The 67,874-nt window shown below is 45.0% G+C and overlaps 3 protein-coding genes across 5 annotated transcripts; 1 reads left to right on the top strand and 2 right to left on the bottom strand.

Annotated features, from left to right (window-relative positions):
- Positions 1-10,773: 10,773 nt before the first annotated feature.
- On the bottom strand, positions 10,774-24,280 carry mpzl3 (myelin protein zero like 3). The gene is made up of 6 exons (XM_033049500.1): positions 24,061-24,280; positions 23,353-23,510; positions 15,234-15,444; positions 14,119-14,272; positions 11,861-11,927; positions 10,774-11,010 (listed from the first exon to the last, which is right to left on the bottom strand). The coding sequence occupies exons 1-6, from the start codon at positions 24,146-24,148 to the stop codon at positions 10,948-10,950; spliced, it is 741 nt and encodes a 246-aa protein (XP_032905391.1). The 5' UTR covers positions 24,149-24,280; the 3' UTR covers positions 10,774-10,947.
- A 9,398-nt stretch (positions 24,281-33,678) lies between these two features.
- On the bottom strand, positions 33,679-52,270 carry LOC116991376 (myelin protein zero-like protein 2). 2 transcript variants are annotated; one of them, XM_033049984.1, is made up of 6 exons: positions 52,064-52,270; positions 41,062-41,228; positions 38,909-39,119; positions 37,539-37,719; positions 36,369-36,450; positions 33,679-34,892 (listed from the first exon to the last, which is right to left on the bottom strand). In XM_033049984.1, the coding sequence occupies exons 1-5, from the start codon at positions 52,113-52,115 to the stop codon at positions 36,378-36,380; spliced, it is 684 nt and encodes a 227-aa protein (XP_032905875.1). In that variant the 5' UTR covers positions 52,116-52,270; the 3' UTR covers positions 33,679-34,892; positions 36,369-36,377. The 2 variants fall into 2 exon arrangements, with proteins under 2 accessions (XP_032905875.1, XP_032905874.1); XM_033049983.1 differs by lacking the exon at positions 36,369-36,450 and having other exon boundaries at positions 52,064-52,267.
- Positions 52,271-58,737: 6,467 nt separating this feature from the next.
- cd3e (CD3e molecule) lies at positions 58,738-67,206 on the top strand. 2 transcript variants are annotated; one of them, XM_033049727.1, is made up of 6 exons: positions 58,738-59,356; positions 61,621-61,640; positions 61,779-61,995; positions 63,569-63,697; positions 64,710-64,786; positions 66,115-67,206. In XM_033049727.1, exons 1-6 carry the CDS (start codon positions 59,293-59,295, stop codon positions 66,163-66,165), a joined length of 558 nt encoding a protein of 185 aa, XP_032905618.1. In that variant the 5' UTR covers positions 58,738-59,292; the 3' UTR covers positions 66,166-67,206. The 2 variants fall into 2 exon arrangements, with proteins under 2 accessions (XP_032905618.1, XP_032905617.1); XM_033049726.1 differs by having other exon boundaries at positions 61,776-61,995.
- The last annotated feature ends 668 nt before the right edge of the window (positions 67,207-67,874 follow it).

The following is a 67,874-nucleotide window of genomic DNA, read 5'->3' as shown; positions in this document are numbered from 1 at the left end:
CTGATCTCTCTTTCCCTCTCAACCCCATTATCCTGCCGTATCCCCTGACACCCTCTTGACAGAAAGGTGGGGAAAAAAAGGGAATGGAGCAAAGGTGCACACCAGCATGAAGGCTGAGAATAAAGTGCAACGTGTGGAACAGGTAAGTAGATGCACTTCAATAAAATCAGTCGCATCCTGAGCTTGGCCCTCGGGTGTTGTCAGTCAGTAACCAGGAACATGCAGTGATTGGGGACTGGGAGGGGAAGGGATGGGGAACAGAAGAGGGAGAACCAGGATGGAATAAGGAGGTGAAGGATGAGGAGAGAACGGATGGAGAGGAGAGGAGAGAAGGCAGAGAGGTGGGATGGGAATGAAGAGAAAAGAATGGAAGAAACTATAGGGAAGGAGAGGTGAGGTATGATGGGGTCAAAGGCAAGTTTAGGAACTGGAGCCGGAGCAGTTAAGTATTTGGAAAAATAATAAAAACTGTGTGAAAGAAATTGCCATGGCCGTTTTTCTTCTAGAGTTTCGCAAAATCTAATTTGCTGCGAACTTCAATGCTGCAAAATTTTAATCCAATTTTAATTTGACTGCGGGTACACAAAATTGCTGGGGAAACTCAGCGGGTGCAGCAGCATCTATGGAGCGAAGGAAATAGGCGACGTTTCGGGCCGAAACCCTTCTTCAATTTGACTGCCACGTGTATAATTAACACGACCGGCCTGCAGTTTGGGATCACAGCTGCCCTCAGGTGGCCAACAGGCGGAACAGCAACATTCTGCCGCAGCGAGAAATCCCTAGTGTAACAAAATAAAATTTCCATGGTTTGGCTTAGCGACAAAACAACCTAGAAATCAGATATGTTGCATGGAAGTTAGATTTAACATAAGGACATACACTGCACTTAGTTTCTTCCGCCATATCAAGTCTTCCCTCGTTCAAACAAGGGCTTAATTTCCCCTGTTGAAAATTGATAACATGTTTTTCATTTCTATTTTCGGAGTAGTGAATATTTGGGTGGGCCTGATCGAAGTATGTTTCTGTAACTGAACCACAAAAGAAAAGAAAAGTGTGTGCACTGGGTCTCCTCGGGAGAGCAGCTAATACTTCATTTAAAACAGTTAGATAAATATATCCGAGAGGAGGAACAACTTTAAGTGAGATATCAAAGAAATGCCACGATCACAGAGGCAGTTTTCAATGACGAAGTAATCATGTTTTTTTACCACTTTGGTGGAATGGGAGAAACTTTCCTTGGTTGTTTATCTTGGATAAAGTTTGAAGACAAAACATGACGCCCTGGCCCTGGGATCAACATGAAAACTGCATATTTAGCTTTTAAACGCCCATTAAATATGACAAATGTGAAGACTCCAATAAATAATGTGCAGGGAAACTGCAAAGGCAGCATTTCTAAAAAAATGTAATCGCAGTCTGCAATGAATGTAGGAGGGTTCCTAAAGCAAGGGAGTGAATGTTGTACGACCTTATACATAACAATAGTAGATTAAATGGAGGTTTTACTTTGGTGTTGACTAGAAATTGTTGTTATTAGGTCACAAGTGATGGCAGTAGAATTAGTCCATTCGGCCCATCAAGTCTATTCTGCCATTCAATCATGGCTGATCTATCTCTCCCTCCTAACCCCATTTCCAGGCCTTCTCCCCATAACCTCTGACACTCATACTAATCAAGAATCCATTTGTCTCTGCCTTAAAAATATCCACTGACTTGGCCTCCACAGCCATCTGTGGCAAAGAATTCCACAGATTCACCACGCTCTGACGAAATATATTTCTCCTCATCTCCTTCCTAAAAGAACGTCCTTTAATTCTAAGGCTTATGACTGCTAGTCCTAGATACTCCCACGTGGAAACATCCTCTCCACATCCACTCTATCCAAGCCTTTCACTATTCTGCATGTTTCAACGAGGTCCCCCTCATTCTTCTAAACTCCAGCGAGTACAGCTCTGTGCTGCAAAATGCTCATCATAGGTTAACCTACTAATTCCTGGGATCATTGTTGTAAACCTCCTCTGGACCCTCTCCAGAGCCAGCACATCCTTCCTCAGATCTGGTGCCCAAAATTGCTCACAATATTCCAAATGCAGCCTTACCAGTGCCTTATAGAGCCTCAGCATTACATCCCTGCTTTTGTGTACAAGCTCTCTTGAAATTAAGGGGTTCGGCCCAAAACATTGCCTATTTCCTTCGCTCCATAGATGCTGCTGCACCCGCTGAGTTTCTCCAGCATTTTTGTGTACCTCTTGAAATTAATGCTTGTCGAATACAACCAGCAGCTTCAGAAGATAATACCGCAGATGAATTGAAAGCCTGTATTAAAGCTGTTCATAGTTTGGAAAATGTTAAAGGATGATACTTGGAAATCAACATGTAAGCCCATTTTCCATATGCAAGTTTGCTTTGGGTTTACCCAAATTAAGAAATGGGGAAATTAAACACAAAGACTCAGCAGGAATGATGTCAGTGAAAACCGCAGGCTGATTTGTTGCATCACTTCATCATTTGATGCAAGCTGTTTTCCCCTTCGACACTATTTGAATTACCAATGCTTGTGTAAATGAGCAACTTTAGCACCAAACATGAAGCAACGCGGGCTATGAATAAGCTTCCCTGACAACATATCTGATGTCAGTGTGATAGCTTTTGACAGTGTGATAGACATTCATGAATCTGTAATTTCCCTGTTCAGTGTTTAAACTCTCTGTCACCAAGATGCAAGAACAATCATAGATAGACACAAAAAACTGGAGTAACTCAGCGGGGCCAGGTAGCATCTCTGGAGAGAAGGTATGGGTGAGAACACGGAAACAAGCTCTTTGGCCCATTTTTGTCAAAGGTGTTTGGGAAAACACCTTCAGCCCACAATGTCTGTACCAAACATGATGCCAAGACCAACTTTTATCTGCCTACACATAATCCATATTCCTCCACATTCAAGTGGCTCTCTAGAAGTCTCTTAATTGCCCCAATCACATCTGTCTCAGCAGCACTCCTTGTAGTGTGTTCCAGGCACACACCACCTTCTGTGTTAAAAAGTCTGCCTGCTCATCTCCTTCAACACTTAAATGAATTAAATTTACACATTCTACACACCTACTTAAAATTAATATTTATTATATTGAATATAATTTTAGTACACACTTATTTTTAGTTTGTATTTTTTAACTAGTAAATTACCTTACACTACATAAATTTAACCCACTCTATTCCACTGGGTGGCGCCGTACATCTGCTGCCTCGCCAACAGTTTGTCGCTTCCACGCTCTTTGTTGATTTTTAGTCTATAGTTAAATGTTGTTTTAGTGTATCTTTAGTTAGTATTATGTGGAGGGGGTAACTTTTTTTAGCTCTTTCCTTGACGGAGATGCAACTTTTTCCTTACCGTATCTCCGTTTGCACTGCAGCCGAACATGGTGGAGCTGGCGGCCTCTTGCTGGGGAACGACCTCGGAAGCTCCAACTGCGGGAGCCTGCGGACTTTAACATCGTGGAGCTCGCGGTCCCTGGTTAAGTGGCTTTTTCACGGGGCGACTTGACGCAAGAGTGAACCAGAGTTTAACATCGTGGGAACCTCATGCGATAACAGTACGGCATTCGTGGACCACTGTGGACCACCGTGGCGCTAACGGCAGGTAATCGTGTAACTTGGTCACTCGGGAGTAAATTCAAGAAAGTTTGAATTTCTCCAAGAGTGACTTGTACACTTGTGGTTGAGCATTGCAACATTATATGAACGTAGTGGCCAGTGCGATATCCGTGCGATATCCGTAATAACTCTTGCGGGTACCGTGGGAACTCCTGCGAACGGTGAGTAACTGAGCAGTTTGATGGTCAGTGCTTGTTTTACCTCAGTAAAAAATATATTTATTTAACAATATCAGATTGATGTCTGCAATTCTTCATTAACACATCACTACAAGATGAATGTTTCTAATGTTATAATCCCTCTCATGCTGAAACACAAAATAGTTGAAGGGAGGTGAAATAATCACATTTTCATTATTTTTCATTTTTGAGTGTTCAGGTACCTCACTTCCTGAGCTATTTCACTCCAGCAGTTTGTGTCTCTTTTTGTCTAAAGCAGTTTCTAAGACTGTAGGAACTCCGCGGGCCAGGCAGCATCTACGGAGGGAAATGGACAGGCGACCCTTTCTTCAGGCTGCCTTATCTCTCTCCCCCCCCACCCCCTCCCCCCTACTCCCACCCACACACACACAAATGCTGGAGAAACTCAGCGGGTGCAGCAGCATCTATGGAACGAAGGAAATAGGCAACGTTGCCTACTACCCTCTGTGTAAAGAAGCTGCTCCTCAGCTTTCTATTAAATCTTGCCCTCTCACCTTAAACCCGTGTTCTCTACTTTTTGATGCCCCGACCCTGAGTAAAAGTCTGTGCATTTCCCCTCAGTTATACACCTCCATTAGATCACCCTTCAGCCTCCTGCACTCCAAGTAACATAATCCTCGCCTGCCCAACCTCAGCGGGAGAAACTCAGCGGGTGCAGCAGCATCTATGGAACGAAGGAAATAGGCAACGTTGCCTACTTCCTTCGCTCCATAGATGCTGCTGCACCTGCTGAGTTTCTTCAGCATTATTGTGAACCTTCGATTTTCCAGCATCTGCAGTTCCTTCTTAAACACAAATGCACCGAGTTCCTCCAGCATTTCGTGTTTTGTTCAGTATTCCAGCATCCGCTGTCTCCCGCGTCTCCAATAAAACAAAACTACTGTCAAAAGGGTGAAGAATAGGGGCAGAGATAGATACATTCCTGATTAGTGCGGCTGTCAGGAGGTTATGGGGAGAAGGCAAGAGAATGTGGTTGAGAGGGAGAGATAGATCAGCCGCGATTGAATGGCGGAGTGGACTTAATGGACCGAATGGCCTAATTTTGCTCCTATAACTAACAAAGATAGTAATTGTTAGGGAAATGTAGTTATTAAAGACGAGGGGGAGCAGAAATGGGCAGTCTGGGATGGCTCGCGAGATACTTGCATAGAGGCACAAAAGTTAAAGAAAGGGCAGATAAACAGAGAGGGGGGGGGGGACTTCCCTCAGTGCCCATCTGTTACCATTAATTGGACAGTTCGGTCTGTGAAACGCAACACGCCAACCCCGACATCCAGCCCGGTGGTCAGTCCTTTGAAGATAGACACCAGTTGCTTGGAGCAACTCAGCCGGACAGGCAGCAAATCTGGAGAGAAGGAACTGGTGGCGTTTCGGGTCGAGAGCCTTCTTCAGACTGAGGTCAATCCCCTGCATGGATAACAGGAGTCCCAGCCAACACGACAATCGCCCGCTGCAGTCTCGGAGCTTCCACTGCGAAAACGGTGCCTACATTTGAGCACTTATGTAACTGAACCATCCTAACACCAACCACAGACCATTCCTGAACTACTACCTACCTCATTCGAGACCCTCGGACTATCTTAGATTGTATACTAACTGGCGTTATCGAGTTACAGTGTGGAAACCGGCCCTTCGGCTCAACTTGCCCATACCGGCCAAAATGTCCCATCGAAACTAGTCCCATCTGCCTGCGTCTGGTCCATATCCCTCCCAACCTGTCTTATCCATGTACCTGTCTAAATGTTTCTTAAATGTATGGATGGACCCAGCCTCAACTACCTCCTCTGGCAGCTTGTTCCATACACCCACCACCCTTTGTGCGATAATGTTACCCCTCACTCAGATTCCTATTAGATCTTCCCCCCTCACCTTGAACCTATGCCCTCTGGTCCTCGAATCCCCTCTGTGGGCAAAGGACATATATTACCCTGGACTCTGTCTATTTCCCTGCCTGTTCGTCTCATGGTTTTGTACACCTCTCAGCCTCTGTCCCCAGTGTGGAGTTAAGGGCTTGTTTATGGGCGCCTTGAGCTGAGAACTCTGGAGGATGGGTTTTAGACTTTATCGGGAATCGAGATAGACCCCGTAATGCAGGAGCAAAGAATCGCAGACGCTAATCTGCATTGGAAAGACACAATATGCGGGAGTAACTCAGCGCTGAAGAAGAGTCCCGACCCGAAACATAATCTATCCATGTTGTCTAGTGATGCTGCCTGACCCGCTGAGTTGCTCCAGCGCTTTGTTCAAGTTCAAGTTCAAGTGAGTTTATTGTCATGTGTCCCTGTATAGGACAATGAAATTCTTGCTTTGCTTAAGCACACAGAAAATAGTAGGCATTTACTACAAAACAGATAAAATGTGTCCATATACCATGATATAAATATATACACACATGAATAAATAAACTGATAGTGCAAATAACTGAAAGTGGTTGGTAATAATCAGAGTTTTGTCCGAGCCAGGTTTAATAGCCTGATGGCTGAGGGGAAGTAACTATTCCTGAACCTGGTTGTTGCAGTCTTCAGGCTCCTGTACCTTCTACCTGAAGGTAGCAGGGAGATGAGTGTGTGGCCAGGATGGTGTGGGTCTTTGATGATACTGCCAGCCTTTTTGAGGCAGCGACTGCGATAAATCCCCTCGATGGAAGGAAGGTCAGAGCCGATGATGGACTGGGCAGTGTTTACTACTTTTTGTAGTCTTTTCCTTTCCAGGGCACTCAAATTGCCGAACCAAGCCACGATGCAACCGGTCAGCATGCTCTCGACTGTGCACCTGTAGAAGTTAGAGAGAGTCTTCCTTGACAATCCGACTCTCCGTAATCTTCTCAGGAAGTAGAGGCGCTGATGTGCTTTTTTGATGATTGCATTAGTGTTCTCGGACCAGGAAAGATCTTCAGAGATGTGCACGCCCAGGAATTTGAAGCTCTTGACCCTTTCAACCATCGACCCGTTGATATAAATGGGGCTGTGGGTCCCCCTCCTACTCCTTCCAAAGTCCACAATCAGTTCCTTGGTTTTGCTGGTGTTGAGGGCCAGGTTATTGCGCTGGCACCATATGGACAGTTGCTCGATCTCTCTTCTGTACTCTGACTCATCCCCATCAGTGATACGCCCCACAATAGTGGTGTCGTCAGCGAACTTGATGATGGAGTTCCACTAGACCTGTAATAAGTCTCGGCTGGGTGTTTACTGGGATCTCTGGTGTTTAATAGACGTCCTGATGTTGTTTTTGATCGGGTTTACTACTGACAGTATTTAATCAGATCCATATTAAATCATTTCCTCTTCACCTTAAACCTATGTAATCTGGTCCTCGATTCGCCTACTCTGGGCAAGAGACTGTGCATCTACTCGATCGATTCCTCGCATGATTTTAAACATTATCTTGCACACAGCGTTGTTCCCTTCACCATGTATACACCATTTATGGCTCGATTGTTACTATTTATTGTCTGTCTACTGACTGGTTAAACGTTTGAAAGTTTCACCTCTCAGTAGATAATAAAATAAGACAACCATCACGGTCAATGTGAGACAAAGTCTTTATTCCTATTTGACAAAATAAAAAGACGACTTCTTGCACATATTGAGAGAAGGTGCATCACACCAAACAACATTTGTCTAAAAACAACAGATTATTCTTCAGCTCATTAAAGAGCTCGGGTGAAATTCTGACAAAGTTTGTGAATGCACTTTTATCCTCTTCGCACAGCACATTAAGCAGCTGATCATATTGTCCAAATTGAGATCTCCGTTGAAAGATGGGCTTCACCCAGTGAGACTTCCTCTTAATTCTCTTTTTAATTAATCTCACCCTTCTGCCTTCACGCAAGCGTTCTCGATGCACATAGTGGGCTGCTGCATACAGCGCGTCAATGAAAATAACCACCATCCTGTACTCGAAAATACTTAGTATAGGCATGTCTCCAAATGAGCCAATTCAACCAAGGGAGGAATATAGTGTGTGAAAAAAACCAATATAGTGTGTGAAAACAAAGTAACATCATTTGTGCCACGTGATTAACAACACTACAGTTCACGATGTTCATTCAAGATTAACGGGAAAGCTCGGGAGACGGACAAGTCACTCGCACAAATAACAGAAATGCCGAGTACCGTGGGAACTCTTTATCTACCCCCCGTTATATCGTGCGAGACTCGTGCTGGACCACGACCACTTCACTCTGGTGACATCTTGCGTCAACTCGCCCCGTGAAAAAGCCCCATGTGAGACCGACTTCGGGAGCTCCAAGCCGTGGGAGCTTCTACTGCCCCGATCACGGGAGTTTCGACCGCCGGCTGCGGGAGCTTCAATCGCCCTGACTGCAGATGTTTCAACTCACCCAACCCCGGGAGAAAAAGGAGGAAGGATGATAAGACTTTATTGCCTTCCATCCCAGTGAGGAATGTGGAGGAGCCGCTGTGGTGGATGTTTATGTTAAATGTTTATGTGGTTGCGTGTTTGCTGGTTTTTTTGTATGACTGTATGGCAAATCAAACTCTTCCTATGATTTACACACTTGATTTGTTTTCATACTTGGCTGATAAAATAAATTACAATTATATTTAAGTTACATTTTATTTCATTTACAAGGACCATTATAAAACCCAACTGCATGGAAATAAATACAAATATCATAATTTTCAGCATAATATCCCGACTAACGACAGATATAGCTGCTGGTTAAATACAAAGCACAAAATTGCACGTAATACTCAGCAGATCAGGCAGCATGCTAGAGAGGGGAATGGAGTTAATGTTTCAAGTTGACCTTTCGTGAAAATGGACAAAAATGAGAAATGCATGTCTTTGACTGAGTATAAGGATAGGGAGTGAGGGGGGAGGGGCAGGAAAGGGAGGAATGAACAGAAAGATATGACTGTGATTGAGGGAAAAGCAGGGGAGTTTCGAGGTGCAGCATTGAGACAGGCACTTCAACCCACCGAGTCCACAAGATCATCCACACACTATCCTGCCCTAGTTTCAACCTGAAACATTAACCATTTCCCCCCCCCCCCCCCCCCCCCCCCCCCCCCCCCCACAGACACACTATGCTGCTCAACCTGCTGTTACTCCAGTGATTGGTTGCTGTTTTTACGGACGTCAAAATTTCCATTAATTGCAGAATACACAAAATCACCCGATATTTCAGCCATATTTCCGCAGTATTGCAATGAGTGGCATCAAAAGCACACAAGACGGACAGGACCGAACAATTACTAGAGGTGGTGAAAGAGAGGAAATTAGTTCTGCTGTACATATATGTACATATGTTGGACTTTTGAGTTTAATCATATTATGGAGCTTGTTTGTTTGTGCGGTTTTGCATAAGTCAGGTGACTGGACGACCTGTATTGTGAAGGTCAACATGAACTTGAGGAACAGTACTTGATCTTTGCCCTCTTCTGAAATTACCATGGAGATCAACAACTTCAGGCAATAATTCTGCAGTCGACATTTACACAAAGTTTAGCTTCTTCTTTTAGCGACTGCAATCCCTAATCCACTCATAATTTCTCATGTATTGCTGTTGCCTGAGGTGATACGTGTGTATCTGTAAACGGATGCCAACTCCCCCACTAAATACTGAGCTCCTGGATCACTATGAAGATAGACACAAAATGCTGGAGTAACTCAGCGGGTCAGGCAGCATCTCTGGAGAGAAGGAATAGGTGGCGTTTCAGGCCAGAACCCTTCTCCAGACTAAAAGATAAGGAAGGCCAGAACAAAACAGGGCCGGCATCAGATGGCCTAAGGAAGGGTGGAGTCTGAAGAAGGGTCCCTACGTGAAACATCACCTATCCATGTTCTCCAGAGATGAATTACTCTGGCACTTTGTGTCCTTTTTAAACAGATTTCGGAGAAATTCATATCATGTCTCTCCACTAACGTTCTAGATCTTTCCACAGACAAGACTCCAATAATCCAACAGCTGAATGTTGAGAAACTCTGAGGGTTTGGCATCTGACTCACTCATTAGCCTAGAACTGGGTCCAGGGAACAAGAATGGTGTGGGCCAGAGCTAGGGTGTGGGGTCAGGAACACAAGGGGCTGGGAATGTGGGTAGGTTTGTTGTGGGGGACCAGAGTGTATGTATACTTCCTGTTCCCTTTAAACTGACAGGGTTCACAGAAACAATTGTTTCACCATCGTGTGACGTGCACAAATAGTGAACTAAATGTGGGACTGCATATTAAAAGAATAACATCCAATAATCTGGGGGAAAAAAACCTAAATCCGGAATCACCAAAGTCCCCAGGCTGCCTGATTATCGGATTTCTAGCGCAAAGTGCAAAGCTTTGGCAAGGTCACAAATCACGTATGGCCCATCCATGGGCTTGAGTAACAAGGGCAGGTCACCAGGGAGAACATGGAGAAATGAGTTGATACCATAGGGCTTAGAGCAGCAGGAAGAAGGACCCTGACCTGAACCATCACCTACCCATGTTCCAGGGATGCTGTTGCCTGACCCGCTGGGTTCCTCCAGCACTTTGTGTCTCTTTGTTTGTAAACCAGCATTTATGGAACGAGCTGTCGGAGGAGGTGGTTGATGCAGGTGCTATCACAACGTTTAAAAAACATTTGGGCAAGACTCTATCTGCAGGTCCCTTGTCTCTACAAAGAGAGTACAGCACAGCACCAGGCCCTTTAGCCCATAATGTCCATGCTAAACATGATGGCAGGTTAAACTAACCTCCTCTGCCTAGATGTGATCCACAGCACTCTATTCTCTGCATATCCATGTGCCTATCTGAAAGATATGTAGTTGCAGAAGATCAGCCATGTCTGACTGAATGTCAGAGTAGGCCTCGTACATATAGATATAATGGATCTGCTCCGTATTCACATATACCTTTTTGTGGTTTATAAACTGGATATAGAGCTAACCAGTGTAAAATCTCACAGTAGATTTAGCAAGCACTCAATTTAAAAATATACATATTTATTCATCCTTTTTACCAGAGCAAGCACGAGAGAGAAGATAGGATGTCACGCGATCCACCCCACTCATGCATTAGCTGGAGCGGTGACAGAAAGATGGTTCTCTCCCTGACACTGATCAGGGGACACCCACTGAGACAAGGAACACCTCAGGCTATGTAACCGACTCTGACGTGGGGTAAAACTGATGGAAATCCTCATCTTCCTCGTCGGTATCCTGGGGAAAAAAAAAACACAAGAACAATAAAACTACTATCTCTCAGTAGAGGCCCTTGGACTACCTTTGACCAGACTTTACTGGCTTCATCCTGCACTAAGCTTTCCCTTATCATGTAACCGTACATTGTGAATGGCTCGAATGTAACCATGTTCAATTTTTCCGCTCACTGATTCGCACGCAACAAAAGCTTTTCACTGTACCTCGCTACACATGACAATAAATTAAATGAAATCATCTGGAAAATTGCCAGTGAACGGTGCTGGTGCACCCACCGTAGGTATGAAACAGGGTGATACAAGGTTTGCTCTATCCTGCACCAGCAAACGATCCCCGAGCAGTGTAGGACACAGGTTGGCCACAGGGTGGCAGAGTGGTTCAGCAGATGGTAGCACCGCCCGTCAATGTGGAGTTTGCACGTTCTACCCATCACCACGAGTGTCTTCCCTCCCGGGGCCCTGTCTCCACATCCCAAAACTGGCCACTGTAAATTACCACTGGTTTAGGGAGGTGGTAGGAAAATCAGAGTGTGATGAATAGGATGTTAGGAAATCAATGTGGAGACATGGGATTGCTCTCAACACAACAGTGATGCAATGGGCTGAATGGCCTTCAACAAAGGACAATATATCTGATCCAGTCAACTCTCTCTTTACCGACACTCTTAAAACTATGCTTTGAATACTAATAATGCACAGGGCTCCTCACAGTTCATACACTAACCTATCGACACAAGCCCGGACTCACTACAGCTAAAGAAATGTGGGATCGCAGCCTTGCCCTAGACTGTTTCTGGAGGGAGGGGGGTGGAGGTGGGGTTGGTTTCTGGACATTTCATGCTAGCACCCACCTGCAAACAAGCAACACATCGCCTGCAACAACCGCTCCTCAAACCATCATCAGAGGCATCACCGTCTCTGTATAGGAAGAGAGTTTCAGTTAGGGTTAGTAATTCGTAGCAAGAGCAAAATTAATTTCCTCAAAGTAATAAACGTAATATTTAAGGAAGAAAAGTAGCACTGACCAAAGAGTAAATTATTCCCCTGTACACCTACCAAGCACCAGGGGCAGAAGGGGTTTGGGTGGGAAGTGGCACTTTGGCAAGGAGTGTTGGGCGTGTTCATGTGGAGGTATCTGGAAAGGGAATGGTGTTTGGGAAGGGGAAGGAATGTCAGGACAGTGGGATTTGCTGCTGTCTCCATGTCCAACCAGGGCATCTTCACCCCTATCCTCTCCCCTACACACAGGGTGTCCAAAAATGAGAATAGTAGGTGTGAAGTGCAGCCAGAAGGCAAGGAGTAACCCCTTCAGAAATTGGAACAGGGGCCACAACCTCACACACTCCATGTACACATGGAACACAGACTCATCCAGCCAGCAAAAGAGGCAGGCGGCTGGGTGAACCGGGATAGCAAGTTTGCATGGGACTCCTTGGTGTAGTACCCTCCACCCCAGATCCCCGACACAGTGCAGTGTAGGGCAGTGTAGTGTAGTGTAGGGTAGTGTAGTGTAGTGTAGTGTAGTGTAGTGTAGTGTAGTGTAGTGTAGTGCTGTGCTGTGCAATGTAGTGCAGTGTAGTGCAGTGTAGTGTAATGTAGTGTAGTGTAGTGTAGTGCAGTGTAGTGTATTGTAGTGTAGTGTAGTGCAGTGCTGTGCTGTGCAATGTAGTGCAGTGTAGTGCAGTGTAGTGTAATGTACTGTAGTGTAGTGTAGTGTAATGCAGTGTAGTGCAGTGTAGTGTAGTGTAATGCAGTGTAGTGTAGTGTAGTGTAGTGTAATGCAGTGTAGTGTAATGTAGTGTAGTGCAGTGTAATGTAGTGTAGTGCAGTGTAGTGTAGTGCAGTGTAGTGTAGTGTAGTGTAATGCAGTGTAGTGTAGTGTAGTGTAGTGTAGTGTAGTGTAATGCAGTGTAGTGTAGTGTAATGTAGTGTAGTGTAGTGTAGTGTAATGTAGTGTAGTGTAGTGTAGTGTAGTGTAGTGTAATGCAGTGTAGTGTAGTGTAATGTAGTGTAGTGTAGTGTAGTGTAGTGTAGTGTAGTGTAGTGTAGTGCAGTGTAGGGCAGTGTAGGGCAGTGTAGTGTAATGCAGTGTAGTGTAGTGTAATGTAGTGTAGTGTAGTGTAGTGTAGTGTAGTGTAGTGTAGTGTAGTGTAGTGTAATGTAGTGTAGTGTAGTGTAGTGTAATGCAGTGTAGTGTAGTGTAGTGTAGTGTAGTGTAGTGTAGTGTAGTGTAATGTAGTGTAGTGTAATGCAGTGTAGTGTAGTGTAATGCAGTGTAGTGTAGTGTAGTGTAGTGTAGTGCAGTGTAGGGCAGTGTAGTGTAGTGTAGTGTAGTGCAGTGCAGTGTAGTGTAGTGTAATGCAGTGTAGTGTAGTGCAGTGCAGTGTAGTGCAGTGTAGTGCAGTGTAGGGCAGTGTAGTGTAGTGCAGTGTAGTGTAGTGTAATGCAGTGTAGTGTAGTGTAATGCAGTGTAGTGTAGTGTAGTGTAATGCAGTGTAGTGTAGTGTAGTGTAGTGTAGTGCAGTGCAGTGCAGTGTAGTGTAATGCAGTGCAGTGTAGTGCAGTGCAGTGTAGTGCAGTGTAGTGCAGTGCAGTGTAGTGTAGTGTAGTGTAATGCAGTGTAATGCAGTGTAGTGTAGTGCAGTGCAGTGTAGTGTAATGCAGTGTAGTGTAATGCAGTGTAGTGTAGTGTAATGCAGTGTAGTGTAGTGTAGTGTAATGCAGTGTAGTGTAATGCAGTGTAGTGTAGTGTAGTGTAATGCAGTGTAGTTTAGTGTAGTGTAGTGTAGTGTAATGCAGTGTAGTGTAGTGTAGTGTAGTGCAGTGCAGTGTAGTGTAGTGTAATGCAGTGTAGTGCAGTGCAGTGCAGTGCAGTGTAGTGCAGTGCAGTGCAGTGTAGTGTAGTGTAGTGCAGTGCAGTGTAGGGCAGTGTAGTGTAGTGCAGTGTAGTGTAGTGTAATGCAGTGTAATGCAGTGTATGACCTGATTTGTTACAGCAACTCGCTGGTCAGAAAGTGCTCTGGGCTTTGGAAGGGAAGGTGCCGGTTTGCTCAATAACGGCAAACAGCCGGTTCTCGACACCAAGCCCCGGTGCCGTTTCTGTACCTACCCTTCCAACACCTCAATCGGTGACTTGCTGCCGTTAGATCCGCAGATATCAAATCTCTTGGCGGTCCGCACCAGGAGCAGGGTGACCACCAGCAGAGTGGGGACGACCACCAACAGCATCAGCACCACCACCACACTCAGTCGGAATGGGGTCTCTGTGCAGAGAGAAGCAAGGCTGAAGTTACACTGAACACACAGCGCACAAACAGGTCATTCAGCCCAAACGGAAAGTGTACACCTCCTATCATTCCTTCTATGGCGCGCAGCGGTAGAGTTGCTGCCATACAGCGCCAGAGACCCGGGTTCAATCCTAACTACGGGTGCTGTATGTACTGAGTTTGTACATTCTCCATGTAACCTGCGTGGGTTTTCTCCAGGTGTTCTGGTTTCCTCCAACACTACAAAGACCCACAGGTTGATAGGTTAATTGGCAAAATTGTAAATTGTCCCCAGTGTGTGTAGGAAAGTGACAATGTGCGGGGATTGCTGGTCAGCACGGACCCGGTGGGCTGAAGGGCCACTTCCCACGCTGTATCTCGAAAGTAAACTAAACTACTAAGTCACAGTTTTTCAGTTTTTCTATTCTTTTTCTCCTCGTGTACTTTTTGATTTCATTTTGAAACTATTTTCCTTAACATGCATCCTCTGTTAGTGAAGGTAGACACAAAATGCTGGAGTAACTCAACGGGACAGGCAGCATCTCTGGAGAGAAGGAATGGGTGACGTTTTGGGTCGAGACCCTTCTTCAGACTGATGTTAGTGAGCTACACTCCCCGTCTGAAGAAGGGCCCCGACCTGATACATCACCTATCCATGTTCTCCAGGGATGCTGCCTGATCTGCTGAGTTACCCCAGTACGTTGTGTTTCTTTTATAAAGTTTTTTTCCCACTTCCAAGCTCAATTTATTAATAAGTTGATTTATGGCAGCGGACTCTGGATTAATCGAACAATTTAGGCGGCACAGTGATTCAACGGTAGAGTTGCTGCCTCACAGCGCTAAAGACCCGTGTTCGATCTGCTGTTGCTGCCCATACGGAGTTTGTAGGGATCACACCCTCAACATTTAACAAGCAGCTACAAAATGTTTCCCCTCCCATTCCCTCCGAGTTGCTCACCTCTCTTGATGACGGTGAGTTCAGTAGTCGGCACAAAACTGCTGAGATCCGGCGGGTTCTGCACCACACAACTGAATGTCCCATTGTCGACCAGTGTCAGATTCTTCACGACGATGGAAGCATTGCCGTTCATAACATTCCCGTTCCACAGGACTCGATCCTTCAATGGGCCTTGTGCGGCAGGGAACACCGCGGAGTGGTAGTACAGGATCTGTGGAGGGAGAGAGTGGCAACGTGACGAAGGTTCAGTTCAACCCACCACCGCCGAACCACAGAGCAATCGTCTCCCATGATGGCGATGCCACCGCTGGTTGTCTACCGCATTCCAGCTCTGTTGTTGGGCAACCAAGAGCGGCACAATGGCACAGCTGGTTAAGCTGCGGCCTCACAGCACCAGAGATACGGGTCCAATAGTGACCTTCCATCACAAACGCAGTGGCGAAGGGTCATGGCCGAAAATGTCACATATCCATGTGTATTGAGTTACTCCAACACTTAGAAGTCAATCGAAGATAGACATAAAAGGCTTGAGTAACTCAGCGGGTCAGACAGCATCTCTGAGAAACATCACCTATTCCTTTTCTCCAGAGATGCTGTCTGACTCGCTCAGTTACTCCAGTCTTTTATGCCTATCTTTGGTTTAAACCACCACTTGTAGTTCCTTCCTACACACGTTGTGAACTCAGAACCTTGCACTCCGAACTGCGATAGAAAATACCACCACTGGGTGGCGCATGTGCTACACGGGAGAAATGCACTGCCACTGTCTCTAGTTCATTGAACATTAACCCAATGCTCCACGCAATGATGAGGGAGACAGCTCTCTGGAGAAGTGGCAATGTATGGCAGGGCAATGCACTACAGGAGAGGACAGAGCAGGGCAGTCATTGACGGACAAGAATGCTCGACCGAAAAACATAGTGCACCTCGACAAATAGGGCCCCTGCTCAGTTTTTTTTTTTAATCTACAAAATTGCATGGTATCACCAAATATTAAAAATAAATAAGAAGGGGCACAAATCAGGAATATTGATCGGGATGAACCTGTTTAAGAACGTGATTTTGATGGTTACAGCAAACTTGAAACAATGTAACAGATGGGGTCCTCAATTGATTAAAAGAGCTAATTGCAAATTATTTTGAGATTAAGTCACAATTAATTGCAATCTAAAACTAGCTGTTAAATAATAATGGATTGCTGATATGTTGATGGCTTCACAATGGGACACGGGTTGCAGGGTTCAACTATTTGACAGAAAACTCGAGTCTCCGCACATACTCATCCCTGTTGGCATATGATGCCTTCTCAATCAGCATTATGTAGGAGAGGTCCATGAATGGTGTGGGTGGGCTTCATGTCCTTTCCCCATTCCCATCGGATGGGTTCTGTTCTGTCATTGAGTGCAAGTTTCATTTGACTGGCGCCAAGCAGGCGAGGTGAATGGATGAACCTCGTAGGAAGCCACTCGTGAATGGATGTGTGGGATCTGGGTGCTGATGGAGGGACGAGGAGGGTAAGGATTGTCCCAGGACAAATGTTATCCTGGAATTGACCCTTAGAAGGAGCACCTTTAAGAATTATTCTAAAAAAAAAATGTGTTAAGTATCCACATTAATCATGATTAAGCACTTAAATAAGGGCGGCACAGTGGCGCAGCAGTAGAGTTGCTGCCTTACAGTGTCAGAGACCCAGTTTCTATCCTGACTACGGGTGCTGTCTGTATGGAGTTTGTACACGCTCCCTGTGCGTGACTTGCGTGGGTTTCTCCGGGTGCTTCAGTTTCCTCCCACACTCCAAAGATGTACACGTTTGTAGGCCAATGGGCTTGGTAAAATTGTAAATTGTCCCTAGTGTGTGTAGGGTAGTGCTAGTGTGTGAAGATCGCTGGTTTGTGTGGACTCGTTGGGCCGAAGGGCCTGTTTCCGTGCTGTATCTCTAAACTAAACAAGTGGAATAAAAAGCCACTCATAGAACAGTACAGCACAGGGCAGGCCCTTCGGCCCACAATGTCTGCCCAGCATGATGCCCAGACTAAATCTTATGCCTGTACACAATCCACATCTCTCCAGTCCTTGCATATCCATGCTCTATCCAAAAGTCTTTTAATGCCACTATCATTTCTGCTGCCACTACCAGCACATTCCAGGCACTCACCAGCTTCTGTGTAAAGAAACTGGCCTTGCACATTTGTCCTTTGTAATTTTCCCCTTTCACTTTAAAGCTATACTCTCTAGCACCGTATTATTTATTTACATCCCGGGAAAAGGTTCAGTTTATAAAATAATTTTATAAAATGTATTTATTTATAAAATGATGAGAGGCTTTAATAGGGGAAACAAACAGAACAGCAGCATAGTTACTCCAGCATTTTGTGTCTATATTCGGTGTAAACCAGCATCTGCAGTTCCTTCTTAAACAAACAGAACCTTTCTCCCAGGATGGAAAAGTCAAATACTAGAGTGCGTAGCTGTAAGGTGCGAGGGGGAAAGTCTAAAGGAGACATGGGGGGCAAATCTTTTACACAGAGGGTGGCGAGTGTCTGGAACGCACTGTTGAGGCAGATATGATAGCAGCATTTAGGAGACTTTTGGATAGATGTATAGATAAGCAGGGAATGGAGGGATATACGTAGATTATGTAGATTATATAAGAGGTGGTATTGGTATCATGTTCGGCACAGATATTGACAGGGTCATAGTAACTTCCTGGTTTTTCCTCTTGCCCATCCTTTGGGAACTGGGAATTGGAAGAGGATGCTCACATTCCAGTTCACCCATGTTGCTCTCCTTCCCACAGAAATTATGGAAAAACTTCCATAATTCTCTCCGATATTTCTCCCTCCCTCAGAACCCCCAATGTAAACCATCCAGTGACCTTCCGTCCCATCTCCTGGCTTGAATAACAACTCCCACCAACATTCTCCACACCTTCCCCCTTTGCTCTTTGGCTGTGAAAACACGGGTTACTCGAGCGTTGCATTGTGTCCAAACCCATGCTTCACTCCCTATCTTGTTCACTGTCCCCGTTTAAAACTTTCAATCAATTGTCCCAGTGCATTCTTGCTTTTTCTCATCCTCATTTTGTAAATTTCCTTTACCTCTAATCAGCTCCTTACTGTCTCCTAGAGTCATACAACACAGATACAGATTCTTGTGGCCAACCAAGTCTATGCCCACATATACTCCTACATTAGTCAGTATTAATTCCTCCCACATTATCAGTTCTGCATATACTAAGGAATAGCTAGGATAGACAGCCGTAGAACATAGAGGAGTGCAGCACAGGGACAGCCCACAATATCCTCTCAGCAGTTTTGAAACTGCTGGCCTCGAATACAAGATGAAATTGTGAGATTGAAATCAAGAGCTGAAATCGTGAGATTCTGTGAATAGTACGCTGATGTTTGCTCGTTCAGACAAGTTTTCACACAGATCCACTAAAAATAAGCTGATGGGTGGTAGTCCCCTGCTCTGTGACGCTGATACAAAACAACCAGGAAGCTGGCTGTGTCCCCAGTTGCGAACTAGCTTCACTGTGGCTGGGATGAAGGGATATTAAACAAGAACAAGCCAGCCTTTATTTGGAAACAAAGAACTGCAGATGCTGGTTAATGCCCAAATGGGCGCAAAGTGCTGGAGTAACTCGGGTCAGGCAGTATCTCTGGAGAAAAAGGATGGGTGGAATTATAAGAAACAAAATATTAAAATAAAATCTATTTGCGTTATCCATGAGTTATCACATGAGCATTTCTCAAAATCTCTTCACTGTCATGGGGCATCACTGCTCCTGTATATGCCCCCACCCACCCTTGCACACAGACACTACACCCCACTACTGTACTGGGGTCAAGGAAAGAGCGTTCTCGTCGCGGTCCTGTTTCCACCACCACGCACAAGAAGCACAAGACGCAATTGTATGCAGATACCTAGCAGTGTGTTCAGCTCTGGCTGTACAATTTCTAATCTTGTGATGTGGACTCTATAAGAGGAGCACTGTGTACTTTGATACAGAGTGGAAACAGGCCCTTCGGCCCACTGAGTCCGTGCTGACCAGCGATCACCCCATACACGAACACTATCATACACACTAGGAACAATTTTACAATTTACAGTGTGGGAGGAAACCGGAGCACCTGGAGAAAACCCACGCGGTCACAGGGAGAACGTGCAAACTCCGTACAGACAGCACCCTTTATCAGGATCGAACCTGGGTTTCTGGCACCTTAAAGCAGCAATTAAGGCAGGACAGGGGCATAACTCTACTGCTGTGCCACCGTGCCACCCCAATGATGCACCGCACCAGTTGTTTGGTGTTTGACCAGCGGGCAGCTGATCCTTCAGCATCCAGTGTTAGCAAACAAATAACAATGCTCTTTGTTAAACTGATGAGGCTGTAAAGCAATCTGCTTGTAAAGTGGAGTGTTTTACAGCTCCTCAACACAAGGCGGTTTTGATTGTAATAGGATTGTAAATCCTCTGTCAGCTCATGAAGTTTGGGAATGAGCTGGACTGGAGAGCCAGTTACCAGGGCCCCACTGTAGAGCAGAGGCAAGCGCAATAGAGGGTGATCAGGGGGCATTTGTTGGAGGGGCCGTACTGAGGGACTGTAGGACATCAGAGAGACAGCACTGAGGAGCAGCACGATCACCAGAGGGCAGCCTGGCAGTCTGGAGCATGGAGGGGTAGTGTCCAGGGAATTGAAGAATTCTGGAGAGGCGTGAATATGCAGGAATGGAAGGACATGGATCGTGTGTAGGCAGAGGTGTCACACAGCATGGGGACCAACTCGCCCACAGTGACCAAGATGCCTTGTCCATGCTAGTCCCTATTTGCTCATGTTTGGCCCAATAGAGTCAGACAGTACAGAAAGAGACTGGTGATTAGTTTGACGACTTCATGTTTGGAATGGACATGAAGGGCCTGTTCCTATGCTGGACCTTTGTATGAATGCAGCATTGTCCATTGGATAGCACCGCCAGAGGGATGGCACTGACGGCCCCTCTATCGGTGTTGGCCCTCCCACAGCGTCGCTCTCCCTGTCCGCGCCCCTTCCAATGGCCCAGGGTCAGTCTGCTGGACTATCACAGGGACCTCAATGAAGGAGCAGTGCTTTGCCCCTTGAACAGGCACTGCAATGTTGAAGAAGCAGTACTTAGAGAGACCGTCCCACGCAGCTCCTCGGAGTGTAGTACCCTCTCGCTTCCAATTCCAACAAGCCCAATCATCAAATGGCACAATGATGTCCCTCTAGTTCTCTAGGGGCGCTGCACTGGCAGCAGCCTCTACCTACAGCCTGTCTGTCATTTCTATCTTTTTTTTAATTTTCAGTTAGTCCAAAGTCTGTTTTAGGGGGAAACTTTTACTTTTCTATGTGGGGGAGGGGGGCAGGGTAAGGGGGAAACCGTCTCCCAGTCTCTTCCTGGCGGGGACGCGACTATTTCTCCGAGTCGCGTCCTCGCCCCCCACCTCGCAGCCTACCAGCTGGATCGGAGCGGCCTTTCCTGCCAGGGACCGGGAACCGTACCAGGGCTGCTACAGCGGCGGCGCAGCGCTGGAGTCACCGCGGAGCGGGCGATGCTATCTGGGTCGCCGTTTGGAGCTCCGGAGCGTTGGGCCGCTGCTCCAACATCGTGGAGCTCTGGTGTGGAGAGCTCCCAACGCGGGCGGCGCTGAACAACATCGTGGAGTCCGGGGGCGCCTTGCAGAGGGCCTATAGCAGCAGTCTCCACCCGGCGCAGCCTGCGGACTTTGGAAGCCGCCGACTCCGGTAGGAGGGGACCGACTCTGGTGTCCACGCCGTTGAGGACGTCCCGCAGCCCCGACATCGGACTTGTATCACCCCGGCGAGCGATCCTGGACATCGGGCCGCCCGTAGCTGCAACTGCGGAGGGCTTGGGGAGGCCCTGACCACGGGGAACAGTGGAGGAAGAGACTGACTTTGGTGCCTTCCCACACAGTGGGGAACTTTGATCCTGCTGTGGGGGGGATGTTTTATGTCAAATTCTATAGTGTTGTGTTCTTTATTTTTATTGTATGGCTGTATGGGAATTTCATTTCACTGTTCCATCTGACACATGTGACAATTAAATGTATCTTGAATCTTGAATCTTGTGTCAGAAGGTCCTGGATACGAGCCAGAGCTCAAGCCTTTACTCCGCGCAAAACGGCGAGTCTCTGCTGCATCCCACTGCCACCAGCCTCTCTCCTCCTCAATTATCAAACAGTTATCTGCCATAGGTACACAGCCCGAGGGCTGGGGGATGGGAGGAGACAGCCCGAGGGCTGAGGAAGGGGAGGAGACAGCAAGGGCTAACAAAATTGGGAGAATTCGATGTTCATGCCCGCAGGATGCAGACTCCCCAAGTGAAATATGAGGTGCTGTTCCTCCAATTTCCGGTGTTGCTCACTCTGACAATGGAGGAGACCCAGGACAGAGAGATCGGATTGGAAATAGGAGGGGGAGTTGAAGTGCTGAGCCACCGGGAGGTCAGGTAGGTTCTTGTGGACCGAGCGGAGGTGTTCGGCGAAGCGATCGCCCAACCTCCGCTTAGTCTCACCGATGTAGATCAGCTGACATCTAGAGCAGCGGATGCAGTAGATGAGGTTGGAGGAGTTACAGGTGAACCTCTGTCGCACCTAGAACGACTGCTTGGGTCCTTGAATGGAGTCGAGGGGGGAGGTAAAGGGACAGGTGTTGCATTTCTTGTGGTTGAAGAAGTTATCTGCCATATATGGCAGCACTATTTGTTGAGTCAAGAAATAAACGGGCAAAAAACATCACTCCTTCATCAACGCAGATGTGACGTTAGTGTGGAGTGGGGCAGACCGAGCAAGTCTGCGGCTCACTGTCTCCAAGCTGAGCAGCGGAAGCTTCTGATAAAGACCACCATCAACGTGGACATACAACAACTGGCCTCAGGAAGGAAGGAGCCAATTACACAAAAGGAAGAGCAATCAAACAAACACTAACAAAAAAACATCAAAGGATGGAGCTTAATGCCAAATACCACAGCCAGCTGGTGACACACACAAAAAAAATCACACAGTGGATGAGATGCAGAATGCAGCGACTCGGCAGATTAGCATTATTAACGATGAATTTGCATTTATATAGTCTCGCACAGGTTGTGCTGAATTGCTTCACCACTGATGAAAAGCTTTGCCATTGTAACAGCAGCCTCTTGCAGTTCGAAAAGACTTGAAAGCATATATCATAGAATAGTAATGGCACAGGATGAAGCCGTTTTGCCCAGTGTCCATTGCAGATCTCAATGTGAGTTCATTAGTTCCCCTCCCCCCCACCACTGTCCTTTCTCTGCAGGTTTACGACATTATGTTCGCCATGTGTTATATCCAATTCCCTCTCAAAAGCCACAACAGAACCTGCTTCACATCACACTCTGGAAACGTTCAGTAGATCCAGAGCACTTTTCTGGATAAAGTTCTGGGTTCTCAGTGCCTTACATGAGAATGTTAGAATTAGACACATGCTCAACATGGGAGACATGTTGCAAATAATCACCACACATTCATCACATTTCTTACTGGAAGAAGGTGAAATATAGACATTTCTTCAAAAGACCTCAAAGATACAATCAAACACATTAGGAGCAAACATCCCAGTGTATATCTTGTGCCTTCAGGTTACATTAATAAATGCATTCTCCAAAAAAGGTAGCATTGTTGTTAACTATGGAAATGAGGGGAACCTCATTGAAACTTACTGACTAGTGAAAGGCCTGGATAGACTAAATGTGGAGAGGATGATTTCACTAGTGAGAGAATCTAGGACCAGAGGCCATAGCCTCAGAATAAAAGGACGCACCTTTAGAACGGAGATGAAGAGGAATTTCTTTAGTCAGAGGGTGGTGAATATGTGGAATTCATCGCCACAGACAGCGGTGGAGGCCAAGTCGATGGATGTTTTTAAGGTGGAGATTGACAGATTCTTGATTAGTAGTGGTATTAGGGGCTATGGGGAGAAGGCAGGAGAATGGGATTGAGAGGCAAAGATAGATCAGCCTTGATTGAATGCGGGAGTAGACTTGATGGGCCGAATGGCCTAATTCTGTTCCTAGAATTTATGAGCTTATGAAATATAATCAACCTTGATACTCACACCATGTGTTGATCCGCCTTTTGCTGGTCGGAAAGACCAGTCCACTGTCAGACGCTGTGTGATGGGAGAGGAAGATCTGAACTTACAATTCAGTTGTATATCTTCTCCAATGAAACCTTGAACAGTTGGTTTCAAAGAAACTTCAATAGTAGCAAAACCTGTTTGGAGAGGGACACAGGATTCGTCACCAAGATAAAGATTCAACTATAGGGGGGGAGGGGTGGTAGTGTGAGGGGGAGGGGAGGGGGGGGAGAGTGAGGAGGTGGTGGGGGAGTGATGGGAAGGGGTGGGGAGTGAGGGGAAGGTGTGGAGAACTGAGTGAGAGGAATGAGGAGGGGGGAGTGAGTGGGGCTGTGGGGGAGTGAAGGGTAGGGGGTGGGGGAGTGAGGGGAAGGGGTGGGGAACTGAGTGAGAGGAATGAGGGGGGAGTGAGTGGGGCTGTGGGGGAGTGAAGGGGTTGGGGAGTGAGGAGGGGGTGGGTGGGGTGTAGGAGACGAGGAGGGGTGGAGGGTGTTGGGAGTGAGGGGGGTCGAAGGAAGAGGAACGTTTCAGGTCTGTGCCTTGCGACTGAATCAAAGGAACTGAAACGAAATCAAGGCCGGAAGCGAGGGGAATAATACCCGAAACCGCAGCGATTTGGGGGACACCGGACACCCGGGGAATGTTTCCTCCAATTTGGGCTGCGGGGCCGCGGCCGCCCGGACTCACCGGGAAGTAACAGCAGCGGGAAGAGCCACAGGGCCGGGAGTCGGTGCGGGTTCCGACCGGGCTCCAGGTTCCTCTCTCTCGGGCTCATTCCCACCCTGAACCAGAGAGATCTTTGCCTTGAACGACGCGACTCCAGGTGAGTGCGGAAGCAGAGAGTCGGAAGCAGGTGAGCGGGGAGGAGGAGGAGGAGACTCGGGTGCAGTCGGGCCCGACCTACAACTACAACAGGTCAGCTCGTTCCCTCGGGGGAGAAGGCAGGAGAGTGGGGTTAGGAGGGAGAGATAGACCAGTCGTGATTAAATGGCGGTAGACTTGATGGGCCGAATGGCCTAACTCTACTCCTATCACTTATGAACTTACCCCCTAAACAAACTCTCCAAATACTCCACCAGCATCTCCTGAAAGTGCAGTGGCTTCTCTTCCCTCTCCACTGTTCCCAAACTCCTACTCCCAAGGTAGATAGAGACGTGTTGTGTTGTCCCAGGTGATCCACCCTGACCAGTCGTACACAGTCCCGGGCCGGTCCATCCAGGACAATGTTCATCTAGTCCGGGACCTGATCTATCTGACCCAGGGTGCTGGTCCGTCGGTCGCCTTTCTCTCCCTCGACCAGGAGAAGGCGTTCGACAGGGTGGAGCACGACTACCTTCTGGGGACTTTGCAGGCGTTCGGATTTGGACCACACTTTGTGGCCTGGGTTACACTGCTGCAGAATGCCTTGTTAAGGTCAACGGCTCTTTGTTGGCCCCCTTTCCCTTTGAGAGGGGGGTTCGTCAGGGATGTCCCATGTAGGCCGGACAGGGTAGTTAGAGGGAGTTAGATGTGGCCCTTGCGGCTAAGGGGATCAGAGGGTACGGAGAGAAGGCAGGTACGGGATACTGAGTTGGATGATGAGCCATGATCATATTGAATGGCGGTGCAGGCTCGAAGGGCCGAATGGCCTACTCCTGCACCTAATTTCTATGTTTCTATGTTTCTATGTCCGGCCAGCTGTACTCCATCTGTGTTGAGCCTTTCCTGTGCCTTCTCCGGAGACGGTTGACAGGCCTGACTTTACCAGAGCCGGGGATGGAGGTGGTCCTCTCGTCCTACGCCGACGATGTCATTCTGATGTTCACCGACCCTGTTGACCTGCGGAGGATGCATGAGTGCCAGCAGGTTTTCTCGGCTGCTTCCTCCGCCAAGATCAACTGGGGGAAGTGTCTGGTCTCTTGGTGGGTGGGTGGCAGGTGGACTCCTTGCCGGAGGAGATGGCAGATTTTGCATGGAATACCACGCACCTCCTCTATCTGGGGGTCTACCTGAGTCCCGATGAGAGGGGGTGGCCGGCGAACTGGCAGGAGCTGGAGGCGAAGGTGATTGCCCGGCTGGGACATTGGTCCGGCCTACTTGGTGTGCTCTCTTACCGGGGCAGGGCTGTAGTTATAAACCAGCTGGTGGCCTCTCTGCTGTGGTACCGGATGGCCACTATGGTCCCGTCCTCTTATTTTATAACCATGTTACAGAGGAGATTGGTCAACTTCTTCTGGGGCGAGAGGAACCACTGGGTCTCTGCTGGGGTTCTGAGTCTCCCATTGGAGGAGGGTGGTCAGGCGCTGGTCTGTATTCATACCCAGGTGGCAGCTCTCCGACTCAGGACCCTGCGGAGGTACATCTACTCGGACTACCCTCTTAAATGGCACGTGCTGGCGACGTATTTTTTACGCCAGGGGCGCTGCCTTCAGGAGGGCTCACAGCTCCCATTAGCGGGCATGAGTCGACGCGCTAGGCGGGAGTTGCCTGGCTTTTACCGTGATCTCTTGAAAGCCAGGAATTTGGTCACCTTCAGCCAGGGCCCTACTCCTCAGGGGGAGGGGGGTGTCGTGACTGTGATGGTGGGTGTTGAGGAGAGACGTGTGCATGGAACGATTCTGGACGAGCTTGCCCCCACTCAATCGGAATTGTTCATAGGGCCCAAGGCCCGGGTCCCTCCCCGAGAGCCGGCCCCATGCAACATGAGCCGCCTTTCCGAGGTGCCCAGCGTACCGTTCTGTGATGCGGAGAGGCGCGTACTGTACAGGCTGCTCCTGCACACTCTCCACTTCCTCGCCCTCGTCTTTCGTCCAGACACACCCTGGCGGTCCGTGTTACCACCTGACGAGGGGAGCGGTCCCCAGTGGAGGTCTATCTACAAGGGAGTCCTCCCCCTTTACATCGGGGACCTGGGGTGGAGAGTATTGCACAAAGCCGTGGCCTGTAATAGGTATTTGAGCCGGTTCACGGACTCTTCCCCTGCTTGTCATTTCTGCGGTGAGGAAGAGACCGTGTTCCATGTGTACATAGAGTGTGAGAGGTTGCAGCCACTGTTCGAATATCTGAAAGGGCTGCTCCTCAAGTTTTGGCTACATTTTAGTCCAACACTATTAATTTATGGGCGCCCGGTGCAGAGGGGGAAGGATGGGAGGGAGGAGTGGGTCTCCCTGTCGGTCTGCTCCTGGGCCTGGCCAAGATGGCCATTCGCGGGTCCAGGCAGCGGGCAGTCGATGGCCGCACAGCGGTCGCCTGCCTGCCCCTTTTCCGGGGTTACGTCCGAGCTCGCGTGTCCCTAGAAAAGGAACACGCGGTGTCCATGGGGACTGTGGAGGCCTTCTGTGAACGCTGGTCACCACAGGAGGTTGAATATATTATAGATAAAAATGTTAATATTTTAATTTGATAATTTTGTTTAAGTGTTAAGAGGGAACACGTGGTGTCCATGGGGACTTTGGAGGCTTTCCATGAATACTGGTCGCCGTTGAAGGTCGAGTGTTTTGTTGATAAACGGAACACTCGACCTTCAACGGCCATTCGTGGGTCCAGTTGACGTTGATGTTATTAATTTGACGATCATTTGTTTGTAAAATGTCAGCATAGGCAGTCTTTGATTGTGTTAATACTCTATGTTTATGTTTATTTTTTGAATAAAAGTAGTTTCATAATTAAAAAAAAAAAAAAAAAAAAAAGAAGGTAGATAGAGACACGCTGGCCAGCACTGCTCCCTCAAGCCCCAAGTTAGTGACCCCAGCTGTGCCGAACCCTTTCCCACTCTGGATAGCAGACAGCACTGTTCACTGTGGCCCTATCCTCCTGCACAGCAAGATCCCACAAACATCATAATGATGAAACCAATGTATATTTTGATGAGATTTCGCAACACTTGTCCCTTTACCTCCCCCCTCGACTCCATTCAAGGACCCAAGCAGTCGTTCCAGGTGCGACAGATGTTCACCTGCATCTCCTCCAACCTTATCTATTGCATCCGCTGCTCTAGATGTCAGCTGATCTACATCGGTGAGACCCAGCGGAGGCTTGGCGATCGTTTCGCCGAACACCTCCGCTCGGTCCGCAATAACCAACCTGACCTCCCGGTGGCTCAGCACTTCAACTCCCCCTCCCACTACGTATCCGACCTCTTTGTCCTGGGTCTCCTCCATGGCCAGAGCGAGCAACACCGGAAATTGGAGGAACAGCACCTCATATTCCGCTTGGGAAGTCTGCATCCTTGGGGCATGAACATTGAATTCTCCCATTTTGTTAGCCCTTGCTGTTTCCTCCCCTTCCTCAGCCCTTGGGCTGTCTCCTCCCATCCCTCAGCCCTGGGGTTCCTCCTCCTCCTTTTTCTTTTCTTCTCCTCACCCACACCCCATCAGGGTTTCGGCCCGAAACGTTGCCTATTTCCATCGCTCCATAGATGCTGCTGCACCCGCTGAGTTTCTCCAGCATTTTTGTGTACCTTATATTTTGATGATGTTGATTGGGGGAATCAGCATGGAGGACATGCTGCTTTTACTTCACAACACAGTAAGGTGTTTTACTTTAAGATAGAGACAAAAAGCTGAAGTAACTCAGCGGGACAGGCAGATTCTCTGGAGAGAAGGAATGGGTGACTTTTCTGTTTGAGAACCTTCTTCAGACTGGTTAGTTATTAGGGAACCGAGAGATGTAGTCGATGATGTAGAGAGATAAAGAACAATGAATAAAAGATATGCAAAAAAGTCATAATGATAAAGGAAACAGGCCATTGTTATTAGCTGTTTGTAGGATGAAATCAATAAGCTAGTGTAACTTGGGTGGGGGAGGGATAGAGAGAGAGAAAGAGAGAGGGAATGACCAAGGCTACCTGAAGCGAGAGAAATCAATATTTATACTACTGGGCTGTAAGCTGCCCAAGCAAAATATGAGATGCTGTTTGCGTTTAGCCTCACTCTGACAATGGATGAGCACCTGACCCGCTGAGTTACTCCAGCACTTTGTGTCTATCTTTGGTATAAACCAGCATCTGCAGTTCTTCATTTCTACACAGCTGGCACTCTTTGACCTTTCTAATCACTGTGAGGCAGCGTTCAATTAATGTAAAGAAAACATAAAATATTAATGGAAGCATGTAAAAGGATTCAGGGAGAGAATAGAAGTGCATTCAGCGAAATTAACACAAATAGAGGCAATTGTGGTCTGAATGGCTTCCTCTTGGCTTGAACGTTTCAGGACGGAACACTAAACCTTGCAGATTGTGAGACCAATTGCTTTAGACACTGGATCAGTCAACAATGTTCACGTTTTTTCGGGCTTCAATCAATCAATATGTGGAATGGGTATATTAGTTACAAGGAGATGTGGGGGAAACAAGGATTGTTTTCTCTGGAACACTGGAGATTCAGGGGGGACCTTATAGAAATATATGCAATTATGACAGGCATAGATAGATATAGCGTAGTCAGAATTATTATTTTTTTTTGCAGGGTGGAAATGTCAAAGACGAGAGGGTATAATAGCTTTTAAGGTGCGAGGGCTAAAATCTAGAGATGTTCGGGGCAATATCTTTTACACATAGGATAGCAGGTATCTGGAACGCATTGTCAGGAGTGGTGGTGGAGGCATGTACAATAGTGGCATTCAAGAGGCTTTTAAATAAGCACATAGATATGCAGGGAATGGAGGGATATGGATCAGGTGCAGGCAGATTAGTTTATCATGGCATCATGTTCAGCGTGGATATTGTGGGTCGAAGGGCCTGTGCTGTTCTAAGTTCTATGCTAGTAAATTATCTGAGCTTCACTTGTATCCTGTACCATAGAAAATAGGTGCAGGAGGAGGCCATCCAGTGATCCTTCCCAGACAAGCAATGTGCAGTTTAGTTTAGAGATGTATCGCAGAAACGGGCCCTTCTGCCGACCGAGTCCGCGCCGATCAATAATCCCCACACACTAACACTATCCTACACACACTAGGAACAATTTACAATTTTACGGAAGCCAAGTAACCTACAAACCTGCACGTCTTTGGTTGTGGGAGGAAACTGGAGCTCCTGGAGAAAACCCGCGGGAGTACGTACAAACTCCGTACAGACAGCACCAGTCGGCAGGATCGAACCCGGGTCTCTGGCGCTCTAAGGCAGCAACTCTGCCGTGCCGCCCTTTGACTGATCCACTTCACAAATTAACAAAACATCGCAGGGCGGCACTCAGTAGACATTTTATTTATCACTAGTGCCATATTATGATTTTAATCTCTTTTGATCTTTTCCTTGTGGAGTTAGGCAGTGCCATAGACTCTGTAGTTCCCAGATGTCGACCCTGATATGCACTAAAGAAAATGAATAACAAAATTGGGAGGACTCCATCAATTAGTTATCACAGCGGTATTTCCTGTCATTGCACAATTACATGGCGTCACATCGGATCAGAGAGCTATTCACGGAAACACAAAATACTGACAGGTTAAAAATTCAGATTTACAGACTGGAAACTGTGTGGAAAGATTTGAATAGTATGTAATATTTATCAAATAATAGACATTGGAGGTGAGTTACAGGCTATCATCTAATGAAAAGGTTTAGAAAGGCTGGGGGGGTTGGGGATTGAGGGGGGTTTATCCAGAAATGAGTCACAGAGGGAATATCTAATTGTAAGAGATAGTCTGGGGGGGATGAATGGTGATAGTGGGGTGAGGGAGGCTGGGTGTAAAACAACAAATAGCCAGGAAATAGTGTACAAGAAATGAAAAGCAACAAAAAAGTTAACTATGGAATTCGCTTGGCATCAAATCAAACTTATGAGGAGTAATTCTACAGATAATTACTGGTTTAATGCTCATCCAGAATTCTGCCCTTCATCCATCTGCTAATCTGACCTTTATTGTTGATGTGTTTGCCATCAACTCCTTCACCGGTCTACTCTTCAGTAGTCCCCCAGAGCCAAGGGTGACTTGCTTCCACTCCAGTTTGTGGGTCCTGAGGTGACTGACAAGGCCTTTAAGGGAACCACAAGCTCTTCCACGGATGGGGCAGAAGGTGCCTGATCAGGCAGGCAGGCCGACGGGCCGGTGGGTGGGGAGTTTTGGAGTTGGTTTACTCATGGATCCTGTGGGCTCCTACTGCATGGGTTTGACATTCACATTAACACCCCAGATGCTCCCTCTCCACTCTGGTTGGTTTTGGGGCAAGATCCCAAGGAGTCAGAGGAGATGTGTGAAGTCCTGGCCGTCCTTTTAGAGCAAGTACTTGGAGGCTGTGGGGAGCATGCAGAAGACGTTAAAACATAGAAAATAGGTGCAGGAGTAGGCCATTCGGCCCTTCGAGCCTGCACCGCCATTCAATATGATCATAGCTGATCATCCAACTCAGTATCCTGTACCTGCCATCTCTCCATACCTCCTGAGGAGATCAACTACGTCAGACACGTATTCACCAGTGATGGCATCAGACCGGACCCGTCCAAGACCACTGCCATCAACGAGATGCCAGCTCCCACTGACGTTACGAGTTTACAGAGATTCCTGGGAATGATGCCCAGAGTAGAGGCTATTAGCTGCAACGTGAGGTTGGACAAACTTGGATTGGTATATCTGCAACGCCAGAGGTTAAGTGGAGACCTGATCGAAGATATATAAAGTTATGGAAGCCAATGATAGGATGGATAGTCACAACTTGGTTCCCAGGGTAGAAATATCAGACTAGAGGGCATAGGTCAGAAGGCCAAAGTTTAAAGGAGATGAGCGGGGAAAGTTTATCTATGGAGGAGGTAGTGGTGCCTAGAACCTGCTGCCAGGGGTGGTGGTGGAGGCAGATACAATAGTGGTGTTTAAGAGAGACAACGGATCAGTTGTGATTGTATCTAATGGCAAAGCAAGCAGGAAAAGTCAAAAAGCCGTACACTCTGCTCCTGTTTCTATGCTTCATCTCCTTTACACATTCTCATCTTAAAGCTAGGCCCTCTATGATATTTCCACCCTGGGAAAAATAGCTCTGTCTATCCTATCTATATCTCTCATGGTTCTGTTTGTGGAGGCAGCGTTGATGGTGTCAGCCTAGTGCTTTGAGGTGTCTGCTGCAAGTTCTCAAGTTCTAGGAGCAGAATTAGGCCACTCGGCCCATCAGGTGTACTCCGCCATTCAATCATGGCCGATCTGTCTTTCCCTCTCAACCTCATTCTCCCCATAACACCCTTATTAATCAAGAATCTGTCAATCTCCGCCTTAAAAATATCCATTGACTAGACCCATTCCTCGGATGGCTGTAGCAATGAATCTACAGCAGTCCTGGTATCAGAAGAATACAGGAGGCAGGGATTACTTTATTAGAGGACCATTGAATCTTACTACTTTTCGTAAAAAGTGAATTCTTCAGAAACCTCTATGTTTCTTCCATTTGGCATCAAGACCCAGGTAGTTGAGATCTGTAAACTTGTAGAAAGCAGGACTGATCATATCTGCTCCCTCCCTAAATGGCTCTATTTATCCTCCGCTACCAGAAATCTTCCCTGGGTTGATTCTAAAACTACTTCTTACCCAGGCCCTGGGGGAAATTCTTCACGATGCCAAGATAATTTGAAGGAAAACTCCATGGGAGTTTCTATTCTAATCCCATTGGCAGATTGTTGTAAAAGTTTGCGTATGGGGAGGAGCAGAAAATGCCTTGTGGGAACGTAAAGCACGACTGCCCAATGACTGGCGTGCTGCATATATTTAATCTTCCAGAAATATGATACCTACTTTGTGAAACAGCAAAGCAGTAAAAACAACATTGTTAGGGTGGAGCTGAGTTGTCGGGTCACTATTTGGAAAATGCTGCTGATGTATAATGGATTAGGCCAGCTCGGTAGATCTTTAGTTTAGAGATACAGCGCGGAAACAGGCCCTTCGGCCCACCGAGACCGCACCGACCAGCAATCCCCTCACATTAACACTATCCTACACACACACAAGGGACAATTTACACATACACCAAGCTAATTAAACTACAAACCTGTACAACTTTGGAGTGTGGGAGGAAACCGAAGATCTCGGAGAAAACCCACACGGTCACGGGGAGAACGTACAAACTCGGTACAGACAGTACCTGTAGTCGGGATTGAACCAGGGTCTCCGGTGCTGCAAGCGCTGTAAGGCAGCAACTCTACCGCTGCGCCACTTTGACCGTCCGTCTAGGGATCTTCCTGCACTGGACTGTACCCTGGACTGCCCCTGTACACAGGGATAGTGCTATTGCCACTGAAATTGACCATTTCATGCCTAACTAATAAGAATTAAGAAATTCAGTTAATTTTTTTAATCTTTCAGCGATTCAAAGATTAAAACCTTGATTTATATCTCTTATCCCTGCCAATTGAAATGTCATGCCATTATCTCGTTGCCATTATTTACAGAATAATAACTTACTGTCTAATTGTTAACTCATTTTTGTTTCAGTTCTCATTAATCCAGCCTGTTCCCTTGTCTAAAACGCATTGTAGAAAATGCATACGCCTATTTCATGATCTGTTCATTTCCTCAATTTACATTAAACTTAGAACAGCATTGCATTAATCACACATTTAGTGTAGTACTCTACAGGCACTGAACAATTGGTGAGCCATTACAAGGCATTGCCACACCTTCAGAAGTGGTATCCATGGGATTGGACATTAATTAGATAACATCACTGTTATCTAATAACATCTCAGTACCATCACTGAGACAGATGCAAAATAATCCATGACACAATTTTGCAGATTAAATTTTCTCCACACTGCGTCTGTAACATGTTATCCTCAGCCAACATCACTAAAGCACACAATCTTTTATTTCATTTATCTTAGTAATTTTGTTTTGTGAAATCTTGCTGTGTGCAGCAAAAAGGACACAAAGTGATGGAGTAACTCAGTGGGTCAGGCCGGACCTGGTGAGTTACTCCAGCACTTTGCGTCCTTTTTTGTAAACCTGCATCTGCAGTTCCCTGTTTCAACATTGTAATGAGTAAACTTGAAAACAGAAGTGCGATGACACAGCCCCGCCTGACCCCATTCTACACTTGAATCACACAGCACAGGAAGAAGCATTTTGGGCTGACGTTGAACATCTAGCCAAACCGTTGCTAATTTGTGTTTCTCCCATATATAGTTCCTTTACAGGCATTTTCCCAGTGAAAATCTGCTCCCGCTATCCTTTCAGGCAGTGCCTTGTAAATATACATTCTGTGTTCATTTCCCCTCTGGAATTTTGATCAAACAGTCTGCTCTCGATCATTACTGGTGCCATGAATTGATTCAAACTTCTGGGTGTGGATGGAAGATAAATCAACTGAAGATAGTTCCTGTCGGAGAAAACCAAAAACTATGAACTTGCTTTAAAATATAACTCAGTGTTAATGGTTTTATTTTATGCAATTGCAAATGTGAAAATACATTTTACATGATATATATCAAAGTCATCAACAATTAAGTATAAATCTATACATCTTTAAAGTAATTGAAAAAATATTCAAGTTTGCTTTCATATATAACATTTGAATATTTACAGATCACTAACAGATACTCAACTATGAACACTTATCTCCCCCTCAACTAGAAATCCTGGATCTCTTTAAAATAAAAATCATTTTAAGAGACATTGGACATTCTGTTAAATAACTCTGATTATAGTCTTGGTGAGGTACCGGGAGCTCAGGCGCAAACACGTGGCTAGTTTTGGGTCATGTTGGTCGAGGAAGCATTTGAAGAGCTTCTGTAATCAGTTGCCTGCGACTCAAAACTCAGCAATTTATGGGCTCTGGGAGAGCATGGAAGTAAATAAAATGAAGGAAATGGAATGGAGCAGATAATGGAAGTGAGGCTGCTTTGTGGTGTGTATTGATTGTGGTGGAGAATCTCCCAATCTGGAGCCGTATCATCAATTCAATGTTGTCGAACAAAGCAGGCATTCATTGTCCATCCTTAGATGTCCGGTGAAGGCGGTAGATTTTCCTTTGGGAACACTGATGTCTGGGAAGCAGCCTTTGACACCACTGAGTAACTAAATCAGAGCACATTTAAGAATGAATCACATTGAGGTGGAGTCACATAAAGAACCAGTGTGGTGAAAGGATGGCATTTTCCTTTGTTCCACAGCCATTAGTAAATTAATTGAACCGTTGCAAATATCCGGCAGTTCGGGAGTTCCTTTCATCAAAATCAGATTTTAAAAAAATTTCAATTCTCAAATTTCATTGTTGAGATATGAACTCAAATTCTTTGAATCAATATTCCAGTGATATAACTATTATGTTCCTATTCCCTGGATTGTTCTCGATGGACACTCCAGGTTTAACAATAGATTTCTGCTATTAGGTCTCAGGTCTCAGCTACCTGTGACTCGAGCCGCCTGCAACAGACTGGTGGTGTTGCCTGGGCTCAAGTGCAGCTCTCTTTTTAATACAACACCCTCAGCAACAAGCGTGATGTGCTGAACAGCACAAGGAAAATAGTCTGAAATGTTCCCCCTATAAAAGGTGGCCGACATGAAGTTTACTTTAAAATCTTGCTTCTTCTCTTGTTAAAATTAAACTTTGTTCTGCGACAGACCTGGAAAAAGTGAAGAACACTGTTTTACCAAACAAGGACGGTCCATGGTTGCAGTTACATTTGTTGTTTGACCACCACACTCAAGTGTGCCAAATATCTGAGATCACCAGAATCTCCCAGTTTCCTGAACAATATGCCAGCCAGTCACTAAATCTAAATCCCAGGACACCCATAGTGCAGGAGCATCTTCTCCATGGAGAGAGCACCAACTCAAAAGTAGTAGGGGTTGGTTAGTGAAAATTGGTGTCGTCATTGAAGCTCTTTGACTGCTCGACACTTTGGATCTTGGTCCAGGTCAAATCCCCTTATGGAAAATTGCTTGCACTTTTAAGGAGAACAGCCTTGAGTTTCAAAGGTAAAAATGTAGTCAAAGGCATTAATAATAAATCATGGATTCGGCAGGATAGAAATAATTTCTCTGTGACTGACGCCTCTCTTCCCCCCCCCCCCCCCCCCCCCCCCCCCACACACTCCCCATCACCCACCCACAACCTGCACGCTTTTTCCACCCAAGCCATTCAACTGGCGCAAACAGTGGTATTCCCATCACACGTGGGATCGCAGTCCTAAAAAAACACGTGGTAATTGAATGAGGCCGTGGTGAGGAAAAGCATTAAGGATTGGCAAGGTGAGGAAACACAGTGCCAAGGGTACTCTCTTGATCACTAAATAATGCCCCTGTCCCACTTAGGAAACCTGAACGGAAACCTCTGGAGACTTTGCGCCCCACCCAAGGTTTCCGTGCGGTTCCCGGAGGTTGCAGGTAGTGGAGCAGGTAGGGAGACTGACAAAAACCTCCAGGAACCGCACGGAAACCTTGGGTGGGGCGCAATATCTCCAGAGGTTTCCGTTCAGGTTTCCTAAGTGGGACAGGGGCATAAGATCATTCTGCACAAATGCCAGCACTTGGACAGGTAAACACGGGGCTGTGTGCGAGAGGTGGGGGTGCAGGTGGGGCTGTGAGGTTAGCAAAGGAAGTCATGCATTTCTATAGTATCTTACAATGACTTGACCTTGCAGAATGCTTCCGCTTCCAAAACAGCACTTGCAAGCGTAGTCACTGTAGGAAGTACAGCAGCAAACCATCAGATTGTTTGTTTTAGTGACGTTAGTTGAGGGAAAACAAATATTGCCCCTTCACTCAGCCAGGAACACCTCCTTTCTTTAAAATAGTAGACTCTTTTACATGGATTTGAAAGGGCAGGGAACAAAAGCAATTACAATTTAACTTCTTATCCAAATCCCAATTCCTCCTCATTGCTGTTTGGGAGATAATGAAGTAGCCCATTAGTGGCTTCTCTGACAATGCAGATTCCCATGTTACTGCACTGGGTTAAGTCTCAGGAGTGGGATGTGAACTTCTCGGTACTATAAACTGAGGCAGGGCTCATGAGGGAGCTGGAGGGGAAGATGATGCTTGGTCATGGGACTATTGTTTCTTTAATATAAAGGACAACAAACTGCTGAGTCAGGTACCTTCAGTCTTCAGGAAACCCTTGCTGACTCGGCCTCTTCAGTCAGACTCAGCACCTCACCATTGAACTTCCTCATTTCCATACTGTTAAAAGAATACAGAGGGAAGGTAAGGGAGGAGGAGCTCGAGAGGATCAGCCCGTGATCTGTGTCATTGGTAGTTTAGACTCAAGGACCAGGATGCGGGGCCCAGTAAGTTCACGGACATGAAATAAGAACAATATAGGATAGAAAGGAACTGCAGATGCTGTTGTAAGCCGAAGATAGACACAAAATGCTGGAGTAGCTCAGCGGGGCAGGCAGCATTATGCCGCCTGTCCCGCTAAGTTACTCCAACATTTTGTGTCTATCCATGATTCAATGATCCATGATCTACCTTGGGTCTCAATTTTCCATTGCCAGATCCACATGGACTTCAATTCTTGATCTTTCATAGATGTATCTACACCTATCTTAATTGCTTCTAATGATCCAGCCTCCACTATTCATTGGGCTCAGGAATGCACTGCCTTCTGAGAGACGAGAGAAACCCACCTTGGTTTTTAAATGACCATCCCCTTATCTTGTCCTGCCACTTGAGACCCATCGACTCATGAAAACATATGACCCGTCATGCCCCAATAAGGCCTTATACATATGTTTCAATAAGATCACCCTATCATTCTTCTAAACTCCAAAGAATACAGACCTAAATCTGGGACATCTTTTTAAGTGATGGCATGTGGAGGACACCCAACAACTGAGTATTAGTCCACACCGAGACTGAACCACAAAACATTGGCCGATCTTTATGCTGGTGATTCTTGCCCATTGGTTTGTCGAGTTTTAACACAGCAGTTGGAATGGGGCCTTGGTATTTCTGTTCCCTCGTGGATGGGTAAGCAGTGAAGAAATTTGGGAATAAGCAGTGGAAAGAATGGGAACGAGGGGAGGAAGGCGTGGTAGGGTGAGGTGGCAGAAAGAGGGAGGCGGGGAAAGAGTGAAGACAAGAGAACGAGCGAGAGGGAGATTGGGAGAGATAACTGATCTCATATTCTGGCTTAAAGTCCAAAACCAAGTGTGGCTGCTGGGCTGGTGCAGTGGCTGTTGAAAAGTCAAAGCAGGAAGAGCCTTACCTGTAGACTGTGGGGCAGCATGTCCCTCTACAGGGAGGGGCAGAGTGTAGCTCCTTACCCATCTTTGCTCTCGTATCCTCGTTCGTCCCTCCGTAGATCCGCCTCCACCTCTTCCACACTCAAGTCCTCCCTCCTCCTCCTGCAAAGCTGGACCGTGACCATACAGATGACGATCAGGACCACCAGCCCCGTTGCTCCTCCGATCACAATGCCCAAGATCACCATCTCTGAGTAGGTGACTGCAGGGCCGAGAGCAGTGGGAGAAAGACGTCACCAATTTACAGCGAATTCCTTACCACACACAGCTCACGTTCCCAAACTCAATCCCAACCCTCTGGATTTATCAGCATTTAGACGCACCAGTTTTTTTTTTAAAGTATGTTCGTACTATTCGAGGAGGGTCCAGCAAAGATTAAAGACAGACATTCCCAGGATGTTGCACTGTGGTGGTTACATGGACAGATGAGAGACTGGGACTCCTTGCTTTAGTGAAAGCCAAGTGTAGATTTGATGCAAGTATATAAAGTGACAAAGGGCAGAAGCGGGTGTGTGACTGTACATAGAAACATAGAAACATAGAAACATAGAAATTAGGTGCAGGAGTAGGCCATTCGGCCCTTCGAGCCTGCACCGCCATTCAATATGATCATGGCTGATCATCCAACTCAGTATCCCGTACCTGCCTTCTCTCCATACATCAATCATACACATGAAATTAATGGGAAGAAAAATAAGTAACGGGAAAAAAAAAATGTATGCAGAATGTGACAGGAATCTGGAATATGCTATTACCATATGTTAACTAAACAGACTTATCTTAATCAGCTTTAAAGTTATCTCATGTGATTGCTGCCGGCTGGTTTCTCTTGAAACTGTTTAGTTTGTGCTTTACATAGTCCCTAAAACCTTCTTGCATGTCTTATTTTGGTCAAAATGAGACGTGCTTGGAAGTACACCTTAGCCAAGCAATGTTCCTCCATGGAAGGGTTAGGGTTGGCATGACGAGATGAATGGGAGATTCCTTTCACATTCATCTGCTTCCTCCCCCATTACCTCACCGACTGGATACTGATTAATCCCTTTATCTGCTTTTCTTTGCAATGAAGGAAAGCAATAAATTAAAATAACTTGAAATGAACTGTAAACTCAAGCACCTAAAGTTAATAGCAACCCGAGGGGAAACATTTTCACACAGAAGGCGGTGGGTAAATGGCACAAGTTGGAAGAGCAATTAGTTAAGGCAGGTACAATTACAACATTTGGACAGGTACATGGATAGGAAACGTTTAGAGGGACAAAGGTGGACAAATGGGATTAGCTTTGATGGGGCATCTTGTCCGGCATGTTGGGCCAAAGGGCCTGTTTCTATGCCGTATGACACTACGTTACATTGGGATCAGACCCAGGCCACAACACCTTAACACAAACCTTTTTCCACAACTGCAAGTCTGACTTCACCAACGATCAGGTCCACGTCAGGGGGATTCAGCACGGAGCACATGAACGTCCCATTGTCCGTGAAGCGTAGGTCCGTGATGGTAATCGACACATCTTTTTTCCAAATGTTCCCAGACCACACCACCCGTCCCTTAAACCGTCCCCCTGCAGACGCATACGGTTGCTCTTGATAATACATGACCTACGGAGAGAAAGAGAAGGTTATGCACTCAGCGGGCAGTCTGTCCACCAGCACAGTGGAGAGCAAGCTTTGCTCGAGTTGTGTGGACAGACTAAATAGGTTGATATTATTTCGTCTGGTCCAAAGAAAGTTGAGTGATAATCTTATAATGATTTATAAAAGCATGAGAGACATAGATGTTGGATTCTCACAGTCAGGTAGCAGAGTCGAAAAATAGAGGGCGTAATATAAGGTGAGAGGGGGAAGATTTAAAGGGGGCCCAAGAGGCAGGTTTTCGACATAGAGAATGGTGTGTGTATGGAACAAGCTGCCAGAGGAAGTGGTAGGGGTGGGTAGAATTCAACATGAACAAATATTTCAATTGATTTCTGGATTGGAAAGATTTGGAGGGATATTGGACCAAATGCAGGCAAATAGGACAATCTCAGGAAGATGTTTTGTTTGGAGTGTATGAGTTGGGCCAACTGACCTGTTTCCATGTGGTTTAACTTCAATGCTGGCCTTGCCAGAGAATATTCTCAGAAAATGAATAAATAAAAACTTATTTTTCCCTTCAAACCTGTTCATAAAAATTTGAATGGGCCTGTCGTTTCCTTCCACTCCAGGACTTGAACATTATTTCCCCATGTAACAATGGTTTTCCCACCCTAGAGCCATCTAGTATATCCCTTGGTAGACACAAAATGTTGGAGTTACTCAGCGGGTGAGGTAGCATCTCTGGAGAGAAGGAATGGGTGACGTTTCGGGTCGAGACCCTTCTTCAGACTGATGTCAGGGGAGAGGGCGGGACAGAGATAGAATGTAGTCGGAGACAGTATATCCCCTTTATGCCCTTTCTCTTCTGAGATGGTTGTCAATGTGGATAGAATTCCTCAGCTTCTGGATATCCCGCTGCAGAAGTTCACACCCTCTGTGTATGGCTAGACATGAGCACAGTGGCTCGACTATGTGTCGTCTTCCATTGATAACAAGGAGGGGTCTTCACTTCTACAGCGAGTCACTGACCAGGGATCACCGGCTGGAAGTCAGGAGACAGGTCCCTTCCTTTCCCAATTCCCAGGATTTTTGTCCATGTCTGCACTCAGTGCCGTTGACCCACAGCCTGCAGGGGAGAACTGTTCTAGGTCTCTCAGGAGAATTCCACGTTTCTGTGCTCTTTGGGACAGAAACAGACCTGAGGGTCTTACAGACTATATCTACATTTCTATAGCACTTTTCATAACCTCTGGGCTTCCCAAAGTCCATAACCGATGAAGTGCATCTGCTGCACTGTGGCTTTAAAACTATAAACACAGCTGAATTAAATGTCTGTTCTAATTGGGTGTCCCAATGGAGGATTTATTCACAGCAAGGCATCTGTGTTGATAAAACCTCCTTGGAATTTCATGGCGCATAGGGTATTTTGCAAGTAAATGGGTCTGAGCTGCCGTGTGGAATAGAGACACTTGTTGACACTTATATTACAGGCCCACCTCCGATTTTCCGGCACTCTTGGCTCCAGAGCCTTTCGGGATTATCCGTTTTGCCGGGCCAACAGAGGTCACGACCTTGGGAGATGCCGGCCCACAAAGTCGGCCATGGGACTGGATCTGCCGACTCTGGCCAGATCGGAGTTCCGCAGTCTAGGCCTCAGGGGGCAAATGTGACCTGCTGATCGGTGCGGAAGTCCCGATGAGGTCATTATCAAACCCCTTCACCCAACATGGGCACATTTTCTGGGGCAATTCTGTGCCGGGGGTGGGGGAGGTTCGTCCGGATTAAAGGGGGGGGGGGGGGGGGGGAGCGCCAGACCACCAGTTGCCAGAAAATCGGTGTTGGACTTGTATGTAGGACATCTTTTTATTAGCACTAGGCTTGCAATGTTATATTGTTAACATTCCCAGCCTGAGGGGAACATTCCCACCTCTCTCCAACATGCTGGAACTCCCCTCCTGATACTCACAACTTCCTCAGTGCCACCGTTTTCGGGTCGGAAGGACCAAGTGACTGAGGTCTGTTTCCCGACAGGATGGGTGGACTGAAAGGTACACTTCAGCCGGTACTCCGTGCCGTTCCGAGCCTCAACATTGCCTCCTGTGTAGACGCGGACCCCAGCAACATTGCCAATACCTGCATGGGAAACAAATCACTGCCCCTCATCACCATTCAGCAAGGTTAGCAAATGCTCGCTGCGTATAAGGTCACTATTGAAACAGGGTGAGGGTTACTGATTGTACAACTGCACAGAGCCTGTGTGCCCAACATTTACACACTGTTAATGCACTGTGTGAATATTAACTTTACTGAACTTTGCACAGAAACATGGCTCAAATCTCGACTGCCGTCAATACTTCCTTGACATTTTTAAACACAGGCATATCATTTATGCAGAAGTAACCATTTTGCTACACAGGGTACATTGGGCATTTCTTCAGAGGACATGATGCTTCCCCCATTTAGCAGGTGCTGCACAGCTGGAAGGAGCCTCCCTTAGTCTATCTCCAAATATAGCCCATAGCCCAGTCACAAACTCCATCACGCAACTAACCACAGGCACTATTTAGAAACATAATAAAGTCCCCTGTTCTGACTTATTTCTGCTCTCCCACATTGCTGTCTCCTACTCTTTAATTCCCACTTCGAAAAACTGCACAAAAGCAAATATTCTGACAGAATAATGTTCTATTCCATGACAATGTTGGTGGTATTGTTGGCTGTGAAGATGCTTGTCAAAAATTGCAGCAGGGTCTTGATCGGTTGGGCAGGCGGGCTGAGGAATGGTTGAGGGTGTTTAATACAGAGAAGTGCAAGGTGTAGGTATATGGAACGAGCTGCCGAAGAAGGTCGTTGAGGCAGGTACCGTCACAAAGTTTAAAAAAGCTTTTAGACTGGTATAGAGATCGGATAGGATGAGAGGAATATGGGCCAAATGCAAGTAGTTGAGACTAGTGTAGCTGGGGCATGTTGGTTGGCATGGGCAACCGCACTCTGACTCTCTTCAAGAATCATGTGTTTAATTGTCATATGTACCAACGCAGAACAATGAAATTCTTATCAAGTTCCTCATTGTAGGGCCCATAAACAGCAGTAAGATAATCAGCAGACCATGTGCCATTGTGATATTGACTGGTCAAGATAGCGGGGAAATTTCCTCGCACGGCTTCAAGTGCAGAGAGAGCAGCCAGGGCCCTGGTCCAAACCCAGCATCATCCCCTTGACTTCAGCTACCAACAGGCAAGACCCCAGTTTGCAAGCTACTCCCTGAACTGAGACTTATCCAGACTAACAGCTGTTGATACACAAACTATTAATGAGAGATGGAAAGACTGTGATTAATAACTCATTGCAACTCCTCCACCACACAAAAGCACACTTGTTAAACAGGACTGGGTACAGCGCTGGCAGTGATTCGAGCGAACATGATCGAAACAAAAAGCTAGAGTAACTCAGCGGGACAGGCAGCATCTCTGGAGAGAAGGAATGAATGACGTTTCAGGTCGAGATCCTTCTTCAGAACATGAGTTGGCAGACTGGCCTCTCTCCCCCTAAACAATTCAGGTTGGGTAATAAATATTTCCCCAACGACACTGCCCAGATCTCAAGAATGTGAAAAATAAGTCTGAATGTGAAAACAGTTCAATTTAACACAGCAGCCCAATTTATTTCATCTTTGTCTTTTCGAAACTTTTTTTTTGTGGCAAGAACTATCAAGTCAAATCCAAGTGAATCATGGAAGTTTAATTTTCAGCATTGTGGTGTTTTTAGTTTAGATTAGTTTAGTTTAGAGATACAGCGCGGAAACAGGCCCTTTGGTCCACTGAGTCTGCGCCGACCAGCGATCCCCGCACATTAACACCACCCTACACACACTAGGGACAATTTACAATTTTACCAAAGCCAATTAACCTACAACCTGTACGTCTTTGGAGTGTGGGAGGACACTGGAGATCATGGGAAAAACCCACACAGGTTACGGGGAGAACGAACAAACTCCGTACAGCTAACACCCGTAGTCAGGATCGAACCTGGATACTTTCAAGAGAGAGCTCAATAGGGCTCTTAAAGATAACGGAGTCAGGGGATATGGGGAGAAGGCAGGAGTGGACTACTGATTGGGGATGATCAGCCATGATCACATTGAATGGTGGTGCTGGTTCGAAGGGCCGAATGGCCTACTCCTGCACCTATTGTCTATTGTCCTCCATCACTTATCACAATATTTTCGTTTCCTCTTTTGAACCACCCAGTTTTCCTCATCAATGACAGATCCTCCTTCATCCCCAACCCTCAACAGCATGATTACCAGTCCCTTGTCACTTCAATTGATTCCCATTTCTTCCTGAAGTGTATTTTCTTCCATAACCCAAGGATTCCAAATGCCTTAATATTAACTGCAGTTCTTCACTAAAACGCATCGCATTCACTGATCATGTTATTTAGCAATGAGCAACTTGATCAAAGAGTAAATGTGATTTGATACGATATTTTTCCCCTGGAACTCCCCAATTTACACTTGACCATATGGTTCTCTCGCAACCCTGCTCCTATAAACCACACTCTGCAGTATTGTTCTCATTTAAACAATACAAAGTGCTAGAGTAAATCAGCAGGTCAGGCAGAATCCCTGGGGAACATGGATAGGTGACGTTTTTGGTTTCTATATATTGTTCTCATTTAGTTGTATTCCAACCAACCAGTTGTACCCAAGCCATTTTCATTGATGGCCAATCTCCCAGCACCTTCAGTCTGTTATCTGGGACTCATTAACACAAGGTGTGATTGATGTTCAATTTAATCTCAATCTTCAATTCAATTCAATGAACCTATTCAATTCATAGGTTCAATTTAATAGGGTTTAATTAAACATGTGCGAAACAAATACAAAAGATTTGCTGATAGGGCAACTCCACCCGATGTAATTCTGCTCTTGCTGTAAATTCTATGTAATTGCTATTAGTTCTACATTATTGTTTGTTAGTTCCTTACCTCAATAATTTATTCCTCCTCTCTTATTTTCCCCCAAAATGTGTTTTCAACACTTACAAAACTAAGTTAAATCCTGAAAGTCAATCCCGAGCATAGGCACTGTTAACAACCAACACAACATGGTCCCTCACAAGGCTCTTCATGGGTTCAAGGAGTAATCCCAATGCCTTTACATTATTTAACTTTGCAGTTTGTAAAGACAGGTGGACAAAGGTTTTATCAGCAGATGTTTACCTGTAAATTTAACCACCACATTTGTGGTTCCTGACTTCAATCCTGTAGATTCATTGAAAAGAAATGTCAACATGGCAACCATGCCTCATCGATAAAGTTCTCATCTCAGAGTCTGAAAGTTATGTGTTCAAGTCTCACTCTATAGGTTTGAACGCTTCGACATGATACTGGGGGAGTGTTTCACTAAAGGGCAGTCCTCTGCATGACCCCCGAAACAGGTCTTCTTCTCGGGTAGAAGCAAAGGATCTTATTGCACAATTTTGAAGAATGTGCAAGATTTTCTCCCTGCTCTTTTATGCAATATTGATTTCACAATCAACATCACCATAACCGATGACTCAATATTTAAGCGCTGATGACTTGCAGAGCTTGCTGTACTTGCAACGCTATTCAAGAAAACAAGAAAAGACAAGTTATCATGCTCACAAGCTATAACTAGTGGGATGACTCGGGGATCAGTGCCAAGGCTTCAACTCTTTATATTCTGCAAATTAAATGCAAAGGACAATAGTAAAGAATTCAAGTTTCCAAAAGAACAAAGGTAGGTGGTTCTCATGAGGACTAAGAGTCTGCCAAGGAATTAAGTGGGCAGACTTTTGTCAAAAGCTTATAACGTGTGGAGACAGGTTACCCTCATGATAGGATGAAAAGAAAGCAAGAGATTTTTTTAATGATATGAGTTGTAAGTAAAATACATTTGGGGACAGAAGAGAGAGTAGCAACTAATTATTAAGGTTAGTAACTAACAAACAAAAATTTGAAACTAATGACATTTACATTGACTTGTCAGCAATGACAGGGCTGTATAGGGTGTTCAAACCAAACTGGATTTCCATGTGTAAATAACAACACTTAGAATGCAGGAACAGAGGGCAGCTCAGAAGGCAAATAGGATGTTGGCCTTGACAGCACAAATTGAGTAGCAAAGTATTGTTAAACTGCATGGGGCTTTAGTGAGTTTGAATCAAGCATTAGAAGAGGAAATCATGGATTCGCTGAATTAATCCCTGGAAAGAGTGAGTTGTTCTACAGGGAAAGCTTGAGCAGAATCGGCCTAAACTCGGCCTAAAGTTTAAGAATGACTAGTGTTCTCTTAAAAACATTCAAATCCCACAGAGGGACTGGCAAGTTGGCTACTGTGAGGTTGCTTCTCCTACTTTGAGTGGGGGTTGGGAGTAAGATTTGAAGTAGTGGATACAGTTTCAGGATAAGGAATCAGTCACTTAAGACGAATAGAAGGAGGAATGCCATCTCTACATTTCTCTACCCCTCCCCTCCCCTGCCCCAGAAAACTGCAGAGGCCAATTCAATTGAGTTTACTCGAGCCAGATGGATGAATGTTTGGACTGAAGTGAAATTAATTATGGGATCAGCAGGAGAAATGGAGGAGGTCATGAACAGATCAGCTGGGGGCGGTGGTCAAGGGTCACATGGCTGGTCCAGAACTTCAAAGAGATCTGCTTTTAAAGCACTTAGAGACCATCATGGTCCTAAAAGATGTTCTACAATTACTCATCCCACTTGCCCAGATGCCATCATCAGTGATGTACAATTTTGAGCGGCCAAGTCCTTCTCACTGCCTTCCATTGTACAGTCCCACTGCATTGAAGTATTTACTGCTCAAGCACACATTTAATGTTTGCCAAACTAACATTACACTTTCATGTCGTGAGGTTCATCACTTGTCCTTTTCTCTCAAGTGTTATTTGTTCCAGATCAACTGCAAGTCACAAGTGGCCCAAATACCATGGAACTCTGCGTTCTGACCGGTGTCATTACACCAACTCCTTGTTCTCAAATAACATACCCTGCCTAAATCAAGTTGGAGCAACAGCCAATGGTCACACATCCCTTCAAACTTATCCAAAGGCCACTCCTCACAGGAACAGGAGAAGACCCTGCAGTCTCCTACATGTTCGGTCTGGGAGAGAGAGTTGACCAGTTGTCCTTTGTGACTATCGGATAGAAAATCTTAACTACTGGTGCAAACCCACAAATGACAACTTCTCTGTTTAAAATCAAGTGCTTGCACGTCTGAGGTTGGTCCAGTGAAATACAATAAATAACCACAATTATCCACTCATGTTACTATTGTGAGATATTTTCAACCAAGGGCAATATCTTTGTTGCTTAACACCCATTCTGGAAGAATGTGGGACAAGGCTATGAATCACATATACAGATGGTGATGAACAAGACCACAAGGCTGTTGATAGCATCTGTGGTGGTACAGTGGTGCAGCTAGTAAGACCAGTGGTGAAGCTAGCTGCTTCATAGCGCTAGTGACTCAGGTTCAATCCTAGCCTTGGGTTCTGCCTGTGTGGGGTTTGCAAGTTCTTCCTGTGTCCGTGTGGATGCTCCGGTTTCCACCCATATTGCAAACTTGTGCAGGTTAGTAGGTTAATTGGCTGCTGTTACAAATTGGCCATAGTGTGCAGCTGAGTGATAGAATCTGGATGAAGTTGATGAGATGAGGATTAGTGTAAATAGATGGTTGATGGTCAGCAAGGACGTGGTGGGTCGAAGGGCCTGTTTTCATGCTGTATCTCTGTATACTTTTTATCAACTAAGAATGTTTTAGTCAGGTGCATGGATAGGACAGGTTTAGAGGGATATGGAACAAAAGCAAGCAGGTGGGACTAGTGTGGATGGGACATGTTGGCCGGTGTGGTCAAGTTGGGCTGAAGGGTCTGTTTCCACACAGTAAGACTCTATGATTCTACAACCAGAAGGTAAGTGCACTGATTAGCCTATTAAACAACACAGTTTCAGTATCAGTATATCTTTATTGTCATTTTCCTGAGTACTCACATACCCAGAGGAAACAAAAAAACGTTGCTCAACCAGTGTCCATTCAGTGTGCAGTACAAATAACAACAAATAACTAGAAATAAAAAACATATATCATGAACAAATTAAATTAAACACTCTACTCTCTACTAAACATCAACAGGCGTTCCGATCGACAGCTGCTGCAGTGTGTCCAGGTTGATGGTTGGTGCGCGATACTTTGGCAGGGGGCTAAGTCCGTTTATCAGTCTTATAGCCTGCGGGAAGAAGCTGAGGAGCATCCTGCTGGTTTTGCAGCTAATGCTCCTGTACCTCTTCCCAGATGGCAGGATGGAGAATATGTGATGCGATGGGTGGTAGGGGTCTTTGATGATGGAGATGGCTCTGTTGATACATCTCTTCCTGTATATGTCCAGCAAGAAAGGGAGTGGAGCACCAATAAACCTACAGTTTAATATGTAGACCATGATCAACAATAAACCATTCTACTGCTGGGATCACATTCAAATGGAATCACACCCTCACTTTATTTGGAACTCACACATCCTCTTCGCAGTCGGAGTACTGGTCTGGTCTTCCTTCCCTGCTCAGGGTTTGAGGTCCCACCAGGGATTGGGTGCATTCAAAATCCATGGGGCATTGCAGAAAAAGCGTTTGATCAGGTGGAATGGATGTATTTATTTAATATAATGGAAAAGTTTCAATTGGGGGATAGATTTTGTAAATGGGTAAGAATTTTATACTCGAATCCTATGGCAAGAATTTTGACTAACCAAATTTTATCAGCCAAATTCAAACTCTCTAGGGGATGCAGACAGGGATGTCCGTTATCACCCTTATTGTTCGCATTGGTGATAGAACCATTGGCGGAAAAAATTAGATCTGAACCTGAAATATATGGCTATAATACTGATACAACAATTAATAAAATTTCTTTATATGCAGATGATGTTTTGATTTACATTACAAAACCGGAAATTAGTATTCCCAACCTGCTAAACATTATAACTAAGTTTGGTGCATTTTCTGGGTATAGGATTAATTGGGATAAAAGCGAGATTATGCCAATAACAGGAATAAATCTAAATACATTACAACAATACCCATTAAAAGTAGTTACAGACAAACTTAAATATTTAGGGATTAACGTAACTAAAACTCATAACTCATTAATAAAATCCAACTATCCTCAACTATTAGATAAACTTAGAAAAAATATTTTATATTGGAAAACACTTCCTATATCCATGATTGGTAGAATAAGTGCCATAAAGATGGTATTTCTACCGCAGTTGTTATATTTGTTTCAGGCTATTCCTTTTTTTCTTCCGAAAACTTTTTTTTAAAAAATTGATAATATTGTCAATAGTTTTATTTGGGATTATAAAAATCACAGAATAAATAAAAAACATCTATGCAAAGCTAAGATAAATGGAGGATTAGCACTTCCAAACTTTTTATATTATTTCTGGGCTGTTCAGATTAAGAATATGAATTTCTGGTGGGTAAATATGGATCATGAACCGACATGGTTAAATATAGAAAAGGAAGACTGTCTACCTTTCAATGTAGGTTCGATAATTTTTGCACCAACGGAAGTACATAAAAAATATTATAAAGACAACCTAATAATATATAATAATAGACGTATTTGGAAACAAATAGTTAAGACTCTACATTTGGATAATCTCTCATTTAGATTACCAATTATGAATAATCCATCGTTTAAACCTGCTATATTAGATGGGGGGTTTAAACAATGGGATGATTTAGGAATTACAAGGATAGAACACCTTTATAGAAAAGGAAAATTTCTTTTATTCCAGGAGTTACAAGATATTTATGGATTGTCTCCACAACATTTGTTTAGGTATTTACAAATTAGAGATTATATTAAATCCAATACACAAGATTATAAAAATAAAGAAGCAGGATTGTTAGACGAACTGTTTAATTTACATCCAAATACAGAAAAATTAATAGCCTATATATATAACATCATTTTGGATAAGGAGAATCCAATAACGGAAACATATCGTCAAGCATGGGAAAATGAAATGGGATTGGCTATAACAAAAGAAAACTGGGAAGAAAGTCTACAACGAATACACCGGTGTTCATTAAACGCCAGACATATACTGATACAATTTAAAGTATTATATAGGTTACACTATTCGAAAACTAAATTAAATAGTATTTTTCCGAATCTCTCCGCTATTTGTGATAAGTGCAAGAAAGCAGAGGCAAATTTAATACATAGTTTCGTTACATGTCCTAAATTGAATTATTACTGGACAGAAATTTTTAAAGTTATTTCTGAAGTCATCAAAGTTAAATTGGACCCTAACCCAAAGCTAATAATATTTGGAATTCCGGATTTACATCTATCACTTACAGTAAATCAAAGAAATTTCTTTGATTACTGTTTGATAATTGGGAAAAAAATCATATTGAAATTTTGGAAGGGAACATTATCCCCCACAACCAAAATGTGGGCAACAGAGATGATGGAGACGTTACATCTGGAAAGAATTAGATTTGTCCTACTGGACAAGTATAATTCTTTTGAACAGATATGGTCTCCATATATACAGTATTTAGAGAAGTAGCTGTTCTTGGCAACACAGCTCGGCGTGCACCCTGCGGGATTTGGTGAGAATAATTCATTTTATATTGGAATTAACATATATGTCTTTATTGATACTATCACTTGTAGTAGTGTTATTAATAATACATATTGTGGTTACTCAAATTTTTTTTTTTTTTTTTTTTTCCGTTTCTCTTTTCTTTCTTATATATAATCAAATTATTATTTAATCACTCTCTTAATGATTTATAACTGTTCTATTCTTTCTCTATCATTATTTCTAAAAAAATAGTAGATAAGTATTACTAGTGTTTTACTTAATGCAAATTGAATTAATTTGATATAAAGTTGTTTGAAGCATTGTAATTGATTATCTTTAATAAAAAAATATATTAAAAAAAAAAAAAAAATCCATGGGGCAGGATGGTGGAGCAGCAGTAGAGTTGCTACCTTACAGTGCTTGCATGTAATTACTGTGTTCGATCCTGATTATGGGTGCTGTCTTTACGGAGTTTACACATTCTCCCATTGACCTACGTGGGTTTCCTCCAAGATCTTCGGTTTCCTCCCACACCTCAAAGACATACAGGTATGTGGGTTAATTGGCTTCGGTACAAGTGTAAATTGTCCCAAGTATGTGTCGGATAGTGTTAATGTGCGGGGATCGCTGGACGGTGCGGACTCAGTGGGCTGAAGGGCCTGTTCCTGCGCTGTATCTCTAAACAAAAAACACTGAGATAAAATGCTTACATTGTGCAGATGCTGGAAGTCTGAAATAAAAAGTGTAAGTGGCAGAACATTACAGCAGATCAGGCAGCATTGGTGGAACAAAAAACTTCAGGTGTGAGAACTTTTCATCGGAGCATGGAGTCTTTCAGGCATTTCTGGTTTTACAACAGTGTTAGTCATAAGGTGTGATGAGATTAGGAATTGGAATCCTCATATTCATTGCTCTACAGGGTGAGGCTTCAGCCTGTGTTTCCACTCATCACACTCACCACAGGCTAACTGCACCATCTCCACCCATTGGCAGTGTCCCAAATAAATCTCAACATCTGTTACTGTCAACTCAATCAGTCAGAAGAAGGGTTCCAACCGGAAACATTGTATATCCGGCGCAGCGGTAGAGTTGCTGCCTTACAGCAAAAATGCAGCGCCGGAGAGCCGGGTTCGATCCCGACTACGGGTGCTGTCTGTACGGAGTTTGTACGTTCTCCTCGTGATCTGTGTGGGTTTTATCCGAGAACTTCGGTTTCCTCCCACACTCCAAAGACGTACAGGTTTGTAGGTTAATTGGCTTGGTAAATGTAAAAAAATGTCCAGTATAAAATTGTCCAGCTGGACTCTTCGGAAGTAAATGACTACAAGGTACAAGGTATTACCCTCCAAAGATGCTGCCTGGCCCGCTGTTAATCCAACGCTTCCCGGTTCGCTCAATCTCACACAGGTGGCTCTGTTCTTCATTCACCCATCTCCACAATAGCCCGACCCCACCACACCACACGGCTTCAATGTCCCCATTAAAACACAAAGCGCTGAATGGAGTAACTCAGCGGGTCAGACGGCATCTCAGGAGGGAAGGGGGAGCGCAGTTTTGGGTCAGGACCCTTCTACGGACTGAGTGACCCGCTGAGTTACTCCAGCACTTTGCGTTTTGCTCACGATCCCAGCATCTGCAATTCATTGTGTCTTCAACTTCGGATCTGAAACATTAACTGATTCTCAAGTTCCCACAAATGCAGAGTGGTTTCAGCAATTTTGTGTGTGTGTGGGGGTGGGGTGTTTTTGTTTTGTTTGTTCTACACTCCACTTTAACTCAGCCAAGTCCTCACATCCAGGAGTAATTAAAACACAAGGGGTATTGAAAAAGGCCATTCAACCTGTCCTGCCATTAACTTGCATCATGGCCGACCCACAATGTAAATCGGTAGGCTGGCTCTCCAGTCTATTGTATGTGAGAACCGAGCAGAGATGGTTGTCCCTATGGAATGCTGCGGACAGGTTTATCTGCAGGACTTTGTACGGCCGAGATTTCAATGCCTTCCACACACAAGTCCAATATTCTGCAACCCTATTCACTGCAAGTTTATATCTGGTAGTGAGTGGGACAGAGTTTAAATGGAACGGGGTTTGATGCTTTGTATTCCAAACGTGTAACAAGACGAAGCATTGAACCTTTAAAACAAAATCACTCTTACGCCCTACATCCCAGCCAACGAAACCTACTGTACAACCTGCCACACCGCGTTTAGAAAAAAACCTTTGATGGTCATTGATTGACCAGGAGACCCTAAATTGTCAGGGATTGAGGGGACGGGGGTGTAGAAGGATTTCCCGAGCAACCGTGTCCCAGTCCGAGACGACTTACCTGCGAGTATCGCCGCCGCTAACACAGTCCACGACAAGATATGGGGCCACATCGACACGTAGATCCACCTTGGCTGTGGGTTTATTATCCTCTGGGTGTAATGTGAACGTCGAGGCGGAGGATAGAGGTCGAGACCGGGAACCTCCGGGCGGGAGAACAAGTCGCGGATCCGGAGCCCAGCAACAAAGGAATGGGAGGCGGGGCAAGTCCCTTAAAACAGCGACACCGATCCTCGCCGAGCAGTTCCAAGAAAGTTTTTTTTTTTTTTAGCTCCATCGCAGTTTTCGAGGATTCCCCGAATTCAAACAATATTTTGTTTGGAAATTTGATGTTGTGTGGCATATATTTACACGACTGGCAAATGTGAATCAGGCAACCGTGTTTTTATTTTAAAGTATAGAAACAAAGAAATGCAGATGCTGGTTTATTGCAAAGATAAGAGACAAAATGTTGCTGCAACTCAGCGGGTCAGGCAGCATCTCTGGAGAAAAAGGATGGGTGACTTTTCGGGTCGAGACCCTTCTTCAGACTGAAAGTAAGGAGGCGGTGAAGCGCTAGAAACGAAAAAATACATGTGAATAAAGTATGTGTGTGTGTGCATATATATTTATTTATAATTGCACTTGCATTTATGGAGCTACTGTCAGGATTTCGGGACTTTTCCAGCACTTTACATCATCTGAGATACTGAACAGTGGCCACCATTATAAACGCGACATCCAATTCACACGGACAATTGTAGGTCAATTACTTGGCCAAACATTAGAGTGCAATGTTCCTTTTTTGTGGTGGATAAACATGTATATTTTGGATATCAGTTTGTAGTTTCCTTCCAACAGCAGCGACGGACAACAGCAACACGAATGCAACAGGGCGAGTGCATTCCCCCCACAGAGAGACGCTTATAGTGGGGCCCTCAGCTATTCCCCATAGGACTGTCCTAAATGCAACACCACCTGGCCTCACCGCAGGAGACTGCGCCTGGAGATCGCCACACCGCGGCGCCAGAGGGCATGTTGTAGCGACTTTAATCTAAAACTGAGACCTTAAATGGAAACAAAACAAACCACAAAGTTATGAGGAATGACTTGTCTGTGGTAGATTGGGAAAATGACATTATAATGTATGACTATGATTTATAATTAGCACAGCGTTTATAACATATATACTTTTTTTGAAAACCCAACAGGAAATTTGATCTACCCATAGCTAACTAAATAAAATAGTAGGTACACAAAAAGGCTGGAGAAACTCAGCGGGTGCAGCAGCATCCATGGAGCGAAGGAAATAGGCAACGTTTCGGGCCGAAACCCTTCTTCAGACTGGAAGGAAATAGGCAACGTTTCGGGCAGAAACCCTTCTTCAGAATGGCTCCATAGATGCTGCTGCACCTGTTGAGTTTTTCCAGCCTTTTTGTGTACCTTCGATTTTCCAGCATTTGCAGTTCCTTCTTGAACAATAAATAAAATAGTAGATTGACACAAAAAGCTGGAGTAACTCAGCAGGACAGGCAGCATCGCTGGAGAGAAGGAATGGGCGACACTTCGGGTTGAGACCCTTCTTTAGACTGAGAGTCAGGGAAAGAGATATGAGAACAAGCACAGACTGGGCGATCGTTTCGCTGAACACCTTCGCTCAGTCCGCCTTGGCCTACGTGAGCTCCCGGTTGCCAATCACGTTAAATCCCCTTCCCATTCCCACACTGACCTTTCTTTCCTGGGCCTCCTCCACTTTCAGAGTGAGGCCAAACTCAAATTGGAGGAACAGCACCTCACATTTTGCTTGGGCAGCTTACAACCCAGCGGTATCAATATTGATTTCTCTTCGTGTTAACAGAATGGAAGTAAAAATGTCATTGTTCATATTTGGGACATTTATACTTAAGAGATACATTGTATGTATCCTTCGGCCACCGAGTCCATGCCGACCAGCGATCACCCCATACACTAGCACTATCAGACACACTAGGGACAATTTTGAATTACCAGAAGCCAAATAACTTACAAAACTGTATGTCTTTGCAGTGTGGGAGGAAACCGGAGCACTCGTGCAGACTCCATACAGACAGCACCCATTGTCAGGATCAAACCCGGGTGTCAGGCACTTTGAGGCAGCAACTTTACTGCTGCATGACTGTGCCGCCCTCATATTGACCGATGACTATAAAACACTTGACTCTTGACTCATGAAAGGAAAAGATCAGTAAAGCTTAATGTGGTCTCTTACTGTCTGAAGGAAGGAAAGTTGCATTGGGGGAAATAAAGAAATGGCAGAGAAATTAAACCATTATTCTGAATGTCTTCACAGAGGAAACTGCATCTAATGAAAGGTCCTAAACCTGTAACACTAATTCCATTAATCTCTCTCCACTGATGCTGATTTACCCGCTGCGTGTTTCGACATGCACTTACTTTTCAGCCTTTAAATACAGTGGGAGTAGGGTTTGCCCGGTTGCAACCTGCATTGACATGGGAGTGTGTTATTAAAAGGAGAACGAGAACTGGTCCTGACAGGCAAGAGGGTGAAAGGTTACCAAAGGTAGAGTTCATCTCACAATCAGATCAACAATCGATCGATCAATTGATCAAACGATAAAATCAATCAGTCTTCCTAATGAATGATAGGCCCGGCTGGAAGGGTCAAGTGATCCATTCCTACCCATTCACATATTTTTTAATGATTTATTGTATTTTATTTCTGTTTAAGTAACCAAAAGGGGTGGCACAGTGGAGCAGTCAGTAGAGCTGCTGCCTCACAGCATTGGAGACCTGGGTTTCAATCCTGACCTTAGCCTCTGTCTGTGTGAAGTTTGCACGCTCTCCCTGTGACCGCATGAGGCTTCCCTGTTTCCCCCCACATCCCAAAGGCTGTGTGGCTCGGTAGGTTAATTTTCCTTTGTAAATTGCCCCTCAGTGTGTGGGTGAGGGTTAGAATGTGACGGAAGTTGATGAGAATCGGGAGAGAATAAAATGTATGGAAAACTGTAGATTGTCGGCTCAATGGCCCGAAGAGTCTTGTTTCAATGCTGTATGACTCGCAATCTAATTGCAAGGAACCCCAAACACAGAGTCAGCACCAGCCACGGGCTTTCAGAATACAGAGTGTTACTGTAGTAGAAGTGGGCCAGATTTCAAACAACATGAGAAGGAGTACAGGAAGAAGATAGTGAGCTGAGTTCCATGACGTCAATATACCAACCTCTCCCTCAATGTCAACAAAACATTGATTTGAGAAAGTGGGTGGAGTACACACACTAATCATTAGAATGGTGCTGAAATGGAGATTCACATGAGCTTCAAGTTCCGAGGTGCAAATATCGCCGACAGTTTGTACTAGTCCAACCCATTGACACATTGACTTTACAGCCAAGATAGCACAGCAATGCCTCTACTTCCTCAGAAATGCGACGTGTCTCCAACAGCTCTTATCAATTTTACAGATTCACCACAGAGAACTTCCCATTGGGATGTATAACAGCCCTGCCCAAGACAGCAAGAAATTGCAGAGAATTATGAACAGCCTAGTCCATCACCCAAACCAGCCTCCCCCATTGTCATCGATTCCATCTACACCATGTTAGAAACATAGAAGCATAGAAAATAAGTGCAGGAGTAGGCCATTCGGCCCTTCGAGCCAGCAATGTGATCATAGCTGATCATCCAGAATCAGTACCCTGTTTCTGCTTTCTCCACATATCTCTTGATTCCATTAGCCCTAAGAGCCACATCCAACTCTCTTGAATCCATCTAGTGAATTGGCCTTCACTGCCGTCTGTGGCGGAGAATTCCACAGATTCACAACTCTCTGGGTGAAAAAGATTTTCCTCATCTCAATCTTAAATGGCCTACCCCTTATTCTTAAACTGTGACCCCTGGTTCTGGACTCCCCCAACATTGGGAACATTTTTTCCTGCATCTAGCCTGCCCAATCCATTAATAATTGTATGTGTTTCTATAAGATCCCCTCTCATCCTTCTAAATTCCAGTGAATTTAAGCCCAGTCGATCCATTCTTTCATCGTATGTCAGTCCCGCCATCCTGGGATTGAACCTGGTGAACCAACGCTGAACTCCCTCAATAGCAAGAATGTCCTTCCTCAAACTAAGAGACCAAAACTGCACGCAATAATCCAGGTGCGGTCTCACCAGGTTCCCGTACAACTGCAGTAGGACCTCCTTGCTCCTATACTCAAATTCTCTTGTTATAAAGGCCAACATGCCATTTGCTTTCTTCACTACCTGCTGTACCTGCATGATTACTTTCAGTGACTGATGCACAAGGACACCCAGGTCTCGTTGCACCTCCTCTTTTCCTAATCTGAAACCACTCAGATAATAATCTGCTTTCTTGTTCTTCGCCACCAAATTGGATAACCTCACATTTACCCACATTATATTGCATCTGCCCAATCACCCAACACATCCAAGTCACCCTGCAGCCTCATAGCATCCTCATCGGTAGAGCAGCCAACATAATCAAGTGTTACTCACATCAGTCATTCTCTCTTCTCCCCTCACCTGTCAGGCATAAGATACAACTTGAAAGCACATAGAACCAGATTCAGGAATAGCTTCTTCCCCGTGATTCAAGTGCTCTCCCGAGTTTAAAAAAAAATCAAACTCGTGGTAAGCACACAGAATGTACGTAGCGGGTACGTCGGAGCTCGGGTACATCTCTTAGCGGCTCGTAATGCTAAGGTAGGTACTCGGGAAACGCGATAAGCTCGGGAAGACTCGTGAAGATTTATCCACATGTTGAAAAATGTCCACGAGAGCCCCGAGTACCGACGAGCGGCCATTACTGTAAATCTCCGAGTTCGAATCAGGGCAAACTCGGGAGAACTCTTTGAATGAACTCGTACAGTGGTACGGGGCTTTTAGGATGCATTCTTGATCTTACAATCTACTTTGTTGCGGCTCTTTCACTTGTTTCAAGTCTGCCTTTTCTCTGTAACTGTAAAACATATATTCTGTACTCTTATTTATTTTCTCTTTTGCACTACCTGATGGACACATGTCTGGTATAATTTGCCTGGATAGTGTGCAAAACAAAGTTTTTCACCGTATCTCGTGACAATAATAATAAACTAATAATAGAAAGGACATATCAAAGGTGTCTGGAGGCACAAGAGTCTGCAGACGCTGGAATCCGGAGCAAAAATTAAGTGCTGGAGGTCAGGCAGCATCTGTGGAGGGAATGGACAGACCCTTTATCAGGCGTTGCTGCTGCAGTATTGCTTTGCTGACAGCAGGTGGCGATGTAGACTACATCAACTCATAAAGGGATCATCAGCGCCCTCTGCTGTGCCACAATATATTGATGGTAGTTGGCCACCATTTTGAGGTGATGTTATTGACTTTAGACTTTTTTGGTTGATGCCTTCTAAGATGGAGAACTCCCACCCCTGCAGGTGTTTTGCTCTCAATCAATTTGGAGCTTGAACCAAAATGAGATGTAACTTGACTTACTGCCGGATTCTGGAATCCGTCCCGTTCAGTTAATCAGAAAACAGGACTGTGTGGGAACCTCCAGCAATTAAAGATTAATCTCTCGGGAGCTGCTGCTATTAAAAAAATGGAAGTAAATCAAGGGAAAAGTGAAAATAAAATGACCCAAATGTGTAGGGTCATTAATAGTGAAAAGTGTTTTACAAGAGGAATTCGGTATCAATTTTACACTGGCCACCATGAAGTAATATTAAGTCAGAGATAAACAAAAATTTAAAATATATATTTTCTGAAGTGTCTTAAAAGAGGAGTGGGGGTGGAGGGATTTGAGGAATTTTGGAGTTTGAAGTCTTGAGGCATCGGGAGAGGATGGGGGTGGGATAGAGGTAAATGGTTAAGGAAAGTGGCCAGAATGGGAGGAGAGGTTGTTCATGCGTGCTCAGGGGCTGCAGGAGCAAGATCACAGAGGGATGTGGAAGCAAGGAGGTTGTTTTGAAAGCTGAGGTCTAATGCTACACGGGATAATGTAGGCCAGCGAACACAGGTGCAACAGGGTAAAGAGGGTCAGAAATGAGTTCAGATACAGGCAGAGAAGTTCAATGAAACAATGAAAAATAATAAACTGCAGGTGTCAGAAATCTGAAGTACAACCAGAAAATGCTGCAAACACTCAGCAGGTTACACACCGTCTATGGAGAGAGAAGTAGACTTATGTTTCAGATCAAAGATGGTCTGAACAGTACCGGGAAAGGATAGAAGTCAAATGTGTTTTCACTTGTAACTTTAAGCACATTTGTTGACCAACTGAACTTAGATCTGATGAAAGATCTAGGATTTGAAATGTTAACTTAGTTTTTCTCTCTCCACAGATGCTGCCTGAGCTGCATCTCAAAGTTTCCTACTAACTTTCACCAGCAATCTACTTCCCCATATGCCCATTACCCGCCTCCAGATTCTAGTACTCCACTTACACACTACGGACATTTAATCTACCAACCTGCATGTCTTTGGGATGTGGGAGGAAACCACAGCACCGCACGGTTCCATGGAGAATGCGCAGACCAGGATCGAAAGAAGGAATGGATAATACATTAATGCATAATCCTTCCAGTATTATGTTTGCAATGTTTTTGTGGGGCACAAGAGATGGCATTGGTCTGGAAGGAGCCTGGAGATGTCTCCTTAGGTTGGAGGGTACTTCAAGGTCTCAGAGCCTGTTTGCCACAGATCTCAAAGCATTCCTGTTCTAATAATCGTCACTCCAAACCGAGCTCTCTACTTGATGATTTCCCTCTGCCCTCTACCCCTCTCCTCCCTCACCCCCCTCTCCCTTCCTCTGGCACCTCTCGTACCATCTCCATCCCTTCTAATTCCTCTCTTCAGACTTGCTTTCATGCCCTCTCCATCTAAAACGGGTTCCGTTAAACCAACACTATCCTTCAGTTAGATCTAAATCTATAGCTCACTGCAGGCTCCATTACTTGAGATTTGTCGATGTAAGTTTAAAGAGTTAGAAGGTAATGCTTGATTCGGAAGTCGGGATGGAAACTGTACACCGCGGGGGATGTCGACTTGTGGCTTTGTGCGTGTTGTTGAGAAGCTGCACACAAGGCCGCAGTGGGTGAAGGCAGTTGTTTCTCTCCGTTTCCTGTTCGATGTTGAGCACTCCAGCAGCATTCAGCTGCGTGAGAGTCAGTCACACAGTTTGGGCCAGGCCACAGTCTTCTGATTGCCTTCCATAGAAAAAGTAAAACAGCATCAGGACATCGTGATCCCCGTGGATATGGGAGCAAAGATGTTGTGGGCGCTCTCTGGAATTGTCATTGCTGCAACCTTGCAGTGGCTGGGTGAGTTCAACTTTCATTGCACACGAGGTATAGGCAAAGTCTGTGCAGGGTTACTGATGTACTTTGTTAAGTGATATTTAAGCTTCGAGAGAGGGGTTGTGGGGTGAAGCCACATGGCGGACAAATGCTGGAGGTATCTGCCTCGAGGGAGTGTTCCACCAACAGTCAGACCATCTTTCCAGCGAAATACAAAACCAAGGCGTTGATACTGCAGATGCTGGTTTACACAAAAGGACAAGAAAATGCTGGAGTAATTGAGTGGGTCGGGTAGCATCACTGTAGATTATGAATAGGTGACGTTTTCGGTTGGGACCCTGCTTCTTAGGGACCTGAAATAAGAAGGGTCCCATCCAGAAATGTCACCTATCCGTGTCCTCGGGAGATGCTGCCTGACCTGCCGAGCTACTCCAGCACTTTGTATCCTTTTGTTTCACAAAGCCAAGGCTTCTGCTCCCCTCTCATCACCATGCCAAAGTGGCGCAGGTGGTAATGTTGCTAGCTCATAGCTCCATTCTTCCCTTTGAGAGGTATTAAGGGATCTGGGGAAGTGGCACAGAAGAGAAGATGAGGCTGGGGTCAGAGCAAGCAAGATCATCTTGAATGGCCGAGTGGCCAACCCCTGCTGCAATTTCCATTCCATTACAATCCTGGTCTGCACGTTCTCCATGGGACCATATAGTGCTGTGGTTTCCTCCCACATCCCAAAGACATGCAGGTTAGTGGATTAAATGTTTGCATTAGATTGTCCGTAGTGTGTAGCGGAGTGCTAGAATCTGGAGGCAGTTAATGGGCATATAGGGAAGTAAATTACCGTGGAAAGTTGGTGAGAAATGGGCTTTCTCCGCCAACCTGTAAAGACTTGGGTTAAAATTGCCTCCTCCAGCATACGGGGAAGCTGAGAGTTGCCCCACTGTCCATATTTAGCAACAACAAATCTTGGAGGACATTAGATAAAAAAAATAAGCATGGGTTTTACAGAGCTGTGGTAGAAGGCGAGTAGACCAGAGTTGAGAAGACATTAAAAAGATTAGCGGGGAACGTAGTTGCCTTCTAAGCTGCCGACCCTTTAATCCCAACACAATGGCAATTGGCTGCTGACAAGAATGACTTCTTGCTCCTTGGACAAATGACCATTTGGCTATTTGATTCTGTTTTCACTGTGCCCACAGGCAGAATGCTCTTGATCAAACTACTCTCCGTGTACAAATGTTTTTCCTCATAACCCCCTGATTCTTTGCCGAAGTCATTGAATCTGTTTCACTTGTCCCTGAAGCTTTTATTAATGGGCAGAATTTATGGATCTAATCATTTTGGTTTTTATATTCCAAAATTGATATCCATTTATTCAAAAATATTTAATTGAAAATATAATTAAGAACTTATTCTTCTGTTATTGCAAAGATTATAAAACAGCAGATCATTTGGTCCACCAATAAATATAGGTGGCCATACTCCAGAGGTACCTCTTCCTGTGCTCCTGAATCCATGAGAATTGTTATTGGCTTCCATAACATTCAAGCACTTTTGATTTTGAACTCTGAAGGATGTTTAGGTATTAGCATTTATTTTCTGGAAATATTCGAAATACAAATATCTTTTGGATGGGCAGGAACGATTTAGAAGGAGTTGAGCCAAAAGTGAGCAAATGGGATGGGGCATCTTGGTTTGTTTGGATGAGTTGGGCCAAAGGGCCTGTTTCAGTGATGTTTGACTATGACTTTATCTTTTGACAATTTGAACAAGAAACTTCATGGCAGTTTACTGAGCGGCAACATTTTGTTAACGTATTTTGTATATTTTACATTTCCTCTCCCAAAGGTGTCAAAGATTTAGATAATGTGTTGTGTTTCTTCAAGTCAATCCCTGGAGGGTTATAGTGGTTGTTGCTGAGCCCCTCAGGCTTATTCCCTCTCCCGAGCTCAATACGTATCGAGGTCGACCCAGTCCTGAAACACACCAACCAACACACGCCCCCAACCAACACATGCCAACCAACGCACGCCAAGCAACACACGCCACCCAACACACACCACCCAACACAGCAGCTCAGTCCCAAAAGCAGGCTCACCTTGACAGCACCCCATCCAATATGCACCCAAGCCGACAGAATCCAAACCCACGCTGTACCCCATCCTTAAACCTCTACAGGTAGCACAGTAGAAATAGAAATTAATGTAGCTGAATAAAATGAAATGTTAATTGTATTGGAAGATCAAGGACTATACATCTTGTGTTCTAGTCATTGTTATTTTCTCTTTCCACAGGAGTCGCAGCACAAACAGATAGTGAGTAAAATCTACTTTAAAATAGATTTTTGAAGTTAAACACCATCAATTGTTGATTTATGAGAAGACACTTATATAATGGAAAATATTACTGTACTCATTCATAATTTTGGTTTTCTTTGGCAGCTTCTTTGGCACCTTATGTGACAGTTGCAGGGACTACTGTCACTTTAATATGTCCCTTGGTTGAAGGAAAGAAACGTGAATGGTTTAAGAAGCTGAAATCAGGCACAGATTCAGATCTTCAAAGCGAGGAGTCAAACTATGTTATAAAAGAGTTCACCGATTCCAATAACGGCGAGTATTATTGTAAGGATGGTGCTGCCACATACAGCTTCTACATCCGAGCCAAAGGTAAATGATGATCAGTGGAATGAAATAAACAAGAGAATTAAAGTAACTCTCAAGTCAAGTCAAGTCACTTTTATTTCTATAGCACATTTAAAAAACAACTCTCATTGACCAAAGTGCTTTACACTGGTGGAGGTACAGGTACTAACGTTACACAACTGTTAGTGCTGTTGGTTTAAAAGTCTTTCCAGCAAAAACTGGCAGAATTTGGAAAGCTGTGACAGGTGCTCCTTCTCTCCAGCCAATCTAACTCATGCATTCTGGTCTTGCCCCAAACATGGTGACTACTGGGCAGTGGTTTTTAAAACCATCAGTGAAGTCCTTGAGATGACAGTGAGACCTTGCCCGCTTGTAGCTGTATTTGGTGTAGCAGATAAAACCTTGGGTTTAAACACAACCCAATCTGATATCATTACATTTACATCACTTTTGGCCCGTAGGAGAATCTTGCTGGTCTGGAAATCTACTACTCCTCCATCTGCTGCTGCTTGGCTGGAGGATGTGATGTTTTTTTTAAGGCTAGAAAAGATTAAATTCACATTGAGGGGGTCTGTGAAAAAGTTTTATTTGAAATGGGAACTTTTTAAAATCATACTTTGAGGGTCTAAAGGAACTATCTATTGACTTAGGGCACTTGATAGTAAGTGGGGAGCCACCTTTATTCTGTTTTGTTACTTTATTATTGTTAAAATGTGCATTTGATTTTGTGATATATTTGTATTGTGAAAACATTAGCTGCCAAGGGGTGTTTAGGAAAGGTGGGTTAGGGTTATTTTGTTATTATTATTATTATTATTATTATTATTTATAAATTTAAAAAAATGGGGGGAAATGTAATGCCATACGTCAGATGTACTGTAATTTTTATCCCCCTCCAATAAAAATAAATAAATACATAAATAAAGAATTTGGAAACCTGAAATAAAAATAGAAAGTACTGCAATACTCACAGACTATTTCCAGTGTCTGCAGAAACAAGGAACTGCAGATAGTGGTTTACAAAGATAGTGCTGGAGTAACACGGCAGGTCAGGCAACATGGACAGGTGACTTTTCAGGTTGGGACTCTTCTGAAGAAGGGTCTGAAGAAGTGTCCCAACCTGAAACATCACTTATCTATCACTTATCCAGAAACCTGACCAGTTGAGCTACTCCAGTGCTTTCTGCCTATTTCCAGTGTCTCCTGGTGTTAGTTCAGTTTAAGGGACTTGATAAAAGGAACAAATTCACAATTTAATCCTCAGTCACAACCAGCCTCTATTAATTTGCCTCACACATCTCCGTTGACCCATTCCCCACTCTGCCTATGACATCTTGTTTCCCTCGCTCTGTACTCAGCCGAGTGATGGTGTTGATGCACGTGGGAACCCTAACATGAAGGTAAGCTCGATGACATGTGGATGTGTGGAATTGAACATCAACTCCAGAGACCAGATGCCAGGTGCTATTTTTCTGTGGTGTCAGTGCCGTGAGATTCTACATATCTGAGGTGTTGTTGAAATCTGCTAATATGAGGCACCATTTGTATTTGTACTTTGCATGTTCTGAATGCTGGATTGCTTCTCCTTCCCCCACAGTTTGTCAAGGCTGCATTGAACTCAACACAGGGTTGGTCATCGGTATCATCTGCGGCGATCTGTTCTTCACTCTCCTGGTGGCTGGGCTTGTCTACTGGTTTGCCAAGCAAAGAGGAGCAATCGCCAAAGGTTGGATTTGCCTTCACTGTGCACTCAAATAATAAAGATGTGTATGAAGGAACTGCAGATAGATGCTGGTTTAAATCTGAAGAAGGGTCTCAACCTGAAACGTCACCTATTCCTTTTCTCCAGAGATGCTGCCTGTCCTGCTGTATTACTTGTATTTTGTCCATCTTCAGTGTAAACCAGCATCTGCAGTTCCTTCCTATACACCTATCTGGGACTGTTTAATGGGATTGAGTAAAGAGAGCTTTACTGTTGTAGTGTGACCAGTGCAGAAGAGCCATGGAAGAGTTTGATGCATCGGTGTGGAGGAAGCTTTAGTACCTACATCTAACCTATGAGTAGTTTGGTTTAGTTTATTGTCACGTGTACTGAGGTACAGTGAAAAACATTTTTGTTGTGTGCTATCCAGTCAGCGGAAAGACTAGACAAAATACAAGGTAGACAAAAGTGCTGGAGAAACTCAGCGGGTGCGGCAGCATCTATGGAGCGAAGGAAATAGGCAACGTTGCCTATTTCCTTCGCTCCATAGATGCTGCCACATCTGTTGATTTTCCAGCATCTGCAGTTCCTTCTTAAATACATAATACAATCAAGCCGTCCACAGTGTACAGACACAGGATAAAGGGAATAACATTTAGCGCAAGATAAAGTCCAGTAAAGTCCGATTAAGGATAGTCCGAGGGTTTCCAATGAGATAGCTGCTAGGTCAGGACCGCTCTCGAGTTGGTGATCGGGTGGTTCAGTTGCCTGATAACAGCTGGGAAGAAACTGTCATATGAAAGCTGAAGGTGTGTTTGTCTTTGGAGTGCGGATGGAAATTTAATCTGTGTATATTCCTGAACTGGGAATGTCTGACAGGGACACTGAGGAAGGAACTTTAACCTGTATCCTATCTATGTAGCAGCTGTTCTAGGAGGGTCTTGATGGAACACGGTCGATGCTAGTTGTCTTTGTTTTTCTTGCCAGTACAGACATTGCCTGCCTATATTAACTATTCTTCTGTTTTCCCGTCCAGATTTCCGTCCACTTGAACCTGCCTATCCACCGAGTCGCCCACCACCCACGGCTCCGGCAAATCAGAGTGAATACGCGGTAAAGTCTTACAAATTAACCTATCCTCCATCATTGGTGAAGGTCATTGGTGTACCTGGTTATTTATCAACTCCATTTGAGGGCATTGGCTTTAAAACGTATTTGGTGGAACTCCACACCATATCTTATACGATGGATACACAACAAGACTCCTTCTATCTCCCCTGGTCAAACCCATTCCATGCTATGGTTTTAGTCTGTTGAACTCAGTATCCTTGGCTCAACGAGTAGCATTCTTGCTTCTGAATCAGAAGGCTTTCGGTTCACGTCCCCACTCTTAAGACCGAAGCTCTTGGTCGATGCAACTGTGCAGTCCCAAGGGAACAGTGCACTCTCCCTGGGGAAGGTACTGGCCTAATACTAGAATGTCAAGTGCTAATGAAGTCTGTGCCGTCTGTAGGTCACCGCCAAGGTGGCATTATACACTCAGGGAACAGTCCAGAGGGAGCACTGCACTCAGGAGAAGGGGGTGGAGGGGGTAGTATTGGGTAGTACTGATGGGCTCTGCACACTAAGAAGGTCATCACTGAGGGACCGATGATCCCCTCAGGTGGCTGATCTAAGGGAGCATTAAGATCTTGAAGCGACCATACTTCCTAAAAAATGCTGAATATTCAACATGGTCCCATCTGCCCTCCAAGATGGGTGTGGAGGTTTCCATGGTAATATCTATGAGAGAGCTGAGCAATTGTCCCTGCTGCCCTTGATGATATTTATCCTGCACGCAAAATGATTAAAACGGATTAACTGCTCATTTTCTCATTGCTATATTTTAGCATCTTGCTTTGCAAAATTCAACCTCAACCTTGACTCCTCTGATGGGGTGGATACCAATGTAGCACAAGGCCTCAAATGGAAATTAATTACTGTCAATGGGAAAGTGGCAGGGATTTGGGAAATGAAGTTAACTAGATTGCTCCACTAATGAAATGACATCGACAATATGAGCTGAATGGCCTCTTTTATGTTGAAATGTTCTGTGAGCATGACCTTGTCTCTTGCTCTGCCTTAAATGCCTCCCCCTCAGTTATTCCCTCCCTACCATACATTCCCTCTCCTCCACCTCTCCCTCCCATCTTTCCCAATCGCTCCATATCTTCCTTCCCTTCTTACACACACACCCCCTTTTTTCCCTCTCCTCCTTCCCATTCCCTCCCACTTTTCCTATCTCCTGCCTCACCTTTCCCTGTCATTCCGTATCCTCCCACTTTCTCTTCCCTCTTCCCTCTGTTCAGCCGTGCTTGCTGCCACGTTTCCAATCACTGTTTATTTAAAATGGTCTTCATAAAGTTGATTCCCGGTTTTGATTTGATCTTTGTGTCTTTCAGCCGATCAAAAGTGGACAACGGGACGTTTATGACAAGTTGCAAAGACGTTGACTGCAAAGACATTTAAAGAAATGGAGTCTCCTTTTCTCTATTGCCAGTATTCCTGTACTCTCCTCCCTTCAGTAGCTGGGCTACATTTCAGCTGTCCCACTGCCCTTTGATACACAAGTGCCTGCTCGTACGACTGTCAATATTGGGGCCATCACTAATGGCTGGATTTCAACAATTTCAACAAATCTCAACAATTCAAAATGATGCTGGCGACTTTTAACTGGTCCACAAATCTGCTGTTACTGTCTCTGCTCTATGGGAGATTTTTAGTTTCACCGGCTTCCCTGAAATCCCTCATCCCTGTAAAAATTCCTCTGGGCCCTTCCTATCCCACGGGCGTCATTTGCGCGTCACGCAGGTGGCACGCGAGGATTTTAAGCATCCCAAATTCCTGGGGCGCTGCGCGCTTCGCGCATCACTGCATACGCCAGCACGCCTCACCACGTGCCATGCGCGTGTCATGCCCGCCATGCGCGCGCCAACCAATTTTTAGGATGTCGCGTAAATGACGCGCAAATGGCACTAAAAGTGGGACAGGCCCTTTAGCCTTCAGAATCTTTTAGTGGGATGACCAGAACTGAGCACAATACCACAGATAAGGCCTGACTAACGTTTTATAATGGTGTGGTCTTATTACCTTGCTTTGTGCTTTGTGGCACTGCTTATAAACAAAGGGTGCCATTGCCCGTTTCTTTAATGGCCTCTGCTGGAGAAAGAATAATGTGGGCATCCGTCTGAGGATAATTGAAGTTTCTTTCTCAGAGGTGTTTCGCCTTGGCTGGATCTTGCAAGCTCATTGCTTTCACCATGGGCTTAGCTCACGCTTCAGCCCAGTTAGAATCTATGCCATTTTTAAACTAGTCCTTAAATGCATATTGTACCCAGCTGCTTAATGTAACCCCCAGGTCCCTTATTTAAATGTGTTTCTCCATAATCAGGTTACACAATTCTAGTACGTTTGTGCTATGTATCAGTGACAGTGTCACTAATCGTCATTTTGTTCCATGTTTTATAGTTTTAATAAAGGTAAAGGTCAAATCTGTAAAATTGTGTTTATTGTTGAACGAGGTTAAGGGTCCCGATCCGAAAAATCGCCTATCCATGTTCTCCAGCGATTCTGCCTGACCCGTAAGTTACCCCAGCACTGTGTTTTTTTTTTGTAAACCAGCATCTGCAGCTCCTTGTGAATGAGATTATTTGAGCGTTGGGTAGTCCCCAAATAGAGGAACACCAGCCACTTCCCCTGGGGATTCATGGACACCATATTTATTAACATCTTGGGGTCAGCTTTGAAACATGGAAACATGGAAAATAGGTGCAGGAGGAGGTCATTTGGCCCTTCGAGCCAGCACCGACATTCATTGTGATCATGGCTGATCATCCGCAATAAGTAACCTGTGCCTGCCTTCTACTCATATCCCCTGATTTTAAATTCATCCAGTGAATTGGCCTCCACTGCCTTCTGTGGCAGAGAATTCCACAAATTCACAACTCTCTGGGTGAAAAAGTTTTTTCTCATATCAGTTTTAAATGGCCTCCCCTTTATTCGTCGACAGTGGCCCCTGGTTCTGGACTCCTCCAACATTGGGAACATTTTTGCTGCATCTACATTGTCCAGTCCTTTTAAGTGGGACAGTTTTCGCATAGACCTGGGACAAGGGTAAGTGTATCACCTGACCCCTCAGAGTCGCCCCATCATCCACTCAACC

This window comes from Amblyraja radiata, chromosome 33, assembly GCF_010909765.2.
Source record: "Amblyraja radiata isolate CabotCenter1 chromosome 33, sAmbRad1.1.pri, whole genome shotgun sequence".
Lineage (NCBI taxonomy): Eukaryota > Metazoa > Chordata > Chondrichthyes > Rajiformes > Rajidae > Amblyraja > Amblyraja radiata.
The sequence above is the reverse complement of the archived record's forward strand: the minus strand, read 5'-3'. Positions and strand labels throughout refer to the sequence as shown.

Coding starts and splice junctions, on each gene's coding strand:
- mpzl3 (XM_033049500.1), bottom strand. CDS start 24,148: ATGAGCCCGAGAGAGAGGAACCTGGAGCCCGGTCGGAACCCGCACCGA. Junction 15,445..23,352: donor AAGGCGGATCAACACATGGT/GTGAGTATCAAG, acceptor CTCCCTCCACAG/ATCCTGTACTACCACTCCGC. Junction 14,273..15,233: donor ACTCACCGTCATCAAGAGAG/GTGAGCAACTCG, acceptor CTCTCTGCACAG/AGACCCCATTCCGACTGAGT.
- LOC116991376 (XM_033049984.1), bottom strand. CDS start 52,115: ATGTGGCCCCATATCTTGTCGTGGACTGTGTTAGCGGCGGCGATACTC. Junction 41,229..52,063: donor AGCGGCGGCGATACTCGCAG/GTAAGTCGTCTC, acceptor TTTCCCATGCAG/GTATTGGCAATGTTGCTGGG. Junction 39,120..41,061: donor ACGGTGGCACTGAGGAAGTT/GTGAGTATCAGG, acceptor TTCTCTCCGTAG/GTCATGTATTATCAAGAGCA.
- cd3e (XM_033049726.1), top strand. CDS start 59,293: ATGGGAGCAAAGATGTTGTGGGCGCTCTCTGGAATTGTCATTGCTGCA. Junction 59,357..61,620: donor TGCAACCTTGCAGTGGCTGG/GTGAGTTCAACT, acceptor CTCTTTCCACAG/GAGTCGCAGCACAAACAGAT. Junction 61,996..63,568: donor CTTCTACATCCGAGCCAAAG/GTAAATGATGAT, acceptor CTTCCCCCACAG/TTTGTCAAGGCTGCATTGAA.